This window comes from Triticum urartu, chromosome 7A, assembly GCF_056163025.1.
Source record: "Triticum urartu cultivar PI428250 chromosome 7A, HENAU_Tu73, whole genome shotgun sequence".
NCBI lineage: Eukaryota > Viridiplantae > Streptophyta > Magnoliopsida > Poales > Poaceae > Triticum > Triticum urartu.
The window spans coordinates 330011845-330083933 of NC_141879.1; the positions used below are offsets into that span (position 1 = coordinate 330011845).

Genomic DNA, 72089 nt, shown 5'->3' on the forward strand with positions numbered 1-72089 from the left:
CTACTGCCTATGGACCCGTAGGTCTACAATGAACTACTCACGCATCATCGGAGAGGCACCAATGAGTATGATGAACCCCTCCATGATGGTGTCTAGATTGGATCTCGTGGTTCTGGAACTTGCGGCGGCTGGAATTGTGTTTCGTCGACTCCCCTAGGGTTTTTGGATTTTCGGGGTATTTATAGAGTAAAGAGGTGGTGCGGGAGGTGGCCGAGGTGGGCACAACCCACCACGGCGCGCCCAAGTGGGTTGTGCTCCCGTCGGAGCCCCTCTCTGGTACTTCTTTGGCCCAACAGGTGTCTTCTGGTCCAAAAAAATTCTCCAAAAAATTTCACTGCGTTTGGACTCTGTTTGGTATTGATTTTTTGCGAAGTAAAAAACAAGCAAAAAACTGGCACTGGGCACTATGTCAATAGATTAGTCCCAAAAATGATATAAAGTTGCTATAAATGATTGTAAAATATCCAAGAATGATAATATAACAACATGGAACAAGAAAAAAAAATTGTAGATACGCTGGAGATGTATCAACATCCCCAAGTTTAATTCCTACTCGTCCTCGAGTAGGTAAATGATAAGAACAATTTTTTTGATGTGGAATGCTACCTAACATGTTCATCACATATTCTTTTCTTTTGTAGCATGGACATTTGGACTTTTATATGATTCAAAGCAATAGTCTAGTTTTGTCATGAAGATTTCAATAGTCAAGTATATTAACAAGCAACCATGTCTTTCAAAATATCAACACCAAATCAAGTTATCCTTAGCCCATCATGCTCAATAATTGACCCATTCATGAAACACACTCGCATATTAGTTAGACCCAATGCTCAAGTACGATCATAGTGCCCCTTTAGTTGGTGCTTTATAAAAGAAGATGGAGACTCAAAAAATAAATAAAAATTGCATGAAGTAAATAGAAAGGCCCTTCATAGAGGGAAGTAGGGATTTGTAGAGGTGCTAGAGCTCAAAGCAAAAAGATAGAGATAAAACATTTTGGGTGGCATGCTTTTCCTGTCAACGAAAACGATTGAGTAATTCCCAATACTTTCCATGCTAGATATATCATAGGTGGTTCCCAAAAAAAAATAAAGTTTATTCCTTTTCCCACCATACTTTCATATTCCACGGCTAGCCGTATCCATGGGTGACGTCCATACCAACACTTTCCAAGGAATTTATTATTTGACAACATAAAGTAAATTCATTTTTCATTTTGGGGTTGGGCATCCCTAATACCTTTGCCGTACTCTCGTGCAGTGACAAGTGAATAAAGACTCATCTTGAGAATAGCACATCTAGCATGGAAAAATATCAGCCACCCCTACCGTTTCATGAGCGGCACGAGCACACAAAAAAGAAATTATTTTGAAAATTAGAGATGGCACATACAAATTTGCTTAGAACGGCAAGAGAATACCACATATAGGTAGGTATGGTGGACTCAATTGGCAAAACTGGGTTTAAGGATTTTGGATGCACAAGTAGTATTCCTACTTGGTACAAAGGAAGGTAGCAAAAAGATTGAGAAGCATCCAACCAAGAAACGAAAAATCACATAAGCGAGCATTGAGCATAACTAACACCGAATAATGCACCACTAGTAGGATGTAATTTCATTGCATAACTATTGACTTTCGTGCTTGCATAGGGAATCACAAACCTTAACACCAATATTCTTACTAAAACACAATTACTCATCAACATGACTCACATATCACTATCATCATATCACAAAACTATTACAAGGAATCAAGTTTATTTTTTCCAATGATCTTCATGAAAGTTTTTATTATATCTTTCTTGAATATCTATCACTTTGGGACTAGTTTCATATGTTGCTTTTGATAGCTCAAACAAATCTAAGTGAAGAACATGAGCATAAAATTTTTCCATCTCTAAAAATAATATAAGTGAAGCATGAGAGAATTTCTTCAGAAGTTTACTAACTCTCAAATAAATCTAAGTGACGCATGAGAGTATTTCTTCAAAAATATTAAAGCACACTGTGCTAAAAAAGATATAAGTGAAGCACTAGAGCAATTCCATAGCTCAAATTTTTTAAGTGAAGCATAAAGAGCAATTCTAACAAATCATATCATAATTTTGGCTCTCTAAAATAGGTGTGTCCAGCAAGGATAGATGACACAAACTAAAAAGCAAAACAAGCAAAGACTCATATAATACAAGACGCTCCAATCAAAACTCATGATTTGTGACGAATAAAAATGCAGCTCCAAGTAAAATACCGATGGTCGTTAGAAGAAAGAGGGGATGCCACTCGGGGGCATCCCAAGCTTAGTTGCTTGTTTCTCTTTGGATAATAACTTGGGGTGCCATGGGGCATCCCCAAGCTTAGGCTCTTCTTACTCCTTATTCCTTCATCCATCGTGATCTCACCCAAAACTTGAAAACTTCAATCACACAAAACTCAACAAAACCTTCGTGAGATCCGTTAGTATAAGAAAGCAAATCACTACATTAATAACTATTGCAAACCCATTCATATTTTGTTTTTGCATTATATCTACTGCATTCCAATTTTTCTATGGCATATACCCCCCGATAAAGTCCATAGATTCATCAAAATAAGCACACAACGCAAAGAAAACATAATATGTAAAAAAACAGAACAATCTGTAGCAATCTGAAAACTTTGTATACTTCTGTAACTCTAAAAATTCTGAAAAATTAGGACAATGTGGGAATTTGTATATCAATATTGTGTAAAAAAATTAGAATTGTTCGTCGCTTATGTGATTTTTGAAAATTATTTTACCGAACGCAAAAGTTTCTGTTTTCCAACAAGATCAAATCAACTATCACCCAACATGATCCCAAAGGCTTTGCTTGGCCCAACCACTAATTAAAACATAAAAAACACAATCATAACAGAGGCATAATTGTGCAAACACTCAAGAACAGAAAGAAAAGGGCAAAAATAAATTTATTCATTGGGTTGCCTCCCAACAAGTGCTATCATTTTATGCCCCTAGCTAGGCAGAAAGATTTCAATGATGCTCACATGAAAGATAATAATTGAAACACAAAGAGAGCATCATGAAATATGTGACAAACATATTTAAGTCTAACATACTTCCTACGCATAGGCATTTTATAAGCAAACAAATTACCATGACAAGAAATATCTAGCATATGCAAAGGAGAGGAATAAAACACTGAAAATCTCAACGTAACAAGAGGTAATTTAGTAACATGAAAAATTTCTGCAACCATATTTTCCTCTCTCATAATAGTTACATGTAGGATCATACTCAAATTCAAATAGTAATTATATAAAATTTTCTTTTCATGATCCACATGCATAAACGTCTTATAATCTTCCAAGATAGTGGGATTAACATCAACTAAAGTCATGACCTGTCCGAACCCACTTTCATAAAAAAATCATAAGATTGAACACTCTCCAAATATGTGGGATTATTTTTACTTAAAGTTGACGTTCTTCCAAACCCACTTTCAATATTATTGAAAACATTATTATCAATATCATATTCATCACTAGGCTTAAATAAAATTTCAAGATCATAAGAAAAATCACCCCAATCATGATCATTGCAATATGTAGTGGACATAGAAAAATTAGCATCCCCAAGCTTGGGGTTTTGCATATTATTAGCACAATCGACATTAATATAATTAATAGTAAAATCCTTGCAATCATGCTTTTCATTCAAGGAGCTATCATGAATCACTTCATAAATTTCTTCATCACAATTTTCAGATTCACGAATCTCAAGCAAAACTTCATAAAGATAATCTAGTGCACTCAGCTCACTAGCAATTGGTTCATCATGATTGGATCTTTTAAAAAGATTAGAAAGTGGATGAGGATCCATAGATTTTTAGCAAGATGCAAGCATATAGAAGGAACATGGTAACACAAGCAAACAAAAGATTTGATGAGAAAAAGGCGAACGAAAAAGAGGGCGAAAAAAACGACAAATTTTTGTGAAGTGGGAGAGAGGAAAACAAGAGGCAAATGGAAAATAATGTAAATTGCAAGGAGATGAGATTTGTGATTAGGAACCTGATAGATGTTGATGATGTCTCCCCGGCAACGGTGCTACAAATCCTTTCTTGATGGCTCGTGTCCACGTCAGTATTTTCCTCGAAGAGGAAGGGATGATGCAGCACAACTACGGTAGGTATTTCCCTCAGTGATGAGACCAAGGTTATCGAACCAGTAGGAGAACCAAGCAACACTATGTAAATAGTACCTACACACAAAGAACAAATACTTGCAAACCGACGCGTACGAGGGGTTGTCAATCCCTCTCGGGTAAAAGATAGATTGGTTTGTAGTAGATTGGATAAATAGATCTCGTGGAAACGCGAAATAAAATAAATAACAAAAAATTGTAGCAAGGTATTTTTGGGTTTTTGGAATAATAGATCTGAAAATAAAAGTGGCAAATAATAGATCAGAAAGCAAATATGATAAAGAATAGACCCGGGGAACGTAGATTTCACTAGTGGCTTCTCTCGAGAAAAATAACATACGGCGAGTAAACAAATTACTGTTGGGGGATTGATAGAACTTCAAATAATTATGACGATATCGAGGCAATGATCATTATATAGGCATCACATCCAAGATTACTAGACCGACTCCTGCTTGCATCTACTACTGTTACTCCACACATCGTCCGCTATCCAGCATGCATCTAGTGTATTAAGTTCATGGAGAAATGGAGTAATGCAATACAAATGATGACATGATGTAGACAAGATCCATTAATGTAGGAATAGACCCCATCTTGTTAACCTTAATAGCAACGATCAATACGTGTCTTGCTGCCCCTTCTGTCATTGGGAAAGAACACCGCACGACCGAACCCATCACAAAGCACCTCTTCCCATGGCAAGTAAAATCGATCTAGTTGGTCTAACTAAACCAAAGATTCAAAGAAGAAATATGAGGCTATAAGTAATCATGCATATAAGAGATCAAAACTCAAATAACTTTCATGGATAAAATAGATCTAATCATAAACTCAAAGTTCATCGGATCCCAACAAACACACCGCAAAAAGAGTTACATCAAATAGATCTCCAAGAGACCATTGTATTGAGAATCAAGAGAGAGAGAGAGAGAGGAAGCCATCTAGCTACTGCCTACGGACCCGTAGGTCTACAATGAACTACTCACACATCATCGGAGGCACCAATGAGGATGATGAACCCCTCCGTGATGGTGTCTAGATTGGATCTCGTGGTTCTGGAACTTGCGGCGGATGGAATTGTTTTTCGTCGACTCCCCTAGGGTTTTTTGGATTTTTGGGGTATTTATAGAGCAAAGAGGCGGTGCGGGAGGCGGCCGAGGTGGGCACAACCCACCAGGGCGCGCCAGGTGTAGGAGATATGCCCTAGAGGCAATAATAAATGCTATTACTTATCTCCATGTTCATAATTATGTTTATGTTCCATGCTATAACTGCTATGGTTCTCGAGTCTGCAATAACACGAGGCTCGGAGGAAGACTCATATGCACGTGTGGAATAATAAACGGTAAGAAGTATTCCTAGCCTGGCCTCTAAGACTAGCTCAAGTGTTGCATGATGATTCTGTTTTCCTGGTCATGGGCATGTCTATGCGAGCAACTTTGAGGGCACAATGTTAAGAGAACATTTGTGTTGAATCGACCCGGATTGATGTTATGCTATGAGATTCGTTCGTCACAAGTTAATGGTACATAACACAGAGATGGTTAACGTTTGCATAATTCCTTAGACCATGAGAGTATCGAGTTTCTTCATACTTGCTTCATGAACTTTGGGGTTTGTTAAACGTCATCCGTAAATGGGTGGCTATTACTGCGGCTTACGGGTTCATGGAAAAGTGTGTCAAGTAACTTGATAGCTCAAGATTGGAATTTGCTCCTTCGACGATGGGGATATTCTCGGGCCCTCTCGGTGTTATGGTATCCATCATCATATGGCCAGACACAGTGTGATTTGATCACAGGGATGCCGCAACACAGAAATGAGAAAAGAGAACAAAACCGGTAATGAGGTAACTAGCATAGTGGACAAGTCGTTGATCCACGGGGATGCAAGTAAATCTCACCTCGGGTATTTGTAACATATCATGAAGCAATAGGAATAGCACACGACAACTGGAGGTTCACTCGAATATTCATTCGTGTGGGTATAGGGGTCAATATGGGTGTCCACGGCTCCGATGTTGATCATTGATCGGAAGGGGTTCCAGGTCATGTATATACTTCACTGAACCTATAGGGTCACATGCTTAAGGGTCATCTATCTGCTGAATACTAGACGGGGAGTCTGAGAGAAAGTCACCGGAAAAGTTTCGGAGACAACGGAAGAGTTCCGGAGAGAGAACACCGAAAGAGTTCCGGTAAAACCGAAAAGTTGTTTCAGAATATATTATTAGGTCAAAATGGTTTTGGCACTTGCCTGGAAATTCTTAGAGGGCCCCAGAACTGGTCTGGGAACTTTTGGGAATTTCCGGAGAGAAACACCGAAAATGTTCCGGAGCTGCCGTAACCGCCGTTGTTGCTTTTCGCTGATAAAAATCACCACACCGAAAATGTTTCGGATCATGCCCAGAAGAATTTTAGAGGGTGCCGGAAATGTTTTGGGACCTTCCGGAATTTTTTAGAAAAAATGTTTCGCGGAAAACATCTTGTCTCAGCACGAGGGGACAAGATCCCACGAATCGGGGGTTACATGTTTGGTGGCTTTTTGTCTAGGGAGCACCCATGTTTCTAGGAGACATGTTGGTGGCTTGTTGCCCCCCCTAGGAGGGGGCAAGGTTGTGGCTAGCCAAGGGGGTGCCTCCATGGTGTCCCTTTGGTGCCCCACTTGAGTTACCATTTCACCCTTCATGTGGGACATGTAGCATGGGTGTTTTGGTATTTCCTCCACCACCCCACCCCTTGCCTTGGCCTATAAAAGGAGGAGAAGGGGCTTCCATTCTCCTCATCCCTTCTCACATACAAGTGCCATGCAATGATCTGGCTTCTCTCTCCCTCCCCGCGAAATAGTTTCGTAGAGCCAAAAGGCTGTCTGGGTTCCGGCAGGAACTAGTTCTGGACGGCGAAGCCCTGCCGGATAGATGACACCGTATGTGTGCAACTCTGTAGAGAGATCGTAGTTTCGGTCTTAGTTTGTGAGTTCCTCCCGGAGGGCTGTCCGTGTGACCGTCCGAGTTTCGAAGGTTCTCCCGAAGGGCTATCCGAGTGACCGCTCGAGTTTCGAAGATCCTCCCGAAGGGCTGTCTGCGACACCGTTCGGGGGGCTATTCGACCGCCCCCCGGAGGCCTGTCTGAGGAGCAGATGAGGGTATACATCCTCGCGGTTGGGAGGTTGTAAATCCTAGTTGCGGGGATCTGCACCGCCGATTGTCATCGACTCTACTTCCCGCTGCGCTACGAGTCAGTAACGAAAAAGATCAAACCATGTATGCAGTCTCCATAGTGGTCCTGGGCTGGTGCATAGGTCGGAATTTTTTTTTTCTGGTGCGTTACCTGACACCTGGGCCCCGAGGCATGCCCAGGTGGGTGGTTCTCCCCTTGGAGCCCCCTCTAGTACTTCTTTGGCCTAACAGGTGTCTTCTGGTCCAGAAAAATTCTCCAAAAAGTTTCACTGCATTTGGACTCTGTTTGGTATTGATTTAGTGCGAAGTAAAAAACAAGCAAAAAACAACAACTGGCACTGGGCACTATGTCAATAGGTTAGTCCCAAAAAATGATATAAAGTTGCTATAAAATGATTGTAAAACATCCAAGAATGATAATATAACAACATGGAACACACAAAAAGTATAGATATGTTGGAGACGTATCATTATACCGCGGGGTATACCCCCGCCATTAGCCCCCAGTTTATTTGGATTTATTCATGTTAAACTTATCCTGCAAAATAAAGACAAGAACAAATTTGAAAGGTTGTGCACCGGGTCGAAGGTTCTTCTGAGCCGACATCTATTCATCCTTAAGTCCTTATCATTCCCTTCTGTGAAAACACTCGACCGAGTCAATATTTGTCGAGTCGTGCAATTCTTGAGTTAGTTGACATCGTGTCTCTTTGTTATATTCAAGGGAATCCCTCCTGTAAAGTTTGGGTCTCTTTGTTATAGCAGTAGGAAGTTTCAAAATCAATTTGTTGACATTATTTTTTTCGCAAAAAAATATCGGGGAAAAATAATCCATTTGAGTCGGCTTCCAATGCTCTGGCTTGACAAAAAATATTGGACTTAAGATATTCATTTGATTTTTAGCCGGCTTGAGGATGTAGAGCTTGTCGAGTTGCTCCACCGAAATTGCCGAGTTACAGAAACTGATCATACCGGGTCATGATTGTTACAAACGTCGGGTCACATTATTGGTGCAATATCTGCCTACCTTGTGTTTTGGAGATTGTTGACAGAAACATGTATGGACTGATTTGTTTGCTAGTGCATAACAGAGAGAAAAAGTTCATATACAACTGAAGAGAATGTTGTCTCCGATGCTGAGTTCGAAGAACTTCACCGAAGTACATCTACGTTGCAGAGAAGAACGAACTATATTTGTTGAAGTACTAGAGTCGAGGAGATTGATGTGAAGAGATCGACCCCTCGAAAGTTTTCCGCTGAAGTAAAGCTTTTGGTTCGGTACCATCGTCCGAAGAAATTGACTGCAGCGATTGAAGTCCAAGATAAAGTGAAGACATAGTATTCATTTCGTTGTTCTTCTTTTCATTCTTTTGAGTCATAGGACCTCCATACTATTAAGAGGGGTATATGTTCTTGATGCTTAGATCCGCCGTGATGCTTACCCAAATTCTATGAAAGCTGTGACAGAAATCTCTTTGTGCTCCGAGCAAATACTTGGCAGCAAGAGACTGTGATCTTCTTCGCTGCGAGAGATTTGCCTCATACCGAGAAGTTAGCATTACTTGTTCCTCAAGTAATGTTACCTTTGCTCCAAAATCCGACCGTTGTGAACATGTTGGTTGGCCATTGGCTGGACCTCATGTCCAAAATGGTCATTTCCCATCAGGGAAGGTCGCGGCTATAAATAGCCACCCCGCGTCGGCTTTGTCCGGTGGCTGCTCCGCTTGAGATTTCTTTGAAGATTGATTTGGGCAACCCCTCTGCGAGTGATTTGAGTTTAAGATCCACTAAGAGAAAAACCAAGAGCCCAAACTTAGATAGTGGTTTAGCATCACAGTAGTTCCGAGTGAGAGTTCTTGTACCTATTACTCTTGAGAGCTGCGCACTCTCGAGATGGATAGGTTTCGGCTTCGAGTGATGAAGAGTTGTTGTCTTTACCAAGCCCGATCTTCAGCAACCAAGAGTGATTGTGGTTCGCAAAGGTCGGCGGAAGGTTTGGAGATCGCCGACAAGGATCTACCACGAGTGAAATCAACTTGAGTCTGATCAGCTCTGTGTTGAAGGAGAATAGGGTGAAGAGAGTTTATCTTCAGTGTTAAGTCATAGCCCCTCCAACCAGACGTAGCCCTTTGGCAGAAGGGTGAACTGGTCTACCAAATCTCTCTGCGCCATCGAGCACCACTGGTTACATCTTCGTCACTGCATTTCATTCAGCAATTTTTATTCGTGCTCTGTGCCGATAGTTTACTTGATCATTTTGTTCCGTTGTCTTCATCCTGTGTATCTGTGTTCATCATTCTCTTTATCATTGTCGGGGGGATGGACCCCGGGTAGCCTCATCCGCACCTAATGACATTTCAAGACATCAGGGCTGGCCAAAGCTCCTCATGCCGACTGGCCACATGGCCGGTCCCTTGGACCGGCTAGGACTACGCGTCCGACTTCTAGAAGATGGCGCATCCCCACAAGATGGCTTCAGGTGCGGGCCGGCTTCCAGCAGCTGACCTGTCCTCCCCCTCGGAGTCTGCAATCACCCACTACGACAAGACGGAGCGTAGCTACAGCGGCACCTGCTCCCCCCGAATCCAGGAGGGGCGTGGCTACAGTACGCGCTGACCAGGTGGCCACCTACCCGCACGGCGCAAGACTGTAGCCATACGACTCATGGCGTGGCCCTCGTCAGCAAGGACCGTGCTACAGCGAAAGGCAATCAGCATGGCCCACAGGCGACGAGACCTACATGTCGGCCGGATTCTCGGCAGCCGGCGGGGCCCTCCAAAGGCGGGCCCCAGCAGTCGGCAGAGAATCCTGCGACCCTAGACACCGACGTCCGGGTCCTACACCCGGCCGTATTACTGTTGTACCCCTGGGGGGTTGGCCTATAAAACCCCCCAGGGCTCACCCATGCAAAGCGTTCATCCTTCACTTCACACACACTCACCATAGCTATGAGAAGAGAGGTAGCTCTACCCTTCTTCCTCCTCTAGCAATACAGCTCCGGCAGCAACCTTGTATACACTTGATCATAGTCATCATAGCACGACTAGGGGTGTTATCTCTCCGAAGAGCCCTGAACCTGGGTACGTCTCGTGTGCTACCGAGCTCGTGCTCACTCTCGCTTCCGGAACCCGACGACGTCCTCATGGCTCCACCCATGATAAGCCACCCCCTAGCATCTGACGTGAGATTACCACGATAGTTGGCACCCACCACGGGGCCATCCGCGGCGTCGGTCGGAGTTGTGTTCCGGACAGGAACCACCTTTCCCTCCGGCGAGCGCATTGCGTGTGGCCTGACCAGCCAGCCCGATGCGTTTGTTTGTGCATGCATCAAGACATCGCGTGACGCGGGAGCTATCTGCCCCACGAGCTGCCTCATCGAACTCTTCGGAAAGCTCAGCCTTTCCGACGCGGTCACCACCGGCACAGGAGCCATCTGCTTCGTGAGCCACCTCGCCGATCTCTTTGAGAAGCTCACCCTCTCCGATGTGGCCTCCACCGATGGGTTCCTCGACAACGTGGTGGTCATCGATGACCCGCTCCCTCCTGTCAGCAGGGACGCCTCCACACGCGCGCTCGGCATTGGCCTCTTTGCGGAGGTGATGGTCACTGGCAACAACCAGGACACTGGCGGGGCCGCTCAGGACCCATTGCAAGCGGCAATGCAGAGCCTGGCCATTCCCGTCGGTGCCGACGCTGGCCCGGCGGAGCTAGAAGAAATCCGTGTCAAGCTCCTCGACAGCGCCAACAAGATGGCGGCCATGAAGCACCACGTTGAGGCCAACCAGCGCGAGATCGACCACATAGCGGGCGACACGCCAGTTGCGGGGGAGCCCAGCCAAGCCGGCACCATCCGGCAGCACGGCGCGGCCATCACTAGCATGCTGGGAGTCGGACATCCGATCTACACACCCTAGTGCAGAACCTGCGTGTCGCGCAGGCGGCGGCGGCAGAACTCGAGAACCTAGAGGGTGAGGAACGGCGCAGCCAGCTAAACCGCCTCCAGGAGCTCCTCAACGCGGTGAACACGTAGTAAGACGCGTGCGACCGTGTGATGGAAGCCGGCCAGCAGGCCAAAAACCCTCCACCCGCCGCGAGAATGGAGCGACCTCTCGGTCCTCAAGTGGTGGCGGCCACGGCCAGCGGAACCCTGAGCCGGCTGCTAGTCGCAGCCGGCACACTTGCCTGACGGCTGTGAACAACTGGCAAGTTCCTCCAAGGGCGGAGGACCAACGCCAGCAGGACGAGCGTCCCCCTCCCCCCCCCCCCGCAGGGAGAGGCTGGCCTCTCCGACGCCGGTTGACCACCCGACTCCGGGGGTCCGGCTAGGCCCCCGCGAAGCAGTCGGTGAGAATGACGCTCGTCACCGGATCGAGCGGCTAGCTCGGTCCCTGGCAGTGGAGGAAGAGGATACAGTCGGCCCGGCCTGCTTCGGCCCCCGCATCCGCGACGAGCCCTTCGCCGAAGGGTTCACGCTCCCTCGAGACACTCCCAAGTACACCGGCGCCATGAAGCTGGAGGATTGGCTGACCGACTACGGCACAGTAGTCAGCATAGCCAATGACAACAAGCGCGTTGCCGTGAAGTATGTTCCGCTCATGCTGCAGGGCACATCCCAGACATGGCTGAACAGCCTCAAGGCCAACAACATCAACAGTTGGCTGGACTTCAACGAAGTCTTTGTGCGCAACTTCGACAGCACCTACAAGCGGCCCCAAGCCTCGCCAGCTCACCATGTGCATTCAGGGTCTGACTGAGTCCACTCGCGACTACTTGACGCACTGGGCCGAGTTGCGCAACTCCTGCAAAGGGGTGCACAAGGTACAGGCCATCAAGTACTTCACCGCCGGGTGTAGAGAGGGCACCTTGCTCAGCAGAAGCTTCTGTGCGATGAGCCGACTACCTTAGACGAGCTCCTGGTTGTGGCGGACAAGTATGCCACAGCCGACTCCTCCATATTGTCAGAAATTCGGCTTGACGCGTCTGGGAAAGTGATCCAGCCGGCTTCTCAAGTGCCAGCTGGTGACTCCAACCGGCACCAATAGCCGAACGACAACAAGCGCAAGGCCCAGCAGCCGGCTTCCAACATCCGGCAGGTGGCCACCATCGAGGATCAGCAGCCGGTCGGGCAACCCGGCCCCAAGCGTCAGCGGGGCGGCAAGGGTGCCTGCCTGCCTGCCTTCTCCTTCGAGCAAGCCCTCGATGCCCCATGCAAGTTCCACAGTGGCGAAGCCGTCCAACCACACCACCGATAGTGTGGCTAGCTCACCCCAATCACTAAGGGTGAGGGCTTGCCGCCTCCTCCAGCCGGCCCGCCCTGCCGGCATGCTCCAAGATGAATTCCCCAACAAGGACGCCACTTACATCATCTTCACTAGTGAAGCCGGTGACAAGCATAGTCGGCGTCAGCAGCATCACGAGGCGAATGCTGTTGTTCCAGAGGTCCCCCAATTCATGCACTGGTCTAAGAGGCCCATCACCTAGAGTCGTGATGATCATCTGACCGGATGCCTTCGCCTAGTGCTTATGCCATGGTGCTGGACTCCACCTTCTCAACCGAGAGAGGGGCATGCCGCTTCTCCCGAGTCCTGATAGACGGCGGAAGCAACATCAACATCCTCTACTGCGACACCATAGAAATGCTGGGCATCAAGGAGAAGCAACTCTAGCCCAGTCAGACCATGTTCCATGGCATCGTCCCTTGGCTTTCCTGCTCTCCAATCGGCAAGAACAAGATCAATTTCCTGTTTGGCGACAAGACCCACTTCCACCTCGAGCCTATCTGGTTCAAGGTGATCGACTTGGACAGCCCCTACCACGCGCTCTTGGGCCGGCCAACACTAGCTAAATTCATGGCGGTTCCACATTACGCCTACCCGAAGATGAAGATGCCGGGTCCCTAGGGCATCATCACCATTGCCGACAATTATAAGAAGTCGCTCATGTCCGCCGCAGCCAGCTCCCGGCTGGCCGAGTCCCTCGTCGTCGCCGAAGAGAAGTGCCTCCTTGACCGTGTTGTGGCCATGGCTAGCGAGCAGCCGGCCATGCCATCTGACCCCAAGGATGTTGAGGTCGAGGGTTCCTTCCAGCCGGCCAAGAAAACCAAGATCATCTTGGACTCGACGTACCCGGAGCAGTACACTGTCATGGGGGCTAACCTCGACAACAAATAGGAAAGCGAGCTCATCGACTTCCTCCGTGAGAATCATGATATCTTCGCATGGTCCCCCAAGGACATGCCGGGTGTTTCGAGGGAGTACGCTGAGCACAAGCTGCATGTGCGATCGGATGCTAAACCAGTCAAGCAACCCCTCCGGCGCCTATTAGAAGAGAAGAGAATGATCATTGGTGAAGAAATCACCCAGCTTCTGGCAGTCGGCTTCATCATGGAAGTGTTCTACCTGGACTGGCTTGCCAACCCAATCCTCATTTTGAAGAAAAACAACAAGTGGTGCATGTGTATTGACTACACGAGCCTCAGCAAAGCCTGCCCAAGGATCCGTTTGCCTTGCCCCGGATCGATCAAGTGATCGACTCCACGGCCGACTATGAGTTGCTGTCCTTTTTGGACGCCTACTCCGGGTACCACCAGATCAAGCTGGACCTGGACGATCGATTGAAGACCACCTTCGTCACCCCTTTTGACGCCTTCCGCTACATCACCATGACATTCGGCTTGAGGAATGATGGCACCACCTTTCAATGCTGCATGCAGAAGTGCCTCCTGAAGCAACTCGGAAGGAACACCCACGTCTATGTGGACGACATAGTGGTGAAGATGGAGAAGTGTGGCACCCTTTTATAGGATCTCAAGGAGACCTTCGCCAACCTATGCCGCTTTAAGATCAAGCTCAACCGGAGAAGTGTGTCTTTGGAGTACTAGCTAGACAGCTCCTTGGCTTCCTTGTTTAAGAGTGGGATTGAGTGCAACCCTGTAAAGATCAAGGCCATTGATCGGATGAAGATTGAGCGGATGAAGAAGCCGACCTGGCTGTGGGATGTCTAGAAGTTCACCGGGTGCTTAGCATCTCTTAGTCGGTTCGTCAGCAGGCTGGGAGAGAAGGCCCTCCCTCTGTAGCAGTTGATGAAGAAGACCATGTGTTTCAAGTGGACCGACCAGGCGGATGAGGCATTCCTCCAGCTCAAGCGGATGCTGTCCTTGTCGCCTGTTCTGGCTGCTCCGATTGCTAAAGAGCCCATGCTCCTCTACATCGCCGCCACTGATACGTCTCCAACGTATCTATAATTTTTGATTGCTCCATGCTATATTATCTATTGTTTTGGACATTATTGGCTTTATTTTCCACTTTTATATTATTTTTGGGACTAACCTATTAACCGGAGGCCCAGCTCAGAATTGCTGTTTTTGCCTATTTTAGGGTTTCGAAGAAAAGGAATATCAAACGGAGTCCAAACGGAATGAAACCTTCGGGAACGTGATTTTCTCGCCGAACATGATCCAGCAGACTTGGACACTACGTCAAGAAACAAAGGAGGAGGCCACGAGGTAGGGGGCGCGCCTACCCCCCCGCCCAGGCGCGCCCTCCACCCTCGTGGGCCCCCTGTTGCTCCACCGACGTACTCCTTCCTCCTAAATATACCTACGTACCCCCAAACGATCAGATACTGAGCCAAAACCATAATTCCACCACCGTAACTTCCTGTATCCATGAGATCCCATCTTGGGGCCTGTTCTAGAGCTCCATCGGAGGGGGCATCCATCACGGAGGGCTTCTACATCAACACCATAGCCTCTCCGATGAAGTGTGAGTAGTTTACCTCAGACCTTCGGGTCCATAGTTATTAGCTAAATGGCTTCTTCTCTCTTTTTGGATCTCTATACAATGTTCTCCCCCTCTCTTGTGGAGATCTATTCGATGTAATCTTCTTTTTGCGGTGTGTTTGTTGAGACCGATGAATTGTGGTTTATGATCAAGTTTATCTATGAACAATATTTGAATCTTCTCTGAATTCTTTTATGTATGATTGGTTATCTTTGCAAGTCTCTTCGAATTATCAGTTTGGTTTGGCCTACTAGATTGATCTTTCTTGCAATGGGAGAAGTGCTTAGCTTTGGGTTTAATCTTGCGGTGTCCTTTCCCAGTGACAGTAGGGGCAGCAAGGCACATATTGTATTGTTGCCATTGAGGATAACAAGATGGGTTTTTTATCATATTGCATGAATTTATCCCTCTACATCATGTCATCTTGCTTAAGGCGTTACTTTGTTTTCATGAACTTAATACTCTAGATGCATGCTGGATAGCGGTCGATGAGTGGAGTAATAGTAGTAGATGCAGGTAGGAGTCGGTCTACTTGTCTCGGACGTGATGCCTATATACATGATCATACCTAGATATTCTCATAACTATGCTCAATTCTGTCAATTGCTCAACAGTAATTAGTTCACCCACCGTAGAATACTTATGCTCTTGAGAGAAGCCACTTGTGAAACCTATGGCCCCCGGGTCTATCTTCATCATATTAATCTTCCAATACTTAGTTATTTCCTTTGCTTTTTACTTTGCCTTTACTTTACTTTGCATCTTTATCACAAAAATACCAAAAATATTATCTTATCATATCTATCAGATCTCACTCTCGTAAGTGACCGTGAAGGGATTGACAACCCCTTATCGCGTTGGTTGCGAGGAGTTATTTGTTTTGTGCAGGTACTAGGGACGCGCGTGCAACCTCCTACTGGATTGATACTTTGGTTCTCAAAAACTGAGGGAAATACTTACGCTACTTTGCTGCATCATCCTTTCCTCTTCGAGGAAATGCAATGTAGTGCTCAAGAGGTAGCAAGAAGAATTTCTAGCGCCGTTGCCGGGGAGGTTCGCGCAAGTCAAGATTTGACTTCCGACAACGAGCCATTTCTGGCGCCTACGCAAAAGTCAACATACCAAGTACCCATCACAATTCTTATCTCCCGCATTAATTATTTGCCATTTGCCTCTCGTTTTCCTCTCCCCCACTTCACCCTTGCCGTTTTATTCGCCCTCTCTCTCTATCCTCCCTCTCTTTCTCTATTTGCCTCTTTTTGCCCGCTTGCTTTTTGTTTGCTTGTGTGTTGGATTGCTTGCTTGTCATAATGGCTCTACCTAAATTTGGTGATCTTCACCTTAAAAGGTTAGGAGAGATCGAAAGCAATGTCAGAAGTTTTATGGTTTTGCAATTTGAGCATAATAATTTCTTCAGAAACGAGCTTAAGGAAGAGAAAAGTTTTATGAGTTTTATGAATAAAGAGCTCGATGATATGTCTACAGAATTTGATGGTTTAAGACCCCAAATTTCTCGTCTTGAGAAATTGACTGCTGAAATTTCGGATAAGGAGGCTACCTTAGTTAATAGGATGGCCGCTAAACCGATTTTTTATGAAAATAAAGATGAAGATCTAAAAGTTATTGATGTATCACCTATTAAATCTTTGTTTTGCAATATGAATCTTGATAATGATGGGACTGAATATGATCCACCTTTACCTAGAAGGCGTTCCAAAAATTCGGAGTTTTTAGATCTTGATGCTAAAATTGATGAAAGTGGGATCGAAGAAATTAAAACCCTAGATGTTGCTAAACCCAGTATTTTGGATTTTAAGGAATTTAATTATGAAAATTTCTCTTTGATTGATTGTATTTCCTTGTTGCAATCCGTGCTAAATTCTCCTCATGCTTATAGTAAAAAGAACGTTTACTGAACATATCGTTGATGCCTTGATGCAATCTTATGAAGAAAAACTTGAATTGGAAGTTTCTATCCCTAGAAAACTTTATGATGAGTGGGAACCAACTATTAAAATTAAGATTAAGGATCACGAGTTCTATGCTTTATGTGATTTGGGTGCTAGTGTTTCCACGATTCCAAAGACTTTGTGTGATTTGTTAGGTTTCCATGATTTTGATGATTGCTCTCTAAACTTGCACCTTGCAGATTCCACTATTAAGAAAACTATGGGAAGAATTAATGATGTTCTTATTGTTGCAAATAGGAATTATGTGCCCGTAGATTTTATTGTTCTTGACATAGATTGCAATCCTTCATGTCCTATTATTCTTGGTAGACCTTTCCTTAGAACGATTGGTGCAATTATTGATATGAAGGAAGGAAATATTAGATTCCAATTTCCGTTAAGGAAAGGCATGGAAAACTTTCCTAGAAAGAAAATTAAATTACCTTATGAATATATTATGAGAGCCACTTATGGATTGCCTACCAAAGATGGCAATACCTAGATCTATCCTTGCTTTTTATGCCTAGCTAGGGGCGTTAAACGATAGCGCTTGTTGGGAGGCAACCCAATTTTATTTTTATTCCTTGATTTTTGCTCCTGTTTAGTAATAAATAATTTACCTAGCCTCTGTTTTGGTTGTGTTTTTTTTGTTGAATTAGTGTTTGTGCCAAGTAGAACCGTTGGGAAGACTTGGGGAAAGTCTTGATATCTTGCTGTAAAAAACAGAAACTTTAGCGCTCACGAGAACTGCTGCCATTTTGATTTGGAAAGTGATATTTAGTTAATTATTTTTGCATATGATTAATAGATAAATTCCTCACGTCCAGAAATTTATTTTAGATTTTTTGGGGTTCCATATCTTGCGCTAGCTACATATTACTACAGACTGTTCTGTTTTTGACAGATTCTGTTTTTCGTGTGTTGTTTGCTTATTTTGATGAATCTATGGCTAGTAAAATAGTTTATAAACCATAGAGAAGTTGGAATAAAGTAGGTTTAACACCAATATAAATAAAGAATGAGTTCATTACAGTACCTTGAATTGGTCTTTTGTTTTCTTTCGCTAACGGAGCTCATGAGATTTTCTACTTTGAGTTTTGTGTTGTGAAGTTTTCAAGTTTTGGGTAAAGATTTGATGGATTATGGAACAAGGAGTTGCAAGAGCCTAAGCTTGAGGATGCCCATGGAACCCCCAATATAATCTAAGGACACCTAAAAGCCAAAGCTTGGGGATGCCCCGGAAGGCATTCCCTCTTTCGTCTACTTCTATCGGTAACTTTACTTGGAGCTATATTTTTATTCACCACATGATATGTGTTTTGCTTGGAGCGTCTTGTATGATTTGAGTCTTTGCTTTTTATTTTACCACAATCATCCTTTCTGTACACACCTTTTGAGAGAGCCATACATGATTTTGAATTTCTTAGAATACTCTATGTGCTTCGCTTATATCTTTTGAGTTATATAGTTTTGCTCTAGTACTTCACTTATATCTTTTAGAGCACGGTGGTGGATTTGTTTTATAGAAACTATTGATCTCTCATGCTTCACTTAGATTATTTTGAGAGTCTTAAATAGCATGGTAATTTGCTTAAATAATCCTAATATGCTAGGTATTCAAGATTAGTAAAAAAATTCTTATGAGTAGTTTGAATACTAAGAGAAGTTTGATGCCTGATGATTGTTTTGAGATATGGAGGTAATAATATAAAATTCGTGCTAGTTGAGTAGTTGTGAATTTGAGAAGTGCTTGTGTTGAAGTTTGCAAGTCCTGTAGCATGCACGTATGGTAAACGTTATGTAACAAATTTGAAACATGAGGTGTTATTTGATTGTCCTCCTTATGAGTGGCGGTCGGAGACGAGTGATGGTCTTTTCCTACCAATCTATCCCCCTAGGAGCATGCGCATAGTGCTTGGGTTTTTGATGGCTTGTATATTTTTGCAATAAGTATGTGAGTTCATTATGACTAATGTTGAGTCCCTAGATTATACGCACTCTCACGCTTCCATCATTGCTAGCCTCTTCGGTACCGTGCATTGCCCTTTCTCACATTGAGAGTTGGTGCAAACTTCGCCAGTGCATCCAAACCCCGTGATATGATACGCTCTTTCACACATAAACCTCCTTATATCTTCCTCAAAACAGCCACCATACCTACCTATTATGGCATTTCCATAGCCATTCCGAGATATATTGCCATGCAACTTTCCACCATTCCTTTTATCATGACACATTCATCATTGTCATATTGCTTAGCATGATCATGTAGTTGACATAGTATTTGTGGCAAAGCCACCGTTCATAATTTTCATACATGTCACTCTTGATTCATTGCATATCCCGGTACACCGCCGGAGGCATTCATATAGAGTCATCTTTTGTTCTAGTATCGAGTTGTGATCATTGAGTTGTAAATAAATAGAAGTGTGATGATCATCATTTTCTAGAGCATTGTCCCAAGTGAGGAATATAAAAAAATAAGAGAAAGGCCATTAAAAAAAGAGAAGGACCAAAAAAATGAGAGAAAAAGAGAGAAGGGACAATGCTACTATCCTTTGCCACACTTTTGCTTCAAAGTAGCACCATAATCTTCATGATAGAGAGTCTTTTGTTTTGTCACTTTCATATACTAGTGGGAATTTTCATTATAGAACTTGGCTTGTATATTCCAACAATGGGCCTCCTCAAGTGCCCTAGGTCTTCGTGAGCAAGCAAGTTGGATGCACACCCACTTAGTTTCTTTTGTTGAGCTTTCATACATTTATAGCTCTAGTGCATCCGTTGCATGGCAATCCCTACTCCTTGCATTAACATCAATCGATAGGCATCTCCATAGCCCATTGATTAGCCTCGTTGATGTGAGACTTTCTCCCTTTTTGTCTTCTCCATGTAACCCCCATCATCATATTCTATTCCACCCATAGTGCTACGTCCATGGCTCGCGCTCATATATTGCGTGAAAGTTTATAGGTTTGAGATTGCTAAAGTATGAAACAATTGCTTGGCTTGTCATCGGGTTTGTGCATGATGAGAGCATTCTTGTGTGACAAAAATGGAGCATGACTAAACTATATGATTTCGTAGGGATGAACTTTCTTTGGCCATGTTATTTTGAGAAGACATAATTGCTTAGTTAGTATGCTTGAAGTATTATTATTTTGATGTCAATATGAACTTTTATCTTGAATCTTTGGGATCTGAATATTCATGCCACAATTAAGAAGAATTACATTGAAATTATGCCAAGTAGCACTCCGCATCAAAAATTCTGTTTTTATCATTTACCTACTCGAGGACGAGCAGGAATTAAGCTTGGGGATGCTTGATACGTCTCCAACGTATCTATAATTTTTGATTGCTCCATGTTATATTATCTACTATTTTGGACATTATTGGGCTTTATTTTCCACTTTATATTATTTTTGGGACTAACCTATTAACCGGAGGCCCAGCCTAGAATTGCTGTTTTTTTGCCTATTTTAGGGTTTCAAAGAAAAGGAATATCAAACGGAGTCCAAACGGAATGAAACCTTCGGGAACGTGATTTTCTCGCCGAACATGATCCAGGAGACTTGGACCCTACGTCAAGAAACAAAGGAGGAGGCCACGAGGTAGGGGGGCGCACCTACCCCTCCCAGGCGCGCCCTCCACCCTCATAGGCCCCCTGTTGCCCCACCGACGTACTCCTTCCTCCTATATATACATACATACATACCCCCAAACGATCAGATACAGAGCCAAAACCCTAATTCCACCGCCGTAACTTCTTGTATCCACGAGATCCCATCTTGGGGCCTGTTCCGGAGCTCCGTCGGAGGGGGCATCCATCACGGAGGGCTTCTACATCAACACCATAGCCTCTCCGATGAAGTGTGAGTAGTTTACCTTAGACCTTCGGGTCCATAGTTATTAGCTAGATGGCTTCTTCTCTCTTTTTGGATCTCAATACAATGTCCTCCCCCTCTCTTGTGGAGATCTATTCGATGTAATCTTCTTTTTGCGGTGTGTTTGTTGAGACCGATGGATTGTGGGTTTATGATCAAGTTTATCTATGAACAATATTTGAATCTTCTCTGAATTCTTTTATGTATGATTGGTTATCTTTCCAAGTCTCTTCGAATTATCAGTTTGGTTTGGCCTACTAGATTGATCTTTCTTGCAATGGGAGAAGTGCTTAGCTTTGGGTTCAATCTTGCGGTGTCCTTTCCCGGTGACAGTAGGGGCAGCAAAGCACGTATTGTATTTTTGCCATCGAGGATAACAAGATGGTTTTTTTTATCATATTGCATGAATTTATCCCTCTACATCATGTCATCTTGCTTAAGGCGTTACTCTGTTTTCATGAACTTAATACTCTAGATGCATGCTGGATAGTGGTCGATGAGTGGAGTAATAGTAGTAGATGCATGCAGGAGTCAGTCTACTTGTCTCGGATGTGATGCCTATATACATGATCATACCTATATATTCTCATAACTATGCTCAATTCTGTCAATTGCTCAACAGTAATTCGTTCACCCACCATAGAATACTTATGCTCTTGAGAGAAGCCACTAGTGAAACCTATGGCCCCCAGGTCTATCTTCATCATATTAATCTTCCAATACTTAGTTATTTCCTTTGCTTTTTTACTTTGCCTTTACTTTACTTTGCATCTTTATCACAAAAATACCAAAAATATTATCTTATCATATCTATCAGATCTCACTCTCGTAAGTGACCGTGAAGGGATTGACAACCCCTTATCGCGTTGGTTGCGAGGAGTTATTTGTTTTGTGCAGGTACTAGGGACGCGCGTGCAACCTCCTACTGGATTGATACCTTGGTTCTCAAAAACTGAGGGAAATACTTACGCTACTTTGCTGCATCATCCTCTCCTCTTCGGGGAAATCAAACGCAATGCTCAAGAGGTAGCAGCCACCAACCGAGTCGTCAGCATGGTGATTGTTGTCGAGCGCCCAATAGCCGGCATGGTGCAGTCGGTCCAGAGGCCGGTCTATTACTTGAGTGAGGTGTTGTCCGCCCCCAAGTAGAACTACCCCCACTACTAGAAGATGTGCTATGGCGTGTACTTTGCCACCAAGAAGCTGCAGCAGTACTTCCAGGTGCACACCATCACGGTCGTCTGTACCACCACCTTGCTGAGATCATGGGCAACCAAGATGCCTCGGGCCGGGTGGCTAAGTGGGCCATCGTGCTGGCTCCCCACACCATCCTCTACCAGCCCCGCATCGCCATCAAGTACCAAGCGCTGGCTGACTTCCTCGTCGACTGGGCCGAGACCCGGTACCTGCCGCCAGTGCCGGATTCCACGCATTGGCGGATGCACTTCGATGGCTCGAAGATGCGCACCGATTTGGGAGCCGACATCGTCCTCACCTCTCCCAAAGGCGACAAGCCGAAGTACATGATGCAGATCCACTTTTCCGCCTCCAACAACGTGGCTGAGTACGAGGCGCTCGTCCACAGGCTCCGGTTGGCCAAGGAGATCGGCATCCGCTGCGTCTTGTGCTACGGTGACTCGGACCTTGTGGTCCAACAGTCTTCTGGCGGCTGGGGCGCCAAGGATGCCAACATGGCCAACTACCACTTCCCTGTCCAGCAGATCAGCGGACACTTCGACTGGTGCGAGTTCATCCACGTGCCACGGGCCGACAATGAAGCAGTCGACACCCTGTCGCGGATCGGCTCCACCCGGCAGGCCATACCAGCCGGCGTCTCCCTCGAGTGCTAGCGCAGGCCGTCTATCCAGCCTTCGCCAGAACCAGAATCCATCTTCATGCTGGCTGACTCTGGAGCAGTCGGATCCGGCTCGGGGACTTCAACAGTCGGCCCGGGGACTTCTGCAATGGCCCGGGGGCTGCAACACCTAAACCCGGCCCAAGGACTACTGCAGTCGGCTCGGGGACTTCCACGACGCAACAAGGAGCGGCCGGCTCCAACCCGCCACCTTCCAACCCGGCCACCCTAACGCCGGTTGCTGTCATGACAGTGGTGGAAGCCCCGTCTTGGGCGCAGCCCATCCTCAACTTTCTGGTGAGCCGTGAGCTCCCAGCCGACGAGGTCTTGGCCCGACAGGTGCAACGCCAGGCGGCTACATACACGATCATCAACAGAGAGCTCATCAGGAACAGTGCGATCGACGTCTTCCAGCGCTGCATCGAGCCGGAGAAGGGCATTGCAATCCTCAGGGACATTCATCAAGGCGAATGTGGCCACCATGCCGCCTCTAGATCCCTCGTTGCCAAAGCTTTCCGCCATGGTATCTTCTGGCCGACTGCTCTAGGCGACGACAAGGAGTTGGTCCAAAAATGCAAGGGGTGCCAGCGTTTCAGCACCAAGCAACACTTGCCGGCCTCGGCACTCAAGACCATTCGCATCACCTGGCCATTTGCCGTATGGGGATTGGACATGGTGGGCCCATTCAAGATGGCACGCGGTGGCATGACCCATCTGCTGGTTGGTGTGGACAAGTTCATGAAGTGGATCGAGGCGAGGCTGATTAAGAAGCTGAACGGCCCCACAACCGTTACATCCATCGCGGACATCACCGTTCGATATGGCATCCCACATAACATCATCATTGACAACGACATGAACTTCACCAAAGGTGCCTTGGCCCGTTTCTGCGCAACATAGGGCATCCAACTGGACCTCGTGTCGGTTGCTCACCCGCAGTCAAACGGCCAGGTGGAGCGGGCAAATGGCCTCATCCTTTCCGGCATCAAGCCTCGATTGGTCGAGCCACTGGAGCGCTCGGCCGGCTGCTGGATCGAGGAGTTGCTGGCCGTCCTTTGGAGCCTCTGAACCATGCCAAACAGATCAACCAGCTTCACACCTTTCTTCCTCGTGTACGGGGCCGAGGCCATCATCCCAACGGACATTGAGTTTGGCTCGCCTCGCGTCACCCTATACACGAAGGCGGAAGCAAAGGAGGCACGTGAAGACAGTGTCGACCTGCTTGAAGAGGCCCGGCTGCTAGCACTCAGCCGGTTCGCCATCTATCAGTAGAGCCCGTGCCGCTACCACAACACGAAGATCAAGTCGCGTGGTTTCCGTGAGGGCGACCTTCTGCTCCGACTAATCCAGCGAACAGCCGACCAGCACAAACTCCCGACCCCTTGGGAGGGGCCCTTCATCATCAGCAAGGCCCTGGGCAACGACTCCTACTACCTAATCGACGCACAGAAGCCTAGGGCACGCAAGAGGGACACAGCCGGCCAAGAGTCGGAGCGCCCATGGAACGCGGACCTCCTCCGCCTGTTTTATAGTTGATGCAATGTATGTACCACGCTATCTTTTGTACTAAGTAAAGACAGTAGGTACCTCGAGGTGCACTCGGGGCCTACCTTTTTATCTATATGATAAGCTTCACCTATGTATGAGTATTCATTCTTTCGCCCTGCCCGGGTCCGGTCAGCTGGCCCGGGGGCTCGCCGACTTGGCCCAAGTTGGTACCATCCGAAGTCGGCCCAGTAGTGTGCCGACACCAAAGTCATCTCTTCGCCCCAGCCACAGCTCGCAGCACGACTGTCCAGCTGGCAAGAGCCAAAGTCCGGAAACGTTGTCCACACGAAAAATGACTAAGGAAGAACGCCAATTCAGGCCAAGCCGGCCTCTTGCCTCCCCCGTCCGGCAGCTCAGCAGCCGGCCGGCCGGCTTCTCGCTTGACTAGCTACGTTTTAAGCGACTGAAGTAATTTTCCTACTCTAAATGGCCAAGTCCCTGACCCGGCCACAGTCCGCAGCACGGCTGCCTAGCTAGCAGGGCGGCAACCAAAGGAACATGGCAAATCGAGTTAGAACCCGGCACAGCACACAAGCATGTGGGGAAAATAAATTCATTTACATTGCAAAAGGCCCAAGGCCGGCATTCATCAGAGTTTAAAGTACACCCTAGTGGGTGGAACTGCGCATGACTGACTTTTTTCTTGAGCACAAGACAAAAAAATTTATACAGATAAAGGCCGCCTAGGCCGAAGGCACTACGGGCTGCTTGGGTGAGTCGGTGGCGGCGGTAGCGCCGGCTGGCGGGGCCTCCGGCTGGTTGGTCTCGGTCTGGTCGGCGACGGTGGCTGATGTGGTCTCCCGCTGCTCTCCGGCTGGGGCCGGATCGGGCCGATTCCGGCTGGTCACTCCGTCATCTGGTGTGATGTCGTCGCCTTCCTCGTCCTCCTCCGCGGCCTTGTCATTGGAGGCAATCTCCTTTGTCGGGTTCTCCACTTTGTTTGGGTTCAGCCCAAACCAGGATGGTGGCACCTCGGTGCTGCCTTCTGCCCGCTCCGGGATGTAGACACTACCGTCGGTGTACTCGGCGAGGGTCTACGCGCGGATGACGATCTCCTCGCATTCTGCCTCCAGCTTCGGTTCCTCCTCCTGGCGGAAGGTGGCCAGCTAAGCCATGCTCACGCCTGGGTACCATGCCTTCATGAACTCCAGCGCCACCTTGGTGTCGGCCTGTGCCGCGGTGCCCTTCCAAGCGTCAAGCCGCTCCCATGCCACCTCCATCCAGTCAGCAGTCTAACTTGGGGTCTGGGGGACCTGCACACTCGGCCAGAGCCCTTCCAAGACATGCGACCCGGCGTGTTGAAACCGGCGGAGCAGGTGGCTCCCCGGCGCAAGGCATAGCTGAACAGCCCGAAACTATTCGCCCATGTTCCGGGGCCGGTCTGGGGCAATCTGCTCGCCTACTTGCCTCCGATGCTTGCACCGTGCCTCAATCGCCTAGCCGATGACACCAGCGTGGTCCAGGAAGTACTCTGCATAAAAAGAAAGCAAAGGAATAAGAAGCCGGCTTCCAGCAATAGCCGACAACTAACCGATCAAGAGAAAAAGAAGCTTCACCTTCGAGCAGGCCCTCGATCACCTCGTAGCCCTCCGACAAGTACTTCTCCTTGTCGGCCCAGGCCAAGCGCTAGGACTCGAACTCAGCCCTAAGGTGCTCGTCCTCGTCCTTCAGCTGTCGGACTTGCTCCACTTGCCGGGTCGCCTGGTCAGCCAGCTCCTTCTTGAGCTGGTTGCGCTCCACGGCTGCCTGGCTGTGCTCCAGCTCCTTGGCCTGAAGCTGGCCATTGATCTTATGCACGTGGCCCCGAAGCTGGGCGGCGACCTCTACAAAGACAAAGAAGAATCATCAGCATCAACAAAGACAAAAAGTCGTCGGGAATATTTGGCCCGACTTCTCAGCAGTCGGCCCGAATCTCGAGCGCTACACCCAGTGGGTGCGCTTGCGCGCCCCCACTGAAAGCCAGCCTACGTACCTCGGCTCTTCTGCAACTCGGCGGTCCGGTTGGCGAGCGTCTGGTTCTGGGAGTTGCAGGCGGCCGCTCGTAGGTTGTGGTAGTCTTGCGTCAAGAATGACATCCCAATGATCATAAACATGCCTTAAAGTTCCAACCCGCCTGCTCAGCAGCCGACTTGGAACTCGGGGGCTACACCCAGTGGGTGCGCTGGCGCGCCCCACTGAAGATTGAAAAAAAGGTAAGATCAAGGGCATACCTGGGCGGACGTCTGCATCGCCACCATGTCGCTCCTCGCCTTCAGGAGAGTGGCGCTGTGGGCGAAGAACTTATCCAAGACATCCTGAATTGCAAGGTTCAGGGCGGCCGTGCCGGTCGCCTACGTCCAACCAGGCGGGGAGGAACTTGTGGCCCCAGTGTCGGCTCCCTGTGAGCTCTCACTATCCTCGGTTTCGAGGCCGCTTGCCCTGGCGTAGGCGCAAGGGGGTGCGCGTCGTTGCTACCTCTTGAGCATGCGTTAGTTTTCCCTTGAAGAGGAAAGGGTGATGCAGCAAAGTAGCGTAAGTATTTCCCTCAGTTTTTGAGAACCAAGGTATCAATCCAGTAGGAGACTACACGCAAGTCACCTAGTACATGCACAAACAAATAAGAACCTTGCAACCAATGCGATAAAGGGGTTGTCAATCCCTTCACGGCCACTTGCAAAAGTGAGATCTGATAAAGACAATAAGATAAATATTTTTTGGTATTTTTGTTGTATAGATTGGAAAATAAAGATTGCAAAATAAACGGTGACAAAAATAGCTAGTTGACGGGAAATTGATATGATGTAAAGTAGACACGAGGGCATAGGTTTCACTAGTGGCTTCTCTCAAGATAGCATATCTTACGATGGGTGAACAAATTACTACCGAGCAATTGATAGAAAAGCGCATAGTTATGAGAATATCTAGGCATGATCATAAACATAGGCATCACGTCCGTGTCAAGTAGACCGAAATGATTCTGCATCTACTACTATTACTCCACACATTGACCGCTATCGCATGCATCTAGAGTATTAAATTCATAAGAACAAAGTAACGCATTAGGCAGGATGACATGATGTAGAGGGATAAACTCAAGCAATATGATATAAACCCCATCTTTTTATCCTCAATGGCAACAATACACTACATGTCGGTTCCCTTTCTGTCACTGGGATCGAGCACCGCAAGATTGAACCCAATGCTAAGCACTTCTCCCATTGCAAGAAAGATCAATCTAGTAGGCCAAACCAAACTGATAATTCGAAGAGACTTGAAAAGATATCAAATCATGCATATAAGAATTCAGAGAAGAATCAAATATTGTTCGTAGATAAACTTGATCATAAACCCACAATTCATCGGATCTCGGCAAACACACCACAAAAAGGATTACATCGAATAGATCTCCAAGAACATCGAGGAGAACTTTGTATTGAAGATCAAAGAGAGAGAAGAGCCATCTAGCTAATAACTATAGACCCGAAGGTCTGTGGTAAACTACTCACACATCATCGGAGAGGCTATGGTGTTGATGTAGAAGCCCTCCGTGATCGAATCCCCCTCCGTCAGATTGCCGGAAAAGGTCCCCAGATGGGATCTCACGGGTACAAAAGGTTGCATCGGTGGAAAAGTGGTTTGTGGCTCCCCTGGATGTTTTTAGGGTATAAGTGTTGGAGAACGTTGCAGAAAACAAAATTTTTCCTACGGTTTCACCAAGATCCATCTATGAGTTCATCTAGCAACGAGTAATCGGATGCATCTACATACCTTTGTAGATCGCGAGCGGAAGCATTCAAAGAACGGGGATGAGGTAGTCGAACACGACGTGATCCAAATCACCGGAGATCCTAGTACCGAACGGACGGCACCTCCGTGTTCAACACACGTACGGTTAGCGTAACGTCTCCTTCTTCTTGATCCAGCAAGAGGGAAGAAGAAGTTGAGGAAGATGGCTCCAGCAGCAGCACGACGGCGTGGTGGTGATGGAGCTACAGTACTCCGTCAGGGCTTCGCCAAGCGCTATGGAGGAGGAGGAGGTGTTGGAGAGGGAGAAGGAGGCAACCAAAGGCGTGGATGAAAAGCCCTCCTTCCCCCACTATATATAGGAGGGCCAAGGGGGGGCGCCGGCCCTAGGAGATCCAATCTCCTAGGGGGGCGGCGGCCAAGGGAGGTTTCCCTCCCCCCCAAGGCACCTAGGAGGTGCCTTCCCCTCCTAGGACCCTTCCCCCTTGAAACCCTAGGCGCATGGGCCTCTTGGGGCTGGTGCCCTTGGCCCATGTAGGCCAAGGCGCAACCCCTACAGCCCATGTGGCCCCCCGGGGCAGGTGGCCCCACCCGGTGGACCCCCGGGACCCTTCCGGTGGTCCCGGTACAATACCGATGACCCCGAAACTTGTCCCGATGGCCGAAACAGGACTTCCCATATATAAATCTTTACCTCCGGACCATTCCGGAACTCCTCGTGACGTCCGGGGTCTCATCCGAGACTCCGAACAACATTCGGGTTACTGCATATACATATCCCTACAACCCTAGCGTCACCGAACCTTAAGTGTGTAGACCCTACGGGTTCGGGAGACATGTAGACATGACCGTGATCACTCTCCGGTCAATAACCAACAGCGGGATCTGGATACCCATGTTGGCTCCCACATGCTCCTCGATGATCTCATCGGATGAACCACGATGTCGAGGATTCAAGCAACCCCGTATACAATTCCCTTTGTCAATCGATATGTTACTTGCCCGAGATTCGATCGTCGGTATCCCAATACCTCGTTCAATCTCGTTACCGGCAAGTCACTTTACTCGTACCGTAATGCATGATCCCGTGACCAGACACTTGGTCACTTTGAGCTCATTATGATGATGCATTACCGAGTGGGCCCAGTGATACCTCTCCGTCATACGGAGTGACAAATCCCAGTCTTGATCCATGTCAACCCAACAGACACTTTCGGAGATACCTGTAGTATACCTTTATAGTCACCCAGTTACGTTGTGACGTTTGGTACACCCAAAGCACTCCTACGGTATCCGGGAGTTACACGATCTCATGGTCTAAGGAAAAGATACTTGACATTGGAAAACTCTAGCAAACGAACTATACGATCTTGTGCTATGTTTAGGATTGGGCCTTGTCCATCACATCATTCTCCTAATGATGTGATCTCGTTATCAATGACATCCAATGTCCATAGTCATGAAACCATGACTATCTATTGATCAACGAGCTAGTCAACTAGAGGCTTACTAGGGACATGTTGGTGTCTATTATTCACACATGTATTACGATTTCCGGATAATACAATTATAGCATGAATAAAGACAATTATCATGAACAAGGAAATATAATAATAATGCTTTTATTATTGCCTCTAGGGCATATTTCCAACAGTCTCCCACTTGCACTAGAGTCAATAATCTAGTTACATTGTGATGAATCGAACACCCATGGAATTCTGGTGTTGATCATGTTTTGCCCTAGGGAGAGGTTTAGTCAACGGATCCGCTACATTCAGGTCCGTATGTACTTTACAAATCTCTATGTCTCCATCTTGAACATTTTCACGAATGGAGTTGAAGCGACACTTGATGTGCCTTGTCTTCTTGTGAAACCTGGGCTCCTTGGCAAGAGCAATAGCTCCAGTGTTGTCACAGAAGAGCTTGATCGGCCCCGACGCATTGGGTATGACTCCTAGGTCGGTGATGAACTCCTTCACCCAAATTTCTTCATGTGCTGCCTCCGAGGCTGCCATGTACTCCGCTTCACATGTAGATCCCGCCACGACGCTCTGCTTGCAACTGTACCAGCTTACTGCCCCACCATTCAAAATATACACGTATCCGGTTTGTGACTTAGAGTCATCCAGATCTGTGTCGAAGCTAGCGTCGACGTAACCCTTTACGATGAGCTCTTCGTCACCTCCATAAACGAGAAACATTTCCTTAGTCCTTTTCAGGTACTCCAGGATATTCTTGACCGCTGTCCAGTGTTCCTTGCCGGGATTACTTTGGTACCTTCCTACCAAACTTACGGCAAGGTTTACATCAGGTCTGGTACACAGCATGGCATACATAATAGAACCTATGGCTGAGGCATAGGGGATGACGCTCATCTCTTCTATATCTTCTGCCGTGGTCGGACATTGAGCTGAGCTCAATTTCACACCTTGCAACACAGGCAAGAACCCCTTCTTAGACTGATCCATATTGAACTTCTTCAATATCTTATCAAGGTATGTGCTTTGTGAAAGACCTATGAGGCGTCTTGATCTATCTCTATAGATCTTGATGCCTAATATATAAGCAGCTTCTCCAAGGTCCTTCATTGAAAAACTCTTATTCAAGTAGGCCTTGATGCTGTCCAAGAGTTCTATATCATTTCCCATCAAAAGTATGTCATCTACATATAGTATGAGAAATGCTACAGAGCTCCCACTCACTTTCTTGTAAACGCAGGCTTCTCCATAAGTCTGCATAAACCCAAACGCTTTGATCATCTCATCAAAGCGGATGTTCCAACTCCGAGATGCTTGCACCAGCCCATAAATCGAGCGTTGGAGCTTGCACACCTTGTTAGCATTCTTAGGATCGACAAAACCTTCCGGCTGTATCATATACAATTCTTCCTTAAGGAAACCATTAAGGAATGCCGTTTTGACGTCCATTTGCCATATCTCATAATCGTAGAATGCAGCAATTGCTAACATGATTCGGACGGACTTCAGCTTCGCTACCGGTGAGAAAGTCTCATCGTAGTCAACCCCTTGAACTTGTCGATAACCCTTAGCAACAAGCCGAGCTTTATAGATGGTCACATTACCATCCGCGTCTGTCTTCTTCTTAAAGATCCATTTATTTTCTATGGCTCGCCGCTCAACGGGCAAGTCAGTCAAAGTCCATACTTTGTTTTCATACATGGATCCTATCTCGGATTTCATGGCTTCTAGCCATTTATCGGAATCCGGGCCCGCCATCGCTTCTTCATAGTTCGAAGGTTCACCGTTGTCTAACAACATGATTTCCAAGACAGGGTTGCCGTACCACTCTGGTGCGGAACGTGTCCTTGTGGACCTTCGAATTTCAGTAGGAGCTTGATCAGAAGTGTCTTGATCATCATCAATAACTTCCTCTCTAGTTGGTGCAGGCACCTCAGGAACATTTTCTTGAGTTGTGCCATTTTCCGGTTCAAGAGGTAACACTTCATCAAGTTCTACTTTCCTCCCACTTACTTCTTTCGAGAGAAACTCTTTCTCTAGAAAGGACCCATTCTTGGCAACAAAGATCTTGCCTTCGGATCTGAGGTAGAAGGTATACCCAATAGTTTCTTTAGGGTATCCTATGAAGACGCATTTTTCTGATTTGGGTTCGAGCTTTTCAGGTTGAAGTTTCTTGACATAAGCATCGCATCCCCAAACTTTTAGAAACGACAGCTTAGGTTTCTTCCCAAACCATAATTCAAACGGTGTCGTCTCAACGGATTTCGACGGTGCCCTATTTAAAGTGAATGCGGCAGTCTCTAAAGCATAGCCCCAAAAAGATAGCGGTAAATCGGCAAGAGACATCATAGATCGCACCATATCTAATAGAGTGCGATTACGACGTTCGGACACACCATTACGCTGAGGTGTTCCAGGCGGCGTGAGCTGTGAAACTATTCCACATTTTCTTAAGTGTGTGCCAAACTCGTGACTCAAGTATTCTCCTCCATGATCTGATCGTAGGAACTTGATTTTTCTGTCACGTTGATTCTCAACCTCACTCTGAAATTCCTTGAACTTTTCAAAGGTCTCAGACTTGTGTTTCATTAAGTAGACATACCCATATCTACTCAAGTCATCAGTGAGGGTGAGAACATAACGATAGCCACCGCGAGCCTCAACACTCATTGGACCGCACACATCAGTATGTATGATTTCCAATAAGTTGGTTGCTCGCTCCATTGTTCCTGAGAACGGAGTCTTGGTCATTTTACCCATGAGGCATGGTTCGCACGTGTCAAATGATTCGTAATCAAGAGACTCTAAAAGTCCATCAGCATGGAGCTTCTTCATGCGTTTGACACCTATGTGACCAAGGCGGCAGTGCCACAAGTATGTGGGACTATCATTATCAATCTTACATCTTTTGGTACTCATACTATGAATATGTGTAGCATTACGCTCGAGATTCATTAAGAATAAACCATTTACCATCGGAGCATGACCATAAAACATATCTCTCATATAAATAGAACAACCATTATTCTCGGATTTAAATGAGTAGCCATCTCGTATTAAACGAGATCCTGATACAATGTTCATGCTCAAACTTGGCACTAAATAACAATTATTGAGGTTCAAAACTAATCTCGTAGGTAAATGTAGAGGTAGCGTGCCGACGACGATCACATCGACCTTGGAACCATTCCCGACGCGCATCGTCACCTCGTCCTTCGCCAGTCTCCGCTTATTCCGCAGCTCCTGCTTTGAGTTACAAATATGAGCAACTACACCGGTATCAAATACCCAGGAGCTACTACGAGTACTGGTAAGGTACACATCAATTACATGTATATCACATATACCTTTCGTTTTGCCGGCCTTCTTGTCTGCTAAGTATTTGGGGCAGTTCCGCTTCCAGTGATCACTTTCCTTGCAATAAAAGCACTGAGTCTCGGGCTTGGGTCCATTCTTTGGCTTCTTCCCGGTAGCTTGCTTGCCGGGCGCGGCAACTCCCTTGCCGTCTTTCTTGAAGGCTTTCTTACCCTTGCCCTTCTTGAACTTAGTGGTTTTATTCACCATCAACACTTGATGTTCCTTTTTGACTTCTACCTCTTTCAGCATTGCAAATACTTCAGGAATGGTCTTTTCTATCCCCTGCATATTGAAGTTCATCACAAAGCTCTTGTAGCTCGGTGGAAGCGACTGAAGGATTCTGTCAATGGCCGCGTCATCCGGGAGATTAACTCCCAGCTGAGTCAAGCGGTTATGTAACCCAGACATTGTGAGTATGTGCTCACTGACAGAACTATTTTCCTCCATCTTACAGCTGAAGAATTTGTCGGAGACTTCATATCTCTCGACCCGGGCATGAGCTTGGAAAACCATTTTCAGCTCTTCGAACATCTCATATGCTCCGTGTCTCTCAAAATGCTTTTGGAGCCCCGGCTCTAAGCTGTAAAGCATGCCGCACTGAACAAGGGAGTAGTCATCAGCACGTGTCTGCCAAGCGTTCATAACGTCTTGGTTCTGTGGGACGGGTGGATCACCTAGCGGTGCTTGTAGGACATAATCTTTCTTGGTAGCTATGAGGATGATCCTCAGGTTCCGGACCCAGTCCGTGTAGTTGCTGCCATCGTCTTTCAGCTTGGTTTTCTCTAGGAACGCGTTGAAGTTGAGGACTACGTTGGCCATTTGATCTACAAGACATATTGTAAAGATTTTAGACTAAGTTCATGATAATTAAGTTCATCTAATCAAATTAATCAATGAGCTCCCACTTAGATAGACATCCCTCTTCTAGTCATCTAAGTATAACATGATCCGAGTCAACTAGGCCGTGTCCGATCATCACGTGAGACGGACTAGTCAACGTCGGTGAACATCTTCATGTTGATCGTATCTTCTATACGACTCATGCTCGACCTTTCGGTCTTCTGTGTTCCGAGGCCATGTCTATACACATGCTAGGCTCGTCAAGTCAACCTAAGTGTTTGCATGTGTAAATCTGTCTTACACCCGTTGTATGTGAACGTTTTGAATCAAACACCCGATCATCACGTGGTGCATTGAAACAACGAACTGTCGCAATGGTGCACAGTTAGGGGGAACACTTTATTGAAATTATTATGAGGGATCATCTTATTTACTACCGTCGTTCTAAGCAAACAAGATGCAAAACATGATAAACATCAAATGCAATCAAATAATAACAGTGACATGATATGGCCAATATCACATAGCTCCTTTGATCTCCATCTTGGGGCTCCATGATCATCTTGTCACCGGCTTGACACCATGATCTCCATCATCATGATCCCCATCATCGTGTCTCCATGAAGTTGCTCGCCAACTATTACTTCTACTACTATGGCTAACACGTTTAGCAATAAAGTAAATTAATTTACATGGCGTTTCTCAATGACACGCATGTCATACAAAAAATAAAGACAACTCCTATGGCTCCTGCCAGTTGTCATACTCATCGACATGCAAGTCGTGATTCCTATTACAATAGCATGAACATCTCATACATCACATATAGATCATTCATCATTCATCACAACTTTGGCCATATCATATCACAAAGCACTTGCTGCAAAAACAAGTTAGATGTCCTCTAATTGTTGTTGCATGTTTTACGTGGCTGAAGTAGGGTTCTAGCAAGAACGTTTTCTTACCTACGTGAAACCACAACGTGATTTGTCAACTTCTATTTACCCTTCATAAGGACCCTTTTCATCGAATCCGCTCCAACTAAAGTAGGAGAGACAGACACCCGCCAGCCACCTTATGCAACTAGTGCATGTTAGTCGGTGGAACCGGTCTCACATAAGCGTACGTGTAAGGTTGGTCCGGGCCGCTTCATCCCACAATACCGTTGAAACAAGATAAGACTAGTAGCGGCAAGAAAGTTGACAACATCTACGCCCACAACAAATTGTGTTCTACTCGCGCAAGAAGAACTACGCATAGACCTAGCTCATGATGCCACTGTTGGAGAACGTTGCAGAAAACAAAATTTTTCCTACGGTTTCACCAAGATCCATCTATGAGTTCATCTAGCAACGAGTAATCGGATGCATCTACATACCTTTGTAGATCGCGAGCGGAAGCGTTCAAAGAACGGGGATGAGGTAGTCGAACACGACGTGATCCAAATCACCGGAGATCCTAGTACCGAACGGACGGCACCTCCGTGTTCAACACACGTACGGTTAGTGTAACGTCTCCTTCTTCTTGATCCAGCAAGAGGGAAGAAGAAGTTGAGGAAGATGGCTCCAGCAGCAGCACGACGGCGTGGTGGTGATGGAGCTGCAGTACTCCGTCAGGGCTTCGCCAAGCGCTATGGAGGAGGAGGAGGTGTTGGGGAGGGAGAAGGAGGCAACCAAAGGCGTGGATGAAAAGCCCTCCTTCCCCCACTATATATAGGAGGGCCAAGGGGGGGGGGGCGCCGGCCCTAGGAGATCCAATCTCCTAGGGGGGGCGGCGGCCAAGGGAGGTTTCCCTCCCCCCCAAGGCACCTAGGAGGTGCCTTCCCCTCCTAGGACTCTTCCCCCTTGAAACCCTAGGCGCATGGGCCTCTTGGGGCTGGTGCCCTTGGCCCATGTAGGCCAAGGCGCAACCCCTACAGCCCATGTGGCCCCCCGGGGCAGGTGGCCCCACCCGGTGGACCCCCGGGACCCTTCCGGTGGTCCCGGTACAATACCGATGACCCCGAAACTTGTCCCAATGGCCGAAACAGGACTTCCCATATATAAATCTTTACCTCCGGACCATTCCGGAACTCCTCGTGATGTCCGGGATCTCATCCGGGACTCCAAACAACATTCGGGTTACTGCATATACATATCCCTACAACCCTAGCGTCACCGAACCTTAAGTGTGTAGACCCTACGGGTTCGGGAGACATGTAGACATGACCGTGATCGCTCTCCGGTCAATAACCAACAGCGGGATCTGGATACCCATGTTGGCTCCCACATGCTCCTCGATGATCTCATCGGATGAACCACGATGTCGAGGATTCAAGCAACCCCATATACAATTCCCTTTGTCAATCGATATGTTACTTGCCCGAGATTCGATCGTCGGTATCGCAATACCTCGTTCAATCTCGTTACCGACAAGTCACTTTACTCGTACCGTAATGCATGATCCCGTTACCAGACACTTGGTCACTTTGAGCTCATTATGATGATGCATTACCGAGTGGGCCCAGTGATACCTCTCCGTCATACGGAGTGACAAATCCCAGTCTTGATCCATGTCAACCCAACAGACACTTTCGGAGATACCCGTAGTATACCTTTATAGTCACCCAGTTACGTTGTGACGTTTGGTACACCCAAAGCACTCCTACGGTATCCGGGAGTTACACGATCTCATGGTCTAAGGAAAAGATAGGAGACTCTCTATCATGAAGATCATGGTGCTACTTTGAAGCACAAGTGTGGAAAAAGGATAGTAACATTGCCCCCTCTCTCTTTTTCTCTCATTTTTTTCTTTTTTATGGCCTCTCTTTTTTTTTCTTTTTTTTCGTCTGGAGTCTCATCCCGACTTGTGGGGGAATCATAGTCTCCATCATCCTTTCCTCACATGGGACAATGCTCTAATAATGAAAGTCATCACACTTTTATTTACTTACAACTCAAGAATTACAACTCGATACTTAGAACAAATTATGACTCTACATGAATGCCTCCGGCGGTGTACCAGGATATGCAATGAATCAAAGTGACATTAGAAAGAATTATGAAGGTGGCTTTGCCACAAATACGATGTCAACTACATGATCACGCAAAGCAATATGACAATGATGGAGCGTGTCATAATAAACGGAACGGTGGAAAGTTGCATGGCAATATATCTTGGAATGGCTATGGAAATGCCATAATAGGTAGGTATGGTGGCTGTTTTGAGGAAGATATAAGGATGTTTATGTGTGATAGAGCATATCATATCACGGGGTTTGGATGCACCGGCGAAGTTTGCACCAACTCTCGAGGTGAGAAAGGGCAATGCACGGTACCGAAGAGGCTAGCAATGATGGAAGGGTGAGAGTGCGTATAATCCATGGACTCAACATTAGTCATAAAGACTCACATACTTATTGAAAAAATCTACAAGTCATCAAAACCAAGCACTACGCGCATGCTCCTAGGGGGATAGATTGGTAGGAAAAGACCATCGCTCGTCCCCGACCGCCACTCATAAGGAAAGCAATCGAAGAACACCTCATGCTTCAAATTTTTCACACAACGTTTACCATACGTGCATGCTACGGGACTTGCCAACTTCAACACAAGTATTTCTCAATTCCATAATTACTCAACTAGCACAACTCTAATATTACCACCTTTATATCTCAAAACAACTATCAAGAATCAAACTTCTCATCGTATTTAACGCACTCTATATGAAAGTTTTTATTATACCCATCTTGGATGCCTATCATATTAGGACCAATTTTATAGCCAAAGCAAACTGCCATGCTGCTGTTCTAAAAGACTCTCAAAATAATATAAGTGAAGCATTAGAGATCAATAATTTCTATAAAATAAAACCACCATCGTGCTCTAAAAAGATATAAGTGAAGTACTAGAGCAAAATTATCTAGCTCAAAAGATATAAGGGAAGCACATAGAGTATTCTAATAAATTACGATTCATGTGTGTCTCTGCAAAAGGTGTGTAAAACAAATATGATTGTGGTAAACTAAAAAGCAAAGACTCAAATCATACAAGACGCTCCAAGCAAAACACATATCATGTGGTGAATAAAAATATGGCCTCAAGTAAAGTTACCGATAGATGAAGACGAAAGAGGGGATGCCTTTTGGGGCATCCCCAAGCTTAGGCTTTTGGTTGTCCTTGGATTTTACCTTGGGGTGCCTTGGGCATCCCCAAGCTTAGGCTCTTGCCACTCCTTGTTCCAAAATCCATCAAATCTTTACCCAAAAACTTGAAAACTTCACAACACAAAACGCAACAGAAAATCTCATGAGCTCCGTTAGTATAAGAAAACAAACCACCACTTTACGACACTATAATGAACTCATTCTTTATTTATATTGGTGTTAAACCTAATGTATTCCAACTTCTCTATGGTTCATACCCCCGATACTAGCCATAGATTCATCAAAATAAGCAAACAACACACAAAAAACAGAATCTGTCAAAAACAAAACAGTCTGTAGTAATCTATAGGTTTTGAATACTTCTGTAACTCCATAAATCCCGAGAAATTGGGACATCCTAAATAATTTGTGTATTGATCTACTGAAGTTGGAATTGGTATTTTATCGCTCTCTGGTAAAAAAATGAAAATTATCCTCGTGAGCGCATACTTTCTGTTTTTATCAGCAAGATCAAATAACAATCACCCAAGAAGATCCTAAAGGCTTTACTTGGCACAAACACTAATTAAAACATAAAAAACACAATCATAACAAAGGACAGATGAATTATTTATTACCAAATAGGAACAAAAAGTAAAGAACAAAAATAAAATAGGGTTGCCTCCCAACAAGCGCTATCATTTAACGCCCCTAGCTAGGCAAAGAGATTTCAATGATGCTCACATGAAAGAAAAGAATTGAAGCACAAAGAGAGCATCATAAAACACGTGACAAACACATCTAAGTGTAACATACTTCCTATGCATAGGCATTTTATAGGAAAACAAATTATCAAGGCAAGCAAAAACTAGCATATGCAAGGAAGTGGAAAGAAACAATAGCAATATCAACATAACGAGAGGTAATTTAGTAACATGAAAATTTCTAAAACCATATTTTCCTCTCTCATAATAATTACATGTAGGATCATAAGCAAATTCAACAATGTATCTATCACATAAAATTTTCTCTTCATGATCCACATGCATGCAAAGTTGACACTCTTTCGAAGTAGTGGGATTATCATAAAATAAAGTCATGACCTCTCCGAACCCACTTTTATCAAAAACTTCATAAGATTGAACATTATCCAAATATGTGGGATCTAAAGTTGACACTCTTCCAAACCCACTTTCAGTATTATTGCAAACATTATTATCAATCTCATATTCATCATGGGGCTTAAATAAATTTTCAAGATCATAAGAAGAATCATCCCAATCTTGAGGTTTTGCATATCATTAACACAATTGTTATTAAGATAATTTATAATAACATCATTACAATCATGCTTTTCATCGAAGGAACTATCAAGTATGTGTGCAATAGCAACGATCTCATGTTTAACATAAGGAACTATAACAAACTCATCTTCATAAATATTGGCATCATGGCCACAAGAATAGCAAGCATCATGTTCATCAAGGGATATTTCAATCAAATCATCGGGATCATAATTATCTATAGATTCATGCATATCATTATTTTCTTCCCAAGCAACGGTCATTCTTTCAATGAATTCTTTGACATAGACATTATGAGCATGGTTTTCATAGCAATTTTTAAGTATGTCAAAATTTTCAGATTTGTAGAGAGTAATATCATACTTATCAATCAAAGAAGCAACTTAATAAGCACCCTTAAAAGCAACAAATTCTTCAATTTGTTTGATGTCATAGTAACTATAAACACCCTTTGCATAAGAAGATAAGATTTCATTATCATTAAACTCACATAGGTAGGGGAGGTATTTTTTAGGGTTCTTAGAGCAACAAGTAAAATCATAAATTTCATAAAGATTCCAAGCATAACACAACAATCTGTTTATTTCATCCCATCAAAGTCTCCCTTTTTCAGACAAACGGTGATGCACAAAATGAGCATGCCCATCTAAAGATTTCCCATCAACTAGGCTAGTTGGGGTTTCAGCACGAGCGTAGAAGGATCGAAGATGATCCAAGTAGAACACTTTAAGTGGATCCATATCAATATTTTTTTAGCAAACAAAGATGCAAGCAAATAGAAGGCACATGGAAACACAAACAAAGATACAAATAGGAAGAAGGCAAAGAAAAGGCAAAGGTGAAGTGGGGGAGAGGAAAACGAGAGGCGAAGGGAAAATAATGTAATGCGAGGGAGAATAGTTTATGATGGGTACTTGGTATGTCTTGACTTGAGCATAGATCTCCCCGGCAACGGCGCCAGAAATGGCTAGTTGTTGGGAGATCAAATCTCGACTTGACTTGGTGCAAATCTCCCCGGCAACGGCGCCAGAAATCCTTCTTGCTACCTCTTGAGCATGCGTTGGTTTTCCCTTGAAGAGGAAAGGGTGATGCAACAAAGTAGCATAAGTATTTCCCTTATTTTTTGAGACCCAAGGTATCAATCCAGTAGGAGACTACACACAAGTCACCTAGTACCTGCACAAACAAATAAGAACCTTGCAACCGACGCGATAAATGGGTTATCAATCCCTTCACGGCCACTTGCAAAAGTGAGATCTGATAAAGACAATAAGATAAATATTTTTGGTATTTTTGTTGTATAGATTGGAAAATAAAGATTGCAAAATAAACGGCGACAGAAATAGCTAGTTGACAGGAAATTGATATGATGTAAAGTAGACCCGGGGGCCATATGTTTCACTAGTGGCTTCTCTCAAGATAGCATATCTTACGGTGGGCGAACAAATTACTGCCGAGCAATTGATAGAAAAGCGCATAGTTATGAGAATATCTAGGCATGATCACAAACATAGGCATCACGTCCGTGTCAAGTAGACCGAAACGATTCTGCATCTACTACTATTACTCCACACATCAACCGCTATCCACCATGCATCTAGAGTATTAAGTTCATAAGAACAGAGTAACGCATTAGGCAAGATGACATGATGTAGAGGGATAAACTCAAGCAATATGATATAAACCCCATATTTTTATCCACGATTGCAGCAATACAATACGTGTTAGTCCCCTTTCTGTCACTGGGATCGAGCACCGCAAGATTGAACCCAAAGCTAAGCACTTCTCCCATTGCAAGAAAGATCAATCTAGTATGCCAAATCAAACTGACAATTCGAAGAGACTTGCAAAGATATCAAATCATGCATATAAGAATTCAGAGAAGAATCAAATATTGTTCATATATAAACCTGATCATAAACCCACAATTCATCGGATCTTGGCAAACACACCGCAAAAAGGATTACATCGAATAGATCTCCAAGAACATCGAGGGGAACTTTATATTGAAGATCAAAGAGAGAGAATAAGCCATCTAGCTAATAACTATGGACCCGAAGGTCTGTGGTAAACTACTCACACATCATCGAAGGTTATGGTGTTGATGTAGAAGCCCTTCGTGATCGAATCCCCCTCCGGCAGATCGTCGGAAAAGGTCCCCAGATGTGATCTCACGGGTACAAAAGGTTGCGGTGGTGGAAAAGTGGTTTCGTGGCTCCCCCGGATGTTTTTAGGGTATAAGAGTATATATAGGCGAAAGAAGTAGGTCGGTGGAGCTCTGAGGGGCCCACGAGTGTGGGGGGCGTGCCTGCCCCCTTGGGCGTGCCGCCCTACCTCGTGGCCGCCTCGTTGATTCATTGACCTCCACTCCAAGTCTCCTGGATTGCGTTTGTTCCAAAAAAGATCTTCGCGAAGGTTTCATTCCATTTGGATTCCGTTTGATATTCCTTTTCTGCGAAACACTGAAATAGGCAAAAAACAACAATTTGCATTGGGCCTTCGGTTAATAGGTTAGTCCCAAAAATAATATAAAAGTGCATAATAAAGCCCATTAAACATCCAAAACAGATAATATAATAGCATGGAACAATCAAAAATTACACATACGTTGGAGATGTATCAGTCGTCATGGCGTGGCTCATCGCTAACCCGGCGCTGGCCAGCGGCATCTCCGGCCCTTCGGGGTGGCCGCCACGTCGCTCGCCAGCACCCAGCGTGTGCTGGATCACCTCCGCCTTCGGGACTACGGAGTCAGCAACCTCCCGCTCCGACATCCCCTGGTTGGCTCCGGCTGTCCTAGTCGGTGCCTAGACCTCTGCCATCGGCGGCTCCGGCTGCCCTAGATTGGTGGCCTCCGGGATCCCGCTTCTAGCCGGATCCTTTGCGGTCTTTGCATCGGCCTCAGCCTGCGCCTTGGTCGCCGCCTCTGCCTCCGCCGACGCGGCGGCCTGAGCATCGCCCCCCGCGCTGCGGCCTCCCGCGCGTTCCTCTTCGTCACCTCTCGGAGGGCGGCGGCCGGGTCCACGCGCCGGGCCTCCTTGGAGCCACCTGCTGAGCTAACCAGCGAGGCGGACAGGGCCCGGGATATGGAGATGGCGGCCCCGCGCAATGTGGCAGGCGAAAATGAGAAATTTGCAAAGGGAAAGAAAAACAATGAAGAAAGTGCGATGAATGCACCTACCCAAACACCATTGGGCGCTCCTTCGGGGCCCTTCGGATGGCGGCCATTTTCGCGGCCTCTTGCCGCTTGGCCTTCTTGGGCGGCTTGTTGCAAAACAACCCTTTGGCGCGGCGTTTAGGCACGCCGGGTGCGTCAGTCAGCGCTTCACCTGACGGCTGCGTCGTCGAAGAGCCGACGCCTACCCTGTCGGCCCCTTCAAGGCGGCGTTGTCCGTCGCCATCTTCATTGTCATCCGGCCAGGACCGAACGTCGTCGTCTCCTCCTGCGCCGCCTGCTGCGGCTCATCCTGCTCCAGCGCCTCCTCCCCCAGTGGCGTCATCCTCGCCTCTGTCCTCCAACGCGGCCACCCCCAGCTCGGGGTCGCCCACGTCGCTCTCTTCGCGGTCCGGCATCCATTGGTGTCCCGGAGCCGGCACGCCGGCTGCTACATGAGAAGGGAAGCACTGGGCCGTGTCCGGGTGGTGGCGGGTTGGCGGAGCTATACGGCTACTTGCCGAATCTCCACTCAGTCTCGTTGAGCTTGCTATCGGAGAAGTAGTTGACATGGCGGACCACCTCCATAGTCGGCAGCTCCTTGGTGGACATCCAGCATGGGTCACGGCAGCCGCTCATATCGCAGATCAGGTGCGGCCGAGCTAGGAGGGGCGAAACCCGGCGGTGGATGAAGGCGGCCAACCGGTCCTTGAGGCCCTTCGTGTCCGTCATCTCCTGAAGCCAGACGAGGATGTTAGTGATGGAAGCCGGTACCAGCCTTGGCTGCCGCCTCCAGTTGTCACACGGCTCACCAGGAGGACCGATTATGAAGGCCGGCAGGTTGATGTAGTCGCGAGTCGGGTGGAGGTTGTGGACATAGAAGTACGACTTCTGCCACAACTTCACCGACTCCAGCAAAGCAATAGGAGGGAAGCGGGTCCCGGAGCTGCTGCGCCGCACGGCAACGCAGGCCGCACTGGGCCGGCTCACCCTTGGCCTGGGTACCCAACTTCAAGTAGAAGAACCTGCCCCACACCTCGAGTGTGGGCAGGACGCCGAGGTGGCCTTCGCAGAAGGTCACGAAGGCGGAGAGAAGCACCGCCGTGTTGGGAGTAAGGTGATGAGGTTGGAGACGATAGAAGTGGAGGAGGGAGCGGAGGAAGCCGCTCGCAGGCAGACCAAATCCGCTAAGGAAATGGCTCCGGAAGACGACGAACTCACCGGCCCTTGGCGCCAGCAAGATCTCCCTCTCGTCGAGAAGGCGTGTCCCCACGACCGTCTCAACCGGAAGCCTCCGCGTCGCGCGGAGGAACTTGATGTGTCCATCATGGACATTGGAGCTGTCCCAGTCGCCTCGCGCCATGTCATACGGTGGCCTGTCGGCGGGGCGGCGAGGCTAGACGGTGGCGATGTCGCGGTGGCGCTTCGGTAGCGCGTGGTGCAACATCGACAAGGAAGCAATGGAGCAAGGAAGAAGAAGAGAGTGGAGGGGGTGCGTGTATATTTGGCTGCCCCTCCTCCCCTATTTATACAATGATGACGGCGGGGCCAAGGCATCACTTTGTGGGGGGCGTGGGATTAACTGTGCCCACGTCCTGCAGACTGCCGCAAATCCCGTGCCTTAATGGCGCATAATCATTCCACCCTAGAAGGACAACCGTCTGCCTCGGCCGCAGTGGTGGTCCTAGGCCTGTGGCCACGTCCCTTCGCGTGCGTGGGCTGGGAGGCCAGCCTGGCCTGCTGGCGACCCATGGCATGCACACAACGGGCAACAAGCGCGCCACCCTGAGGCGTACCACCCGGTGCCCGCCACGGCGATTCAAATTCACCAGGCGGCTGGCTTCACCTCAGCCGGCTCCTAGCAGGCGGCTTCTACAAGCCGAACGAAGCAAAAACACAAGATCTCTCGGAGGAGGAAATTGCTGAGGCACTCCGGCTTGGAGCCGTGGTGCCTCACCAGCTTCAGGGACTACTGTCGGGGGGATGGACCTCGGGTAGCCTCATCCGCACCTAATCCCATTTCAAGACATCGGGACTAGCCAAAGCCCCTCACGCCGACTGGCCGTGCGGCCGACTTCCAGAAGACAACACATCTGCAGAAGACAGCTTCAGGGGTGGGCCGGCTTCCAGCAGCTGGCCTGTCCTCCCCCTCGGAGTCTGCACTCACCCACTACAACAAGACGGAGCGTAGCTACAACACCACCTGCTCCCTCCGAATCCCGGAGGGGCGTGGCTACAGTACGCGCTGACCAGGCGGCCACCTACCCGCATGGCGCGGGACTGTAGCCATACGACTCATGACGCGACCCTTGTCAGCAAGGACCGTGCTACAGCGAAAGGCAATCAGCATGGCCCGTAGGCGGCGGGCCATACCTGTCGGCCGGATCTCGGCAGCCGACGGGGCCCTCCAGAGGCGGGCCCCAGCAGCCGGTGGAGAACCCTGCAACCCTAGACACTGACGTCCTGGTCCTACACCCGACCGTATTACCATTGTACTCCTGGGGGGTTGGCCTATAAAACCCCCAGGGCTCACCCATGCAAAAGGTCCGGCCTTCACTTCACACACATTCACCATAGCCATGAGAAGAGAGGTAGCTCTACCCTTCTTCCTCCTCTAGCAATACAACTCCAGGAGCAACCTTGTATACACTTGATCATAGTCATCATAGCAGGACTAGGGGTGTTATCTCTCCGGAGAGCCCCGGACCTGGGTACGTCTCGTGTGCTACCGAGCTCGTGCTCACTCTCGCTTCCGGAACCCGACGACGTCCTCATGGCTCCATCGAAGATAAGCCATACCCTGGCATCTGACGTGAGATTACCATAACAATCATCGCCTATATTCTTTCATTGTCATCTTTTATTTCAGTTTCACTTGTGAAATCATTCTGTAGCATTAAATTCAGCATCAACAATGTTGTGTCTTATTCTGCTGCATCTATTTGCATGTTGGATCACTCTCATTTTAGTTAAACCTATGATCCATCAAGCTCACACTGTCATCAACCTTTATCGATGAATATGCCTCTGACGAGGAAGATTTATTCAATCCATTTCCCTCGGTACTCTATTCCGCTGCCATGAGAGGGATTAATTTCAAAGCATTCAAAAGAAAATTTGAATCTCCCATTCACGCCCCTCTGGTCGATATACTCTTGGTCCTAACAATTGGTATCAGAGCAGGTACTCCCTGTCTCTGTTTATTAAAGGTCTAACGTCCTTGGAGTTTTGAGTATGTCACTGGTACAGCAAGGTGCTATACAAATGGTTTTTAACCCCTTTCCCTACGGCATTTGGAACCGTCGCCAAGTGAGTGTGGATGATAGGGGGGTCCTTCCCACACAACCCAAAAACCGTCGGGGATAGGGGGCCTTGGTGCATACAGTTGTACCTATATAACCATTTCCAATATCTCGAATATCCCGAACGCTTCATCCTTGCTACTCGTTTGTGCTCGCATTGCCATCGCAGTCGGAGTTTTGTGGTTTTACCTAAAACCAGGTAGATTCCACGCACGGGAGTTTTCCAGGCACGTACCAAACTCGCTCTACGTTTACGATGCCTGGCACATCACAAACAGTTCATGATTATAAACCATGTACGATAGGTAGACAATGAAGGAAATATGCCCTAGAGGCAATAATAAAGTTATTATTTATTTCCTTATTTCATGATAAATGTTTATTATTCATGCTAGAATTGTATTAACCGGAAACATAATACATGTGTGAATACATAGACAAACATAGTGTTACTAGTATGCCTCTACTTGACTAGCTCGTTAATCAAAGATGGTTATGTTTCCTAACCATGGACAAAGAGTTGTTATTTGATTAACGGGATCACATCATTAGTTGAATGATCTGATTGACATGACCCATTCCATTAGCTTAGCACCTGATCGTTTAGTATGTTGCTATTGCTTTCTTCATGACTTATACATGTTCCTATGACTATGAGATTATGCAACTCCCGTTTGCTGGAGGAACACTTTGTGTGCTACCAAACGTCACAACGTAACTGGGTGATTATAAAGGTGCTCTACAGGTGTCTCCAAAGGTACATGTTGGGTTGGCGTATTTCGAGATTAGGATTTGTCACTCCGATCGTCGGAGAGGTATCTCTGGGCCCTCTCGGTAATGCACATCACTTAAGCCTTGCAAGCATTGCAACTAATGAGTTAGTTGCGGGATGATGTATTACGGAACGAGTAAAGAGACTTGCCGGTAACGAGATTGAACTAGGTATTGGATACCGACGATCGAATCTCGGGCAAGTAACATACCGATGACAAAGGAAACAACGTATGTTGTTATGCGGTCTGACCGATAAAGATCTTCGTAGAATATGTAGGAGCCAATATGGGCATCCAGGTCCTGCTATTGGTTATTGACCGGAGACATGTCTCAGTCATGTCTACATTGTTCTCGAACCCGTAGGGTCCGCACACTTAAGGTTACGATGACAGTTATATTATGAGTTTATGCATTTTGATGTACCGAAGTTTGTTCGGAGTCCCGGATGTGATCACGGACATGACGAGGAGTCTCGAAATGGTCGAGACATAAAGATTGATATATTGGAAGCCTATGTTTGGATATCGGAAGTGTTCCGGGTGAAATCGGGATTTTACCGGAGTACCGGGAGGTTACCGGAACCCCCCCGGGAGCTATATGGGCCATAGTGGGCCTTAGTGGAAAAGAGAAGAGGTAGCCCAACATGGGCCGCGCGCCCCTCCCCTCCCTTGGTCCGAATAGGACAAGGAGAGGGGCCGGCCCCTCTCTCTCTTTCCCCCCCTCCGCGAATCCTATTCCAACTAGGATTAGGGGGGGGGGGAATCCTACTCCCAGAGGGAGTAGGACTCTCCTGGTGCGCCTCTCCTAGGCCGGCCGCACCCCCTCTTTAGTCCTTTATATACGGAGGCAGGGGCACCCCAGAGACACAAGTTGATCCACGTGATCTTATTCTTAGCCGTGTGCGGCGCCCCCAGCCACCATAGTCCTCGATAATATTGTAGTGGTGCTTAGGCGAAGCCCTGCGACAGTAGTACATCAAGATCGTCACCACGCCGTCGTGCTGACAGAACTCTTCCCCGACACTTTGCTGGATCGGAGTCCGGGGATCGTCATCGAGCTGAACGTGTGCTAAAACTTGGAGGTGCCGTAGTTTCGGTGCTTGATCGGTCGGGCCGTGGAGACGTACGACTACATCAACCAAACGCTTCCGTTGTCGATCTACAAGGGTACGTAGATCATACTCTCCCCTCTCGTTGCTATGCATCACCATGATCTTGCGTGTGCGTAGGAATTTTTTTGAAATTACTACGTTCCCCAACAGTGGCATCCGAGCCTAGGTTTTATATGTTGATGTTATATGCACGAGTAGAACACAAGTGAGTTGTGGGCGATATAAGTCATACTGCTTACCAGCATGTCATACTTTGGTTCGGCGGTATTGTTGGATGAAGCGGCCCGGACCGACATTACGCGTACGCTTACGCGAGACCGGTTCTCCCGATGTGCTTTGCACAGAGGTGGCTTGCGGGTGACAGTTTCTCCAACTTTAGTTGAATCGAGTGTGACTACGCCCGGTCCTTGCGAAGGTTAAAACAACACCAACTTGACAAACTATCGTTGTGGTTTTGATGCGTAGGTAAGATTAGTTCTTGCTTAAGCCCGTAGCAGCCACGTAAAACTTGCAACAACAAAGTAGAGGACGTCTAACTTGTTTTTGCAGGGCATGTTGTGATGTGATATGGTCAAGACATGATGCTGTTTTTTATTGTATGAGATGATCATGTTTTGTAACCGAGTTATCGGCAACTGGCAGGAGCCATATGGTTGTCATTTTATTGTATGCAATGCAATCGCGATGTAATGCTTTACTTTATCACTAAGCGATAGCGATAGTCGTGGAAGCACAAGCTTGGCGAGACGACAATGATGCTACGATGGAGATCAAGGTGTCGCGCCGGTGACGATGGTGATCACGACGGTGCTTCGGAGATGGAGATCACAAGCATAAGATGATGATGGCCATATCATATCACTTATATTGATTGCATGTGATGTTTATCTTTTATGCATCTTATCTTGCTTTGATTGACGGTAGCATTATAAGATGATCTCTCACTAATTATCAAGAAGTGTTCTCCCTGAGTATGCACCGTTGCGAAAGTTCTTCGTGCTGAGACACGACGTGATGATCGGGTGTGATAGGCTCTACGTTCAAATACAACGGGTGCAAAACAGTTGCACACGCGGAATACTCAGGTTATACTTGACGAGCCAAGCATATACAGATATGGCCTCGGAACATGGAGACCGAAAGGTCGAGCGTGAATCATATAGTAGATATGATCAACATAGTGATGTTCACCATTGAAACTACTCCATCTCACGTGATGATCGGACATGGTTTAGTTGATTTGGATCACGTGATCACTTAGAGGATTAGAGGGATGCCTGTCTAAGTGGGAGTTCTTAAGTAATATGATTAATTGAACTTAAATTTATCATGAACTTAGTCCTGGTAGTATTTTGCAAATCATGTTGTAGATCAATAGCTCGCGTTGTTGCTTCCCTATGTTTATTTTGATATGTTCCTAGAGAAAATTGTGTTGAAAGATGTTAGTAGCAAAGATGCGGATTGGATCCATGATCTGAGGTTTATCCTCATTGCTGCATAGAAGAATTATGTCCTTGATGCACCGCTAGGTGACAGACCTATTGCAGGAGCAGATGCAGACGTTATGAACGTTTGGCTAGCTCAATATGATGACTACTTGATAGTTTAGTGCACCATGCTTAACGGCTTAGAATCGGGACTTCAAAGACGTTTTAGACGTCATGGACCATATGAGATGTTCCTGGAGTTGAAGTTAATATTTCAAGCAAATACCCGAGTTGAGAGATATGAAGTCTCCAACAAGTTCTATAGCTAAAAGATGGAGGAGAATCGCTCAACTAGTGAGCATGTGCTCAGATTGTCTGGGTACTACAATCGCTTGAATCAAGTGGGAGTTAATCTTCCAGATAAGATAGTGATTGGTAGAATTCTCTAGTCACCATCACCAAGTTAGTAGAACTTCGTGATGAACTATAGTATGCAAGGGATGACGAAAACGAATCCCGAGCTTTTCATGATGATGAAATCGATGAAGGTAGAAATCAAGAAAGAGCATCAAGTGTTGATGGTTGACAAGATCACTAGTTTCAAGAAAAGGGCAAAGGGAAGAAGGGGAACTTCAAGAAGAACGGCAAGCAAGTTGCTGCTCAAGTGAAGAAGCCCAAGTCTGGTCCTAAGCCAGAGACTAAGTGCTTCTACTGCAAAGGGACTGCTCACTGGAAGCGGAACTGCCCCAAGTATTTGGCAGATAAGAAGGATGGCAAAGTGAACAAAAGTATATTTGATATACATGTTATTGATGTGTACTTTACTAGTGTTTATAGCAACCCCTCAGTATTTGATACTGGATCAGTTGCTAAGAGTAGTAACTCGAAACAGGAGTTGTAGAATAATCAGAGACTAGTTAAGGGTGAAGTGACGATGTGTGTTGGAAGTAGTTCCAAGATTGATATGATCATCATCGCACACTCCCCTATACTTTCGGGATTAGTGTTGAACCTAAATAAGTGTTATTTGGTTTTTGCGTTGAGCATGAATATGATTTGATCATGTTTTTTGCAATACAGTTATTCATTAAAGTCAGAGAATAATTATTGTTCTGTTTACATGAATAAAACCTTCGATGGTCATACACCCAATGAAACAAGTTCATTGGATCTCGATCGTAGTGATACACATATTCATAATATTGAAACCAAAAGATGCGAAGTTAATAGTGATAGTGCAACTTATTTTTAGCACTGCCGTTTAGGTCATATTGGTGTAAAGCGCATGAAGAAACTCCATGCTGATGGGATTTTGGAATCACTTGATTATGAATCACTTGGTGCTTGCGAACCATGCCTTATGGGCAAGATGACTAAAGACTCCGTTCTCCGGAACAATGGAGCGAGCAACTGACTTATTGGAAATAATACATACTGATGTATGCGATCCGATGAGTGTTGAAGTTCGGGGCGGGTATCATTATTTTCTAACCTTCACAGATGATTTGAGCAGATATGGGGATATCTACTTGATGAAACATAAGTCTGAAACATTTGAACAATTCAAAGAATTTCAGAGTGAAGTGGAAAATCATCGTGACAAGAAAATAAAAGTTTCTACGATATGATCGCAGAGGTAAAATATTTGAGTTACGAGTTTGGCCTTCAATTAAAACAATGTGAAATAGTTTCACTACTCACGCCACCTGGAACACCATAGTGTAATGGTGTGTCCGAACGTCATAACCGTACTTTATTAGATATAGTGTGATCTATGATGTCTCTTACTGATCTACCACTATCGTTTTGGGGTTATGCATTAGAGACAGCTGCATTCACATTAAATAGGGCACCATCTAAATCCGTTGAGACGACACCGTGTGAACTATGGTTTGGCAAGAAACCTAAGCTGTCGTTTCTTAAAATTTGGAGTTGCGATGCTTATGTGAAAAAGTTTCATCTCGATAAGCTCAAACTCAAATCGGAGAAATATGTCTTCATAGGATACCCAAAGGAGACAGTTGGGTACACCTTCTATCATAGATCCGAAGGCAAGACATTCGTTGCTAAGAATGGATCCTTTCTAGAGAAGGAGTTTCTCTCGAAAGAAATGAGTGGGAGGAAAGTAGAACTTGATAAGGTAATTGTACCTTCTCCCTTATTGGAAAGTAGTTCATCACAGAAATCTGTTCCTGTGACTACTACACCAATTAGTGAGGAAGCTAATGATGATGATCATGTAACTTCAGATCAAGTTACTATCGAATCTCGTAGGTAAACCAGAGTGAGATCCACACCAGAGTGGTACGGTAATCTTGTTCTGGAAGTTATGTTACTAGACCATGACGAACCTACGAACTATGAGGAAGCGATGATGAGCCCAGATTCCACAAAGTGGCTTGAAGCCATGAAATCTGAGATGGGATCCATGTATGAGAACAAAGTATGGACTTTGGTTGACTTGCCCGATGATCGGCAAGCAATTGAGAATAAATGGATCTTCAAGAAGAAGACTGACGCTGACGGTAATATTACTGTCTACAAAGCTCGACTTGTCGCAAAAGGTTTTCGACAAGTTCAAGGGATTGACTACGATGAGACCTTCTCATCCGTAGCGATGCTTAAGTCTGTCCGAATCATGTTAGCAATTGCCGCATTTTATGATTATGAAATTTGGCAGATGGATGTCAAAACTGCATTCCCGAATGGATTTCTGGAAGAAGAGTTGTATATGATGCAACCAGAAGGTTTTGTCGATCCAAAGGGAGCTAACGAAGTGTGCAAGCTCCAGCGATCCATTTATGGACTGGTGCAAGCCTCTCGGAGTTGGAATAAACGTTTTGATAGTGTGATCAAAGCATTTGGTTTTATACAGACTTTTGGAGAAGCCTGTATTTAAAAGAAAGTGAGTGGGAGCACTACAACATTTCTGATAAGTATATGTGAATGACATATTGTTGATCGGAAATAATGTAGAATTATTCTGCAAAGCATAAAGGAGTGTTTGAAAGGAGTTTTTCAAAGAAAGACCTCGGTGAAGTTGCTTACATATTGAGCATCAAGATCTATAGAGATAGATCAAGACGCTTGATAAGTTTTTTCAATAAATACATACCTTGACAAGATTTTGATGTAGTTCAAAATGGAACAGTCAAAGAAAGAGTTTCTTGCCTATGTTACAAGGTGTGAAATTGAGTAAGACTCAAAGCCCGACCATGGCAGAAGATAGAAAGAGAATGAATGTCATTCCCTATGCCTTGGTCATAGGTTCTATAATGTATGCCATGCTGTATACCAGATCTATTGTATGCCCTACCACTGAGTTTGGCAAGGGAGTATGATAGTGATCTAGGAGTAGATCACTGGACAACGGTCAAAATTATCCTTAGTGGAATAAGGATATGTTTCTCGATTATGGAAGTGAAAAAAGGTTCGTCGTAAAGGGTTACGCCGATGCAAGTTTTGACACTAATCTAGATGACTCTAAGTCTCGGTCTAGATACATATTGAAAGTGGGAGCAATTAGCTAGAGTAGCTCCATGCAGAGCATTGTTGACATAGAAATTTGCAAAATACATGCGGATCTGAATGTGGCAGACCCGTTGACTAAGATTCTCTCACAAGCAAAACATGATCACACCTTAGTACTCTTTGGGTGTTAATCACATAGCGATGTGAACTAGATTACTGAATCTAGTAAACCCTTTGGGTGTTGGTCACATGGCGATGTGAACTATGGGTGTTAATCACATGATGATGTGAACTATCGATGTTAATCACATGGTGATGTGATCTAGATTATTGACTCTAGTGCAAGTGGGAGACTGAAGGAAATATTCCCTAGAGGCAATAATAAAGTTATTATTTATTTCCTTATTTCATGATAAATGTTTATTATTCATGCTAGAATTGTATTAACCGGAAACATAATACATGTGTGAATACATAGACAAACATAGTGTCACTAGTATGCCTCTACTTGACTAGCTCGTTAATCAAAGATGGTTATGTTTCCTAACCATGGACAAAGAGTTGTTATTTGATTAACGGGATCACATCATTAGTTGAATGATCTGATTGACATGACCCATTCCATTAGCTTAGCACCCGATCGTTTAGTATGTTGCTATTGCTTTCTTCATGACTTATACATGTTCCTATGACTATGAGATTATGCAACTCCCGTTTGCCGGAGGAACACTTTGTGTGCTACCAAACATCACAACGTAACTGGGTGATTATAAAGGTGCTCTACAGGTGTCTCCAAAGGTACATGTTGGGTTGGCGTATTTCGAGATTAGGATTTGTCACTCCGATCGTCGGAGAGGTATCTCTGGGCCCTCTCGATAATGCACATCACTTAAGCCTTGCAAGCATTGCAACTAATGAGTTAGTTGTGGGATGATGTATTACGGAACGAGTAAAGAGACTTGCCGGTAACGAGATTGAACTAGGTATTGGATACCGACGATCGAATCTCGGGAAAGTAACATACCGATGACAAAGGAAACAACGTATGTTGTTATGCGGTCTGACTGATAAAGATCTTCGTAGAATATGTAGGAGCCAATATGGGCATCCAGGTCCCGCTATTGGTTATTGACTAGAGACATGTCTCAGTCATGTCTACATTGTTCTCGAACCCGTAGGGTCCGCACGCTTAAGGTTACGATGACAGTTATATTATGAGTTTATGCATTTTGATGTACCGAAGTTTGTTCGGAGTCCCGGATGTGATCACAGACATGACAAGGAGTCTCGAAATGGTCGAGACATAAAGATTGATATATTGGAAGCCTATGTTTGGATATCGGGAGTGTTCCGGGTGAAATCGGGATTTTACCGGAGTACCGGGAGGTTACCGGAACCCCCCCGGGAGCTATATGGGCCATAGTGGGCCTTAGTGGAAAAGAGAAGAGGTAGCCCAACATGGGCCGCACGCCCCTCCCCTCCCTTGGTCCGAATAGGACAAGGAGAGGGGGCCGGCCCCTCTCTCTCTTTTCCCCCCTCCGCGAATCTTATTCCAACTAGGATTTGGGGGGGGGGGGGAATCCTACTCCTAGAGGGAGTAGGACTCTCCTGGCGCGCCTCGCCTAGGCCGGCCGCACCCCCCCTTTAGTCCTTTATATACGGAGGCAGGGGCACCCCAGAGACACAAGTTGATCCACGTGATCTTATTCTTAGCCGTGTGCGGCGCCCCCAGCCACCATAGTCCTCGATAATATTGTAGTGGTGCTTAGGCGAAGCCCTGCGACAGTAGTACATCAAGATCGTCACCACACCGTCGTGCTGACGGAACTCTTCCCCGACACTTTGCTGGATCGGAGTCCAGGGATCGTCATCGAGCTGAACGTGTGCTAAAACTCGGAGGTGCCGTAGTTTCGGTGCTTGATCGGTCGGGCCGTGGAGACGTACGACTACATCAACCAAACGCTTCCGTTGTCGATCTACAAGGGTACGTAGATCATACTCTCCCCTCTCGTTGCTATGCATCACCATGATCTTGCGTGTGCGTAGGAATTTTTTTTAAATTACTATGTTCCCCAACAGACAATCACACACATTTAGTTTTCCTGCACCGTATGTGATAGTATCTGACATCACACACACTTTCCAAACGGCAACTGCGTGCATTGTTACACATGTTTCCTCTCCGTGAACCGTGTCGGATTATGATGTATATCGCACACGTTGTGCTTTATTAACCTTGTGCGCCGTAATGACCTACACACTATAATTTCGCCCTAATTTAATTGCTACTATTTAAAATTGTACCTAATTTAAACTTGAAAGGCTATAGCTTTATTCATATCCACAAGGTTCAAACAACCAATGCATTATTCGATTCACAGGTACATATGTTTAAGAATTACATAAGCACTAAATAAAGAATGATGAACATGTTCTATACTTGTACTATTATAGATGGTAAAGAAAGAGGCGACAAACATTTTGGTTGCCGAACAAGGTGAAGCGGAATGGCCCTATTGTGCTCTCCTGGATGTAGAAGGCACGCACGATGCTAGTCCAACCCCTTGTGATGGCCGGCCACCAATCATGTAGTTTGAGAGGTAATCTTGAGTAAACTGCTTTAGGATCCACTGCAAAGGAAAAAAGATTCACACATTGTCATCTAACACAACTCATTATGGGCAGTAAAAAGAAGACTACAGGGTTCTTACTTACCATCCTGCAGTTCACCGTTGTCTTGCATAAGGTGTAAACTAATAGTTTGATTGACATCTTTTGACCCATTCTAATAACAATCTTTATCAGTTTCCTCACTTGATGCTGGTTCATGAATATCTCATTGCCCCATACGCGGAAAGGGTCGAAGTGTGGATCTTTGGCAATGACATATGTACCTAAAAGCACCAAGTTAATATTAGAAGATAAACAACAATTGCAAAATGATGTAGTACAACACTCCCTCCATCCCATTATATAAGATTTTATTACATGTATATCTAGACATCATCAGAACATTAAGTTAACACTCTTCCTTGTTGCTATGTAGCCTAGGATTGCATATTAAGTCATTCAGTACAATGCATGTTGCTATGTAGCCTCAGATATATTAAATATGGCCCTAGTTAACCTACTGATAAATGGGTTACAAATATATTCAGTGAAATGTCTGATTCGACGATTAATCCCTTATCAGCCCCCAGGCTATATGGTACCAGCTATCGAGATCCTAAACAGTGAGTACATATAAGCAACGCGATGAAACTAACCTTGATGGGAAACAAAATTGTTCTCAGTATTGTCCTGTATGAGTACGTATAAAGGCATGTTAAGCACAACAGGCTAAACATCAACCGAATATATCCATGGTAGACAACATAATCTACAAATGATAGCTTCAGTGTGCAGGCTTAAGCATGCTAGTTAAGCAAAATAAGAAGTGGAAAGGTGTGTTAACTGCATCAGGCATAACATTTAAAAACAAGCAAATAGTCATTCAAACTGGTATTGTGCAGGTCTAAAGTACACTAGTTATTGTTAAAAAACGAAAAGGCATGTTAACCGCAATATCCTTAACAACAACCAAATATCGTAATTCATAGTGGTATTCACTACTGCAGGATGCTGCTAACACGACACTACGATCAGAGACCCTTCGAGAAACTGTGTGCGATGCAATAATCGCAAACGGTGCTATATGAAAACTGCCAGAAATGTGTAAAACGTTTGCGATTACGGATGCATCAAACATGGTTCAGGTTTTAGTTGCGTGTGCGATGAAGGGCATACGGTTTAGTTCAACTAACTGTTTGCAATGAGGAGGAACAAAAGAAACGGGCAGCCAGATGAAGGCATGTGCGATACACAACATACGGTTCACTCAGATGAACTGTTTGTGATTAGGCAACACAAAAGAAACGGTTAGCCCGATCAAGGTGTGTGCGATGTACATCATACGGTTCACTCGGATGAACTGTTTGTGATTAGGCAAGAGAACATAAATGGTTCAATATAACAAGATGTGTGTGATACACGGCAAACAGGTCTGTAATCAGAAATGTGTGCGAAGACCGATAATAAGGCAGATGATTGCTTCTAATAAGATGTATGTGATATGCTTTGTCTATACAACATCTATTGGCCATTGTGGGACGAGCAGTTATCCAGATACGCCATAAGGATGTGAAGAGGCATTCCTATCAGCAAGGACTAGCTGTTCCACCATTAGCTCATGTAAGAAAACTATCAAGTTAAGTGTGCTCAAGCTGGAGCAACCATCAGATGGGTGATTAGATGGGAAGTTGCGTCGATGACCAAAATGCCCCATTCCCTCGGCTAATTTAACCTCGAGGTCCTTGTTTTTTAACATATGTTAAAGAAGGTCTACCGCATTACTTTTTGACAATGTGCGATACGTGGCATATAGTTGATCCATCCGACCTATTTGTGATGGAATAGGCTGTGTGTGTTGTGGGCAAACGCTTGCTAGTATTCAACCGTTTGTGATTGATGAATTCATCACCGACGGGTTCCCTAGTGTGGTTTGTGTTCATCTGATCATCATCTACTTCTTATGCTAGCTCGATGCTAAGTTTCCATTAATTGATGGCGTTTTATGAACACGCCACCGTTTCCCGCCATTTCCTCACCTGTTTCCTGCCACCCTGCTATATTGCGCATAGGGGGCACGTGACGCACGGAGGCGACAAGCGCAGCCTATAGCACATCCACCTTTTCCAAGCATGCCAACCCACCAAAGCGCCGCCTTTGCCATCAACCTCATCGACGAGGAAAACGAGCAGGTGCCACGACCCCTCGAGACCGAGGCGCTCCCCGGCAATGCGATGGACGATGCCGTGATGCGCGTCATCGCCAGGGTTGAGAAGACCTTTGGCACATGGCGCTTGAGCGCCGCAGATCAAGATAGGCATGTCAGCACCGACAGACTGCAGCTCGCCGCACAACATGATCGATGGCGTGCCGCAGAGCAAGCTAGGCGTGTCCGTGCCGATAGGCTATGGCTCGCCTCACGGCGAGAACGTTGGAGCGCCGCAGAGCGAGAGGCGCGATGCGCCGCACAACAAGAGCGGATCAAGCGGCGCTTGCCTACTGTCGACACGGCGTCGCAGCTGGGTACACGTCCCGTCAGTACCCCCATTCCTCGCCAGGAGTGGGCAGAGGCCCTCAGCGCCATACATATACATGATGATACTTAACTAATAGGTACAATGCATAAAATTGAAAATGATCAATACTGAAACTAATAATCCCTCCTGGGGCCAGTTTTCCGGCAGCCCCTCACCAATAGCTCCCTGGTGCGCGGTGCGGAGGCAGTACTCCGACTCCTCCGCCTCGCAGCGCTTGACGTACCGATCTGCCTCTTGCTGGCGGACGCGCGCGGCTGATCTTGCCATTTCGTTGGGCACCCACCGGAGCTCCTCGTCGGTGGCGCGCTGGAGCTTATCGGCCCACCTCCACGCAGTGACGAGGTGCCCAGCACCTATGACCTTCCTTGCGAAGTAACCGTCTTTGTACACCTCCTCGGCACGACGACGCGCCCGCCCCCAAAGCTCCACCGCCTCCTTTTTCCAAGCGGCATCACGGGCTTCACAGGCTGCCTGGTACCTGGCTTCGTCCTCCGCCATCTCCTTCTTGAGCGCCACTTGCCTGGCTTTCTCAGCCGGCGGCAGTGACTTCCACAGACAAAGATTGTACTGGCCCCAAAACTAATCCAAAGTTGGGGGGTGTCGGTTCAATATCCGGCGTATCTCGTAGTAGGGGTCCTAAGCTAGGCGTCTTGGAGCGATGGTAACATGGACACGGGATTTTACCCAGGTTCGGGCCCTCCTGATGGAGGTAAAACCCTACGTCCTGCTTTTGATTGTATTCATGTGGGATGTAGTACAGAGTACATATGTCTACCACGAGATTGATCTAATGAATATGAGATTCTATTGACTAGCCTGGCCTCAGTTTATATAACACACCAGAGGCCTAGGGTTTAGGAGAGTCCTCGTCTTGGGCACCAAGTCTTGCGGGATCTCCCTTGTATGCGGCATGGATTGTCCGAATTGGCCCAATAGTGAACCGCCATGGGGGTCCTCGGCCCGACCCACTGGTCGGGAGACGACGTGGTGAGTACCCCCTAGTCCAGGACACTGTGAGTAGCCCCCTGAACCGGTCTTCAAGTTGGGGACGCTCCTCGGTTCTTCCGAACTATTCTTCATCTTCGATCGTCGGTCTTGAAAACTGGTTCAACAAATCTTCTCATCTTCGATCTTGAGGATCGCCGAAATTCATCTGAAGAGTTTACATGTCGCGTATCCGAGGAGCCCTTTAAGTCTTCGGCCTTTCTCAATGCCTTGTTATTTTTATGCCACATCTCGGGTTTGAAGTTGTTCCCGGGCGGCAGTGTCCTCTTGCGTCCGAGCTCCAACGCCGGACTATGTCCAAGCTCCAACGTCGGACCGTATCCGAGCTCCAACGCCGGTTATGTCCAAGCTCCAACGCTGGACTGTATCGGAGCTCCAACGCTGGACTATGTCCAAGCTCCAACGCCGGATTGTATCGGAGCTCCAACGCTGGACTATGTCCAAGCTCCAACGCCGTACTGTATCCGAGCTCCAACGCCGAACTATCCGAGGTGTCATAGATCACCTTGGTTCAAAAAAGTTGAAAGAGTTTAGACGAACTTAATGCCAGAAATGCCCTCTATGGAGCCAGCCACTGGCGCCCGAGCTTTATGCCGGACTGCTTCTGAGGTGTTGCACCACCCCGAATGCGGGCCGATTTTTTGTCAATATTTTCGATTGGTGCAATTTATTCTCTGCCGAGATATATAGCCAGTAGCCCTCAAGGTGTGTATCGGTCTAAAACATGAGATGCACCTGAAGGATGACATAAGACCGCTGATCCCAGTAGCCCCTGAGACTCAGGTTGATTTTCAAAATCGGCCTGAGGATCAACTCCTAGCTCGACAGAATACTTCGGGACACAAAAAGCGGTGTGCACAGTCCCCGAGACTCAGGTTGGGTGCGACCAACCAACCTGAGGATCATAATCTCCTTGGAAACTATATTGCACTTAAATTTTCTGCATTGGATTGCCAATGTAGTAGCCCCCCCCCCCAGAATTGGGTTGGGCAACATGGGCGACCCTAGGATCGTACCTCCTCGGGAACTAGTTCAACTGTCATGTATGTTTTGACAATACCGAGGTGGGGTTCAGCAGAAAAGATGCCGAACTGTAGTTTTAGAAAAGATTTTCATGCCGAACACCTCAACCAAGAGAATGTCTTGCTTCCTGAAAGGAAAACATAAAATAGGTGAAAAAATGTTATAATCTCAAAGGCCAAAAACATGCATAAAAAACTTTACATCTAGATTGAATCAAGCTGTTTTGGTGCCAACAAGAAATTGGTCTTAAAATTGTACTTTCGTCGTGCTTTGACATGACACATCTGATCTCTAGACTTCAAGTGGGTCAGCCCTCGGCTTCAGCCTCCCTATCCCGAAGGCGGAGTGTTTCTTAGGCCAGTTTAGCGAACTAAACGCAAGCGTCTTTAGAGAGAAACCAGGCTACCCGGCTATTGATCATACACCTGAGTCGATAAATGAGTGGTAGAAAAAGATTTTGCAACGACTAAGAAGAAAACATCTATTACAAAACTGCTCATATTAATTTAAGAGCCCCCAAGTGGCTTGGGTAAAAGAATTTTATGTATAATGATTACGTGTATCGAAGTACATATATCATATTTATGTTCACCCAAACTTTAAACGCGTCTTAACCGACCATCGACTTCTCCCTCTTCGGTCAAGGGCCGAAAAGTGTTATGTACTCCACCTGTCGAGAATATCAACGACGTTTCCGATAACCAGGCAATCAGGCCATAAGGCTGTAACAGACAAAGCGCGCTCAGGGAACTTATGCTATATTACCGATGAAGTGTAAGAAGCATCTTCGAAGAAAATAGTACCTCCACCGATACCTTTCTTCGGTTGCTCATTGTTACTATGACTTGTGCAATAGATTTTTTGTATTCATGAGTTCTGTTGTGTGCCGACCATGGTTGAAAACAATAAGAGCGCTAACTTTCAGCTTCACCCAGTCTGAGGTCCGAGCTCGGATGACCCGATCATGACAATCACAGAGGTGCTCCCTTTACTCCCTAGCCGAACAATCGGGAACGTAGGGGTAAACACAGGAGCAAGGCAACCCAGCTTGCGGAACACTTAAGTCAACATGGTGCATATTGTGGCGTAATACACGAACAAGGAACGAAGCCATACAAGTATAATCATATGCAAGAGGAAAGGCTCCATAAGGGAAGCCCCCAAGTAAACGGGGTATTTGAATTTGTTTGTAACAAACGAGGTTTTGACAAAGAAAGTTTTCCGCAAACGACTTTTTGTCAAAAAAGTATAACACTTGGTCAAACCAAACAAAATTTAAAACCGAAAGTTTTTGAGCACGAAAGCGACTTAGCTGGTTAATGTGCTTGGTGTGACGTGGGCCGGGCTTGTAGCGGCTCAAGGTCCCAATCCCCAAGCCAGTCGTGACGTAACCAAGCGAAAAGCTCGGCTTGATGAAGTGATAGCACGACAGTGCTGAAGTGTCGAGGCGAAGCCCCCGGTCCAGCCGAGGAGATAGAGTAGTTCGGCAGCGTGATAATGAAGCCCCTACGTCAGTCGACGTGTCGAAACAGGTCAGCAAGGTGAACGTTAGTTTCATGAAGCGATGGCACGATGATGGCGACACAGGGTATCACACCATGGTGATGGTGGAATTTTGTTGATGGAGGTGAGAGGACGACTCCGTATGCCAGGTGACTCGGTGACACAGCAAAAAAATAATTATCTGCGCACATACGATAGAGCAAGGCAAAAGTAATAATAATAAAGTAAAAAATTTGTTGCATAATTAATATTTTAAGCAAAGCAGATAATAATAGAAGTATGGCCCGTGCGCCGAACACCCGCCGAGGTATAGCTCTTTCGGTGATTCCGAAGTCCTCGAGGCAACCTAACATGTCGGTATGGCAATTCGACCAACAAGGTGAGCATGTGAGCCTAATTTATTCTGATTGGGACGACGACGTCGGTTTGCCGAACTGACCGCGTGATGCAGTCGAAGTCATTTACCTACACACAGGAAATAGTGCAGTCCAAAAATAAAAATAAAAATATATAAAAAAATCCTTGCATAATTAATTTACGCAAAATATTTTTTAAAAGAAATGTGGCCTGGCGGCGAAGCCAATGTTGAAGCGGGGCATTTGCGTGACAAAGCCTGAATTCACAGGGCAGTCGGAGTCCCCGATGCGGCGTTCGCCGGATAGGATTAATAGCAGCTGGTTTATTTGTTGTAGCAATCCAAAAAGACACATGTGGATGTTCACGGATTTGCTTCTGTTAGGCGGACACATGCCGAGATTTAACAATTAGTAGCACATGAGAAGTGCACGAGAGAGAGAGAGCGAGAGAGAGAGATGATTAGCAAAAAGCATATACTGTTTAATTAAATAACAGGGAAAAGAGATAGCAAACTTTTTGGTCCTCGTGCGATAGTGCGAGGTATTGAATAATAATAAAAAAGGGAAGAGACAAATCTCCCTGATGTGTGTTCGGAGGTCATCATTTCCGTGTGGTCACTCGGGCGTGCTACCGCCACTCCATGCATGGGTTGTTGCACGTGCACCCGTGAGAAGCTGATCAAGCCGGAGCTAATGATCATCGCGTGGTGGCAACAATGACAAAAAGGAATATTGAATTAGTAATCCAAGATGGATTAGTACATCCAAACAACAAGGCGGGATATCTATCAATTAGGTATGGCAAACGTGCCCAATTTAGCACAAGTAGTACTTCCCTTGCTAGTATATCCAAGCTTGATTTTTGAATTTTGCAGATCATCCGCGGCCGTGTATGGAACATTGCATGACCTTTCTTCCGACCTATGCGCAAACAGAATTATGCTAGACAGTAGTAACAATTCATTAAAAAGGTACATATATAACTGTGGCGTCAGTCGGTATCCCATCAAAACACGATGGTCAATTTCAATCCGGAAAGAAAATCCACAGGAGGACGACGTCGGCGGTTTGATGATGATTGCGCCGTGAAAAAGGTTTCCACGGTGTCAGGCAATACAAAGCTAGCCGCACTGTCCATCAACTGATCCTTGAAAACATGTTCAAGATTAGTACTATTAGCATGGTACAGGAGTGCATGCTCTGGGCATATTTAATACAAAGTAATGGCTCACGCCTTAACTCTTGATTTTAAAAAAAGGAGAAGAAAGACTTCCTGGGAGGCACGGTAATTGGAGACCGGATTTGCTGCCGTATTGTGTACGGCTGCAGGATCATGGAACAACCGTGGTCCCGACAACCCCCACACCTAATCTGGTGTTTTGGCGTCATCCATGTCCGGCACGCCATTAAAATATTCCGCCGAATCTCGTTCTATAGCTAGACCCCGTTCTGTGAATAAACTAGCAAATAGCAGTAGCAGTAATCTGCAAAAAGAAGGATTTACATGAAACAGATCTAATTGAAAAAATATAACCTGATCATCCCACCGATCCATGGAGACCACCCAACAGGCTCTCAATGAAAACACCAATGTCGGTTCAATATCCGGCGTATCTCGTAGTAGGGGTCCTAAGCTAGGCGTCTTGGAGTGATGGTAACATGGACACGAGATTTTAGCCAGGTTCGGGCCCTCTTGATGGAGGTAAAACCCTACGTCCTGCTTTTGATTGTATTCATATGGGATGTAGTACAGAGTACATATGTCTACCACGAGATTGATCTAATGAATATGAGATTCTATTGACTAGCCTGGCCTCGGTTTATATAACACACCAGAGGCCTAGGGTTTAGGAGAGTCCTCGTCTTGGGCGCCAAGTCTTGCAGGATCTCCCTTGTATGCGGCATGGTCTGTCCGAACTGGCCCAATAGTGAACCGCCATGGGGGTCCTCGGCCCGACCCTCTGGTTGGGAGACGACGTGGTGAGTAACCCCTAGTCCAGGACACCGTCAGGGTGTCTGGCGCAACCTCATCAGGCGACACGTAGGGGTCCTTGTTGCTTCTAGTCGAGTGAGCGTCCTCGGGGGCGGCGACTCCTCGTCGGCGCATAGGCAGACCAGCGGTGCCATGGCAGGGATTTGAGAGAGAGAGAGAGAGGGCGAGCGAGGGGAGGATGTAGATGAGAATGCACGTGGGACGACGTGAGCAAGGTAGTATTTATTGGCGGCCGGAATATAGATCGACGGGGACAGTACAAACGCCGGTCGCCGGAATTTATGAGTACTGTAGTTTGAATTACACACGATTCCCACAGCAAAATCCATGTGTGAACATAATAGCCAAAATCCGCGTGTGAACATAATAGCTGACGATTTCCAATGCAGAATCGTGTCTGATTAATGATCCTTGCCATTCACCTACCAAACCTCGAGTCGTGAGATAGACTGCCAATGGTGTGGGGGCCGGTTGTCTTGCCATATCTTTACATTTTATTTTTTGAACACTAGATATTTACATCGTCTGATGATTTTTTAACTAGCACACAAGTACAAAAAATATGTTTTTTCAAACTGTTTTGGTTAGGCGTTGCATGTAGATGTAGTTCAAATTTGAATTACTGTCATTAATGGTTAGAAAATCACTTAAATGTCTTTAAAAGGTCGAATGACCCCTGGAAATTTCCAAATTTTCACACGATAGTTGTATTAGTGCACGTTAAACATAGGAAAAAAATTGAAGGCCGTAAGAGGAAGCTATCTCCCGTCCGTCAGCAAACATGCATGGTTCCCTCTTGGAACCATGAACCTTCTAGTGAGTTGCTCCGGTTTGTGAGGGGTGTGTGTCCAAGCTTTTGTCAAATAGGCCAATTTTTTACCACATCATCTTGGTGGCATGACATTAAATCAAGCAAGGTTTCATGTTTTTCTGATCATTTTTAATTTTTTGGAATTAAAATGCCATGGCATGCACTCCATCCATGTGCCCATGCCTTGACACCAGTATGTTTGAAATTTCCTTATAATTTACTGCACATGGAATTAATTTGCACACAAGTACACAAAAATAAGATTTTTCAAACCGTTTTGGTTAGGCGTTGCATGTGGATATAGTTCAAATTTGAATTATGGTCATTAAATGGTTAGAAAATCACTTAAATGTCTTTACAAGGTCAAATGACCCCTGAAATTTACCAAATTTTCACATGACAGTCGCACGTTAAACGTAGGAAAATATTTGAAGGTCGTAAGAGGAAGCTATCTCCCGTTCGTCATCAAACATGCATTGTTCCCTCTCGGGACAACGAACCTTCTAGTGAGTTGCTCCGGTTTGTGAGGGCGTGTGTCCAAACGTTCGTCAAACATGCCAATTTCTTTACCACATCATCTTGGTGGCATGACATTACATCAACCAAGGTTTCATGTGTTTCTGATCATTTTTCTATTTTTTTGAATTAAAATGCCATGTCACTCCATGCATACGTATGCATGTGTCCATGTTGTGAGACCAATATGTTTGAAAATTCCTTCTAATTTACTGCACATAGAATTAACTCACACACAAGTACACAGATATGATTTTTCAAACCGTTTTGTTTAGGCGTTGCATGTAGATGTAGTTCAAATTTGAATTACGGTCATTAAATGGTTAGAAAATCACTTAAATGTCTTTAAAAGGTCAAATCACCCCTAGAATTTTCCAAAATTTCACATTACATTTGTAGTAGTGCATGTGAGACGTAGAAAAAATTTGAAGGCCGTAAGAGGAAGCTATCTCTCGTTCGTCATCAAACATGCATTGTTGCCTCTCGGAACCACGAACCTTCTAGCGAGTTGCTTCGGTTTGTGAGGGGTGTGTCTCCAAACTTTCGTCAAACATGCCAATTTCTTTACCACATCATCTTGGTGGATGACATTAAATCAAGCAAGGTTTCATGTTTTTCTGATCATTTTTTAATTATTTGGAATTAAAATGCCATGGCATGCACTCCATGCATGTGCCCATGCCTTGACACCAATATGTTTGAAAATTCCTTCTAATTTACTGCACATGGAATTAACTCGCACACAAGTACACAAAAATATGATTTTTCAAACCGTTATGGTTAGGCGTTGCATGTAGATGTAGTTCAAATTTGAATTATGGTCATTAAATGGTTAGAAAATTACTTAAATGTCTTTAAAAGGTCAAATGACCCTTGAAATTTACCAAATTTTCACATTACAGTTGTATTAGTGCATGTTAAACATAGGAAAAAAAATTGAAGGCCGTAAGAGGAAGCTATCTCCTGTTCTCCATCAAACATGCATTGTTCCCTCTCGGAACCACGAACCTTCTAGCGAGTTGCTCCGGTTTGTGAGGGGTGTGTGTCCAAACGTTCGTCAAACATGCCAATTTCTTTACCACATCATCGGTTGCATGACATTACATCAACCAAGGTTTCATGTGTTTCTGATCATTTTTCTATTTTTTGAATTAAAATGCCATGTCACTCCATGCATACGTATGCATGTGTCCATGTAGTGAGATCAATATGTTTGAAAATTCTTTCTAATTTACTGCACATGGAATTAACTCGCACACATGTACACATATATGATTTTTCAAACCGTTTTGGTCAGGCGTTGCATTTAGATGTAGTTCAAATTTGAATTATGGTCGTTAAATGGTTAGAAAATCACTTAAATATCGTTAAAAGGTCAAATGACCCCTAGAATTTTCCAAAATTTCACATTACAGTTGTAATAGTGCATGTTAGATGTAGAAAAATCTGAAGGCCATAAGAGGAAGCTATCTCCCGTTCGTCATCAAACATGCATTGCTCCCTCTCAGAACCACGAACCTTCTAGCGAGTTGCCATGCCACTCCATGCATACGTATTCAAGCATATGTGTCCATGTCGTGATACAAATATGTTTGAAAATTCCTTCTAGTTTACTGCACATGGAATTAACTCACACACAAGTACACAAATATGAGTTTTCAAACCGTTTTGGTTAGGCGTTGCATGTAGATGTAGTTCAAATTTGAATTACGGTCATTAAATGGCTAGAAAATCACTTAAATGTCTTTAAAAGGTCAAATGACCCCTAGAATTTTCAAAAATTTCACATTATAGTTGTAGTATTGCATGTTAGATGTAGAAAAAAAATTTGAAGACCGTAAGAGGAAGCTATCTCCCGTTCGTCATCAAACATGCATTGTTCCCTCTTGGAACCAAGAGCCTTCTACTGAGTTGCTCTGGTTTGTGAGGGGTGTGTGTCCAAACTTTGGTCAAACATGCCAATTTTTTTTCCACATCATCTTGGGGGCATGACATTACATCAACCAAGGTTTCATGTGTTTCTAATTTTTTTTGGAATTAAAATGCCATGTCACTCCATGCTTAATTGTGTCATAGCCATTAGACCAATATGTTTGAAAATTCCTTCCAATTTACTACACATGGAATTAAATCGCACACAAGTACACGAAATATGAGTTTTCAAACCATTATGGTTAGTTGTTGCATGTACATGTAGTTCAAATTTCAATTACGGTCATTAAATAGCTAGAAAATCACTTAAATGTCTTAGAAGGTCAAATGACCCCTGAAATTTTCCAAAATTTGACATGAAAATTGTATTAGTACTACAAAATTTCTGTTCATTTAAAACACCATCCGTTGGCACTTTATTCCAAATTCGTCTTTCACAGCTAGTAAAAAATATCTACAACATCACACACAGTTGTTTTCTAGGAACCGTTTGCGATGAAAATATCTGGGTCTATTTAAGTCTCCCTCCTTAAGCTTCGCTGGCTCGTCTGCTCTAGTGCCGGCAACCCCCGAATCCACGAATCTCGATCCGCATTCCCGCACCCCCTTGTTGCAAAGATGACACCATGGAAACGCTTCGTGAAGGCCCATATGATGGCTGTGTCCCCCCCCCCCCCCGAATGCCGCCGCCTACGCTAAGAGTGCCGCCGCATCCGCATTGAGCGCGGCCGCTTCCGCCGAGAGGGCATCTGCGGCAGCCGACAGGGCAGCTGTAGCAGCCGAGACGGCTACAGCTGCTGTTGCGACGGCGGCTGCAAATGCCGAGAGCGCTCGAGCTGCCGTCCGTGCTGCTGATGTCGCCCTGGCCCGGGTCGAGGCCATCCATGGCAAGATCGAGGGTGCACACGCCAAGATATTCCAGGCCACCTCGGACTCCATCATGCAACCCATGTCTGAAAAGGCGGTGGTGGCCATGGAGCATCTGCTTCCTCATGAGGTCGCCGAGCGGGAGCTGGAGATGCAGGAGGCGGCGGAGATCGAGGAACGCCGGGAGGAGGAGTTGCGCGTGGCCGAGGTCGAGGTAGACAAGAGTCTGTCCGTCGAGGAATCCGAGGTGGAGTACTAATGCGAGCTTTGGCGCAGCCACTACTACGAGTACTACAAGCTTGAGGGTGGCACCAAGGACGAGGACAAGGACGTGGTCGACCTCAGCAGGGGGGACGCGGAGTCCACCAACGGTGGCATGTCGCCAGGACAAGTCATCGGCGTCTCATCTCACACCGGCGATGCATAGGCCGGCGTGACGACGGATTTTTAATTATGCGTACTTAGGCTTTGTTTTTAATACTGGTCTTTTGTTAGAGCAATGTTTAGGTCAACTGGCTCTGTGTAATTACTAAAATTGTTCGATTGAGTAAGTGTGGTCTGTCTGCTGTACGCTCTTTTGTGTGCTCAAATTAGCAAACGATGTTAAATTATGCAATGATGTACCCGGGGAAATTTCCACCAAAATTTGAATTATCAAACTCATCCCATGCGCGTAAAACAGAAGAATCGTTTGCGATGCACACAATAATTCAAAGTGAATGGTCCGGCGGCACCGCGCGCGTTCAAAGTGAATGTGCCCATTCCTTGAGACCAAAATTTGAATTATCAAACTCATCCCATGCGCGTAAAGCAGAAGAATCATTTGCGATGCACACAATCGTTCAAAGTGAATGGTCCGGCGGCACCGCGCGCAAATTTTCCCTCCACATTTCCAAAATTTTGGCCTACCGCCAAAATATCTACCCCCGCCCCCCTTCCCCCCTTCCCCACCCCCTTTTCTCCCCGACCACAAGTCACATTTCCCCTGTTTCCTCCTTACTTCCTTCCTTGCTAAGCTATATCCGCTTCCTCGCTCTCACCGTCTCGCATCCTACCGCCGGAGTCGCCATGGTCTTCTTCAAAGACATCTCCAGCGGTTCCTCCTCCGGCATCTACTCCTTCACCACTCGGGTATGCCTCTCTTCTCTCTCTCGGGCTATGACATGGAATGAAGGATTTTTATCCAGAGGTCGATTTGAGTCGTTTCTTCCTCTTGTAGCTCCCTAAGACCATCAGTGGTAACGGATGGAGCAAGGTGGCTGAAGATCTATCTGCTCATTGTCACCATCAATCTCCATGCATGAAGCTAGTTCCGTTTGATTCTGTGGACAGTGGGAGGTAGTTTCTGGCATGTGCAGAGAAGTTTAGACCCTCTTTCATTGTTACAAATCATTTGTTAGATGTGATTCAGACACTGTCACGGTCCCAACCCATTCATACCACACCTTCAACCAAACGCATCCTAAGACAATGTCACAGTTTGTACCTTGTATCTTAAATTGTTGCCATCTCATCAGCGGTGCCATTAGAAAATTATTTGACACCGCTTCAGCTGTTTGTGCAGCCAACTTTGGTCCACACATCCGAGCAGCCAAGCAGTAAAATACTAAATCTTTATGGCATGAAGGAACTAGGCATCGGAGCAACTACGTGCTCCGGAGTCCTGATCCCTGATTTTTTCCCGCTGCATCGGCTCACCAGTGCAGGGCATCGGTGCGAGATGTAGAAACAGTTGTCTTTACCCCAGTTTTGGCATACACAGTGGACATCCTTAGTGCTATTAGTTATATGTTACTAAATTTGTGCATGTACACACCTGTTAATATCAATTTGCTGTCATCCAAACACTATCGCTATGCTGTTGCAGTTATATTTACCTTCCTCACAAAATGTTCAATTTGTTATTTATTGTACATGAGTAAGAACTTGTAGCGTCGTTGTAGTTAATTACAACTTCTGATGTTCCAGAATTTGGTTGTTGTCTCAGTACCAATTATTTCATTTGCACATTGATCTTTTTGAGAAGATATGTCATAATTAACATGTTTCTTTAGTTTTTCAAAATAAGCGTTGGTGATTTTCTATGTTGCTATAAACTCATTTCCCCTAAAATTGTTACTGATCTAGTTTTAAATATTATAGGATGAACGGAAGTGTTCTTACTTGGAGTGGGTTGATCAAGAGTGGCCACAGTCTTTGAAGATGTGCCTAACGAAGCTCTGGAGCATGTATGAGGAAGAGAGCACACATAGGCTTAGAGAAAGTCTTGTCAACGCTGAAGCATATTTCAAGATGTGGGATAAAAAGTTGAAGGTGGAGAATGAGCTCAGGTTTTTTAAATCAGACTTTGCTAAGATAGTGTTGGCGAAGGAGGAGGCACTTTCCCAGTTGGCCCGTGCAAAGCGGGTTCTTACTGAACTCAAAGCAGAGGTGGATAAGACGAGCCTGGATGATCTCGATTAGGGAAATGAATATATTGTTCTTATGAAGTTGAACTAGGTATATGTTGTACCGTGATGTTTTCATGTAGCTACCATACTGCGATGTTATAATACTGGAATTATTAATTGTGAACTAATAAACCTGCTAAATGTGTCATGGATCTTTGCAAACAGTTCTAGCAGTAAAAGCGCTTGCGATGGATAGCCCAATGCCACACAGTTTTCTTCATCAAATCATGTGTGATATAGTTGATAAAAGCAAATAGTTAACCAAGGAAGACCGTGTGTGATAGTTACACCTTTCAGACACGAGCCTACACATAAAACTGTGTGGGATGTACGTCCGAACGGAAACGTTTTCCCTGGATTGACCGTGTGGGATGTACATAAGAATGGAAACGTATTCCTTGGATTGACCGTGTGTGATGTACATACGAATGAAAATGTTTTTCTGGGATTCACCGTGTGGGATGTACATACCTACAGAAATGATTTTCTTGGATTACTGTGTGGGATGCACATACCTACCGAAATGATTTTCTTGGATTACCGTGTGGGATGTACATACCTACGGAAATGATTGGGTTTCGATGCCTCGCCCGATCGCACACAACCCCAGCCTGGGTCCCAGGAGGGCCTATCCCTGACGATTTCTGGGTCGTGTGGGAAGGACACCTATCGCACACACTCACTTGGCGATGGTTCCAAATGCCGTCACGGAAAGGAGTTCAAAACCGTTTGTTTAGGACCGACGCGCACTAGTGATTGTTGAAACTATTATTGATGAAATTGAATTGCACGGAAAATAGTTGCACATATAGAGCATAACATTGTGAAGAACTAAAATAAACAAGGCATAAGACCATCTCTACCCGATCCTTTAAAAGGTAAAGGACTAAAACCCTTAGTGTATATATATATACTCTAGCATTTTTGGCTGTTTCTAGTCGATCCCCTAAACTTAATGTTGTAAACTTCAATTTGATCAAGTTCAAAGCAGGTTCAACCAAAAGTAGCATGCATTCAAACATAAACATATATAGTTTTGCATAACCGAACATAAAACATAAATTTAAACTAAGCTAAACTACTTTCGATCAAAGTAGAGGTCGAGCCAATCCTTCCTCATCAGGTATGGTGTGCCGCGAGCTAGATCCGGGCCGGTGCCGTCATCGGGGTCATTGGGGAAGACACTCCTCCACTCGTCGACGTCGATCTCCTCGTCCTCGTCGCCCACCTCACCGCCCTCCGCGCCATCGTCCTCGCCGCCTTCGACCTCGTCATCATAGGAGAGCGCAATAACGTTGTCACCGCCCTCCGCACCGGCAAAGATTGCCCACTCCGCCTCCATGAGCTCCGAGTGCTACTGGTGGAGCTCTTGCATGTAGGCCTCGTCAGCGGCTTTGGGCTCGAGGCGCTCCCACACCCCGCAGTCTTCCCGCGCCATAGCCGAGCTCACCACCCTGGCTCTGGCGGAAGGAGGTCGACCAGACGTGTGTCTAAGGGGAAATTGAGCCTTGCCGCCATGCCGTGGTGGTGGACCTACCAGTGGTCGTACTCCCACTACAAAAAAAAGACACATCCGTGACATTTTGGGCCGAACGGAATTTTTTTCTATCATACATATGACACTTCTATGACAATAATTGTGACAAAACCCGGTATCATCATAGATGTGGTGGGCTCGTACTTCTATGACAAAAAATCATGACAGAAAATGGGCTTTTCGTCTTGGGCGGGCCGGAGACGCAGCTGCATGACATTCTTTGGGCCGTCCATGACGGAAAAAACCGTGGTAGAAGCGAGGGGGAGGAAAATTTCGGGGAGTTCCCGGTTACGGTGGGAGGTCGGGGGTCGAGCGATGCGCGTTTCTCTCGTACACGTACGCGCATGTGTGCAATGCGTTGGCTCTAAATGAACCCGAGCGAGGCGTTGGGCTCTAACTGAACCCGAACGATTGCACTGCAGGCTACGCGTTACTGAACCCGAGCGATCGATCGATGGCTGTTAACTGAACCCGATCAAGCGATTCCTTCGCTACTGC

General features: G+C 45.9%; 1 pseudogene; it reads left to right on the plus strand.

Annotated features, from left to right (window-relative positions):
- Nucleotides 1–22252: 22252 nt before the first annotated feature.
- Nucleotides 22253–23742, plus strand: LOC147959510 (uncharacterized; annotated as a pseudogene).
- The last annotated feature ends 48347 nt before the right edge of the window (nucleotides 23743–72089 follow it).